General features: G+C 44.2%; 3 protein-coding genes across 4 annotated transcripts in view; all 3 read right to left on the reverse strand.

Annotated features, from left to right (window-relative positions):
- Positions 1–9,631, reverse strand: part of GASK1A (golgi associated kinase 1A) — a 16,991-nt gene extending 7,360 nt beyond the window's left edge. Inside the window, exon 1 of the mRNA XM_069859059.1 lies at positions 9,586–9,631. Coding sequence (XP_069715160.1) covers positions 9,586–9,588 — 3 coding nt within the window. The 5' untranslated portion in view covers positions 9,589–9,631. The remainder of the gene's footprint in view (positions 1–9,585) is intronic.
- Positions 9,632–23,440: 13,809 nt separating this feature from the next.
- Positions 23,441–27,352, reverse strand: RPL14 (ribosomal protein L14). The gene is made up of 6 exons (XM_069860159.1): positions 27,293–27,352; positions 26,167–26,268; positions 25,458–25,552; positions 24,622–24,721; positions 24,199–24,252; positions 23,441–23,640 (listed from the first exon to the last, which is right to left on the reverse strand). Exons 1-6 carry the CDS (start codon positions 27,293–27,295, stop codon positions 23,464–23,466), a joined length of 531 nt encoding a protein of 176 aa, XP_069716260.1. The 5' UTR covers positions 27,296–27,352; the 3' UTR covers positions 23,441–23,463.
- A 6,156-nt stretch (positions 27,353–33,508) lies between these two features.
- On the reverse strand, positions 33,509–53,251 carry ENTPD3 (ectonucleoside triphosphate diphosphohydrolase 3). Of its 2 annotated transcripts, none has more exons than XM_069860129.1 (10): positions 53,189–53,251; positions 50,224–50,344; positions 44,082–44,199; positions 41,293–41,443; positions 40,362–40,521; positions 38,059–38,289; positions 37,356–37,628; positions 37,153–37,263; positions 36,560–36,697; positions 33,509–34,607 (listed from the first exon to the last, which is right to left on the reverse strand). In XM_069860129.1, exons 2-10 carry the CDS (start codon positions 50,341–50,343, stop codon positions 34,374–34,376), a joined length of 1,536 nt encoding a protein of 511 aa, XP_069716230.1. In that variant the 5' UTR covers position 50,344; positions 53,189–53,251; the 3' UTR covers positions 33,509–34,373. The 2 variants fall into 2 exon arrangements, with proteins under 2 accessions (XP_069716230.1, XP_069716229.1); XM_069860128.1 differs by lacking the exon at positions 53,189–53,251 and adding an exon at positions 51,359–51,395.
- Between the last annotated feature and the right edge of the window lie 18,838 nt (positions 53,252–72,089).

Raw genomic sequence — 72,089 nt, forward strand, 5'->3', positions numbered from 1 at the left:
AAATATATCCACCGGGCTAAATTCTATGCTCAGACGTGTCTTACGCCAACCTCTGCCGGGAGGCAGTGCTGTGGTGCGGGGCTTTGACTTGCCGGGGGACTTCGCTTAAAGGCCCAGAGTGAAAAGGAGCGAGTCCAGGGTGAGACGATTGAGAGAGTGATGTCATGTCCTAGAGCACGGGCAGGGTTATTCAAGGCTTGGCCCAGGTGGCCAAGAAGGCCAATGGCATCTTGGCTTCTATCAGAAACGGCGTGACCAGCAGGTCCAGGGAGGTTATTCTCCCTCTGGACTCGGCACTGGTGAGACCGCTCCTTGAATACTGTGTTCAGTTCTGAGCCCCTCACCACAAGAAGGATGTTGAGGCTCTGGAGCGAGTCCAGAGAAGAGCAACAAAGCTGGTGAAGGGGCTGGAGAACAGGCCTTATGAGGAGCGGCTGAGAGAGCTGGGGTTGTTTAGCCTGGAGAAGAAGAGGCTGAGGGGAGACCTCATTGTTCTGTACAACCATCTGAAAGGAGGTTGTAGAGAGGAGGGTGATGGCCTCTTCTTCCAAGTGACAGGGGACAGGACAAGAGGGAATGGCCTCAAGCTCCACCAGGGGAGGTTTAGGCTGAACATTAGGAAAATCTTTTTCACGGAAGAGGTCATTGGGCACTGGAACAGGCTGCCCAGGGAAGTGATTGAGTCACCTTCCCTGGAGGTGTTTGAGGCACGGGTGGATGAAGTGCTGAGGGCCATGGTTTAGTGGTTGATAGGAATGGTTGGACTCGATGATCCGATGGGTCTTTTCCAACCTGGTGATTCTATGATTCAATGATTCTAACTCTTCCAGGCATGATGCTATGGGATAAATTATTGCCCTAGGCCCCTTTCTGGGCAGGAAATGAGAATGAATACCCCTGAGCAGTCCTGAGAGACAGCAGGACTTTGGTCAAGTGGCTGGTTGCAATGCCTCCCCTGCTCTCTCCCAATTGGATGAGATAATGATTCACTGTGGAACTAAAGCCAATGTCAAATAACACAGGTGGCACCTGAGCTCAGCTACCCAAATCCTTCATGCCCTGAATTTCAAGCAAGTCCTGCAGAGAGCAGACACATGCCTATTCCCAAGCCCCCGCAAGCCAAGTCTGACATCCTGAGCAAGAGTGTAGGGGAGGTGCAATGTCCAAGTCATAGTTTAACCATAAGAAAACAACAGTGTGGCATAAAAAGGCCAAATCCTAATATTCTGATATCCACACTCCTTTCAGGTCATCACTGTAAGTGCTTCACAATCTATCCCTCCAACCTCAAAGTACACTGAATTAACTGCAATGACATCTATGGAGTAAATCCTAATGGAGAGGATTAACTGTAAATATCAATACTTGCATCTGCATCCAGCCAAGTTCTCTTCCCAATTCATGTTTCCCTGGGTAACTTTTTCCAGTCCCATCCATCTGGAGAGACACGACCCACCTTGCTCTCACCAAACCCTGCTGTAACCCTTTTTTTCTGCACAGAGGATTTGCAGGGTGATAATTTTTGTTATCTACCCAATAATAACACTTTGGCAGCTTACACCATCCCTGGGTGTGCAAAGAACCTGGCTGCCAAAAATTCAAGTATCCTGGCAGGGTGTGTGCATGTGAAAGCCACTTGGAGAACCTTGGAAGCTCTGCAGGAAAAAAATCCTTTTTAATCCACAGCTGGGGAGCAGTGGATGCCAAATGGATGGCAACAATTGTCATTTTTTCATCGTCAAGTCAGTTTACAGACCAAGTGGTTAAAACATCATTACTGTTCAAACCCACTTTGTCTTCTCTGTCAGCAAGCTCTGGTTTTGGCACTACAAGTTAGTGCTTCATTTCTTTCCTATCCTGAACTTGAAACCCTGCACTGTGAATCTGGGCAAGGGACACTGCAGGCTCCCTTCTCCAGCCTGCTCAAAGTTTCCTTTCCACATCAACAATAAAAAGAAAAAAAAAAGAAAAGGTGCAAGTACAGTATCTCTATTATTTCTGGCAATTGATATTGCAAATTTCATAAGAAACTAGATCATAGAACATTGCAGAAATAATACCATATTTACAAGCCCAGGATAAATACTTTTCCAAAGAGACTTCCTCTGAGCCCATGCTGTAAAAAAAAATGCAGCAGTTTAAGCTATGGCTTCAATTCAGTCAGAAATGCAAACCATACGTAGAGCTCTGCTTTGCCAATCTGACACATTGACAGCACAGCATGTCTTCTGCAGAAATTAGGTCTGTTTCCCAGTGGGCAAGCTACAGGCAAAACCCATAAAAAGGCTTTAGAGAGGTACTGCTTGTTCCAAGATGCCAATAGGTAAAAAATGTATATCCTTGCTCATCAGAGGAACACACAGCCCAGGCTTTCAAAGGCACAGTGGAGAGCCTGTGCAGCCTGGCTGCTTGAGGATAAAACTTTCTAAGTGTGGTTGGGGGTGGGGTTTATCCTTGACATTGTATTCCTAAGATGCTTGAACCTTGGCAGAATTTGAAGCAGAGAAGCCTGGTTTCAATTTCTTTTCAAAGTGCATTAAATTGCCTTTGTGGATCTTGAAAGAAAACAAAGACAAACCCCAGACTTCATTATGCAAGAATGTATGAAACAGCCCATAAACTAGAAGGACACCACAGAAATACGTGGCCTTTAAAAGTGGGTTTCATCCCTGCTTTCCTTTGGCATCCAGATGGCTGCTCCTGACCCTGCACCAGCACTTCAGCAGCAAATCCCATCATCCCAAAGAGGTGCCCAAGGCAGCTGGGATGGCTCGACTGTGGTCATGTCCACCTTAGCTCCTGGCCTGTCCTAGGTTCCCACAGCTATCAGTGAGCAAGTTAAAAGCAGATATGTGCATTTATCTGGATGCACACCGTGCAGGGGAGCTTTACAGGGCAGCGCAACACACAGAGCTGTGCTTACCCTCCCAGCACTGAGCTCACTGCCTGCCAAATGAACCACAAAACCGCCTGGGCAGCAGGAGACGCAGCCCACCGTGACCAATTTTAACAAAGACTGCTTGAAAAGCAGCTGGGAAACCTTCTCTAGCTGCCCACTGCCTCTGGGAATGTCTCCAGAGCCTTGCAGCTCCTGGGGCAGCAGAGAGAGAGGCAGAGAGCGGCTATGTCAACCAGACCTAGTAGGGGAACAGCCCCTTCCTTTGGCTTTTATCCAGGAGTTTTTTGGCTTGTAAGGGCATGGCATGTGGGCTAAGCTTACAGCTGGGGACCCGTAACTGTGCTTGAGGATATGGAAGGAGACAAAACCCCTCCACCTCCAGAGTGACTCTGGGCAAACTTGAGCAGAAGGAAATCTTTGGCAGCATCCGTAGCCCATCATTCAAGCGCTTAAGTGCCTTTCTATATCATCCTGCTCAGGGAAGACAGATGGCTTGCAGAGTGGGAATTTACTAAAGACAGTTATTAAATGAGGACTGCCAGCCTCAAAGGTAGCCCTGGATCAGAGCAGCTGTTCTGGGGGGCAGGTCCACTGTGCTCCCCACACATGGGTACATCACCAGATCCCATTGCCATCTACCTGCACCTGCATTGCCACAGGGTGTAAAGAAAGGCTGGCCCTTCACGTAGCCTCGTGATCCATCAAAGGGGCCATAATTCCTAGCAGACCTGCACCAGCTTTTGGGTGGGGACGGGTGCGTTTCAGCCAGAGATTGTGTTTATTTCCTCCAAAATGCCCTTGAAGGGGAGAAGAACTTGACTCCACAGCATTTTGGCATCCTGAGGACACCCTGAAGGCCATCCTGTTCAGTGCCAGGGCAGGGATGCAGCAGGGGTTTACTGCCTGCTCAAGGTGCCCCTGCAGACCCGCTTCCACATGTTGCTCCCTACCAGAGGCTTGGGAAGCTCAAGCTGGGCACTGTGGAGGTGGGAACGGGGACTGTGCTCCCACAAACTGTATGCAAGGGAGTCACAGCAAACACTGGGAAACCTGATACATCACCACATGGCGCTGGCTTCTTCCCTGCAGAGTCAGCGAAGTACTCACAGATGGCACACAAGCATTCCCACCAGCGTGTCCAAAACCAAACCAGAAAATGACCAAGTTAAATTCCCCTGGGCAAAACTTTAAAACGTTAAAAAATTTTGCCAGATTTTCATAGAATCATAGAATAGTTTGGGTTGGAAGGGACCTTAAGGATTGCCCCTAGTCCTATCACTACAAGCCTTTGTAAACAGTCCCTCCCCAGCTTTCTTGTAGCACCTTCAGGTTGTTATAGGTCTCCTCAGAGCCTTCTGTTCTCCAAGCTGAACAACTACAAGTCTCTCAGCCTTTCCTTGTACAGGAGGTGCTCCAGTCCCCTGGTCATCTTTGTGGCCTCCCCTAGACCCGTTCCAACAGCTCCACATCCTTCTTATGCTGAGGATTCTGGGACTGGACACAATACTCCAGGTGAGGTCTCACAAGAGAGGAAAAGAGGGGCAGAATCACTTCCCTGGACCTGCTGGCCACACTTCTTTTTGATGCAGCCCAGGATACAGTTGGCCTTCTGGGCTGTGAGCGCACATTGCTGGCTCATGTCAAGCTTCTCATCAACCAGCACCCCCAAGTCCTTCTCTGCAGGGCAGCTCTCAATCACATCATCCCCCATCCTGTACTGAAAACGGGGATTGCCCCGACCCAGATGTAAGACCTTGCACTTGGCCCTGTTGAACCTCATGATGTTCTCACAGGCTCACTTCTCCAGCCTGTCCAGGTCCCTCTGGATGACATCCTGTCCTTCCGGTGCGGCAACTGCACCACTCAGCTTGGTGTCATCTGCAAACTTGCTGAGGGTGCACCCAATCTCACTGTCTATATCATTGATGAAGATATTAAACAACACTGGGTCCAGTATGGACCCAAGGGACACTACTTATCACGGATCTCCATCTGGACTTTGAGCCATTGACCACTACTCTCTGAAGTACCGAGTAACTCCTTGAAGAGCTGGAAGTCTGCTTTACTGAAATTTAGGGTCCTGCGGTTTACTTCTCTTCTCAGCCATAAGTTGAGCACTGGCTCTACTCACACACCTAATCATCCAAAAGACCATTTTGAACAAAATCTTCAGGGAGTGGTGAAAGCCCTTCTACATATCAGTGCTGTTCGCATTGCAGCAGCTGGTCCCAGTTGAGTTACAGACCAAACAAGTACAGCTGAAACATGGGCTTGTAAACCCCACAGAGTAGCCTACAAAAGCAGCAAGGCTCACAGCACCCCAAATGTCCCGTTCAGCATCTTTATGGAGGACCTGGGGCAGGCAATGGAGGACACACGGAGGAGATGGATGGCCACCCATGGCACTCTGGAGTACAGTTGATGCAGTCAAGGACAAAGCTGCCACTTGGGGGACATGGAGAGAATATGCCATGTCATGCACTGGGTGTGTCCTAAAGCCCTGCAGAGTACCAGCTGGGACTTGCTTTTCCTGTGATGACACTGCCTTTATCCGTAAATCAAGCGAAAAAAAGGAAAGATTCATGATTCTCCTCTCTCCCACTGTGTAAATCTGTTGGCTTGCAGAAAGTTAATATTCAGGTCAGTGAGGGATGGACAGGGTGCTTTTCATCCTGATGCTATGTACACCAAGGACCCCTCCAGTTTAATCCCAGAAGTCAACACAAAGCACTACAAAAATCAACAGTCTCCAGGATGCCATATTTCTTTAGCTTAAAGTTAGTTAATTAAAAACTTGCAGATGCCTCAGCCTTCTCCTATCCAAGTTCAGAGTCAGAACCTTTACTGCAGACTCTTGCACCTAGCTGGGTCTTCTGCTTCTTGGAGACACATCTCCTAAGGGATTGCTGGTTGTCTTTCAGGACATGTTACTAAGATGCATGGGTCTGCTGCTGTTCACATGTGCAAACCTTTCCGTTACTTTTGACCATTAAAAGCTGTATCTGAAGTGGTATCAACCTGCATCTGACCCATCCAGGACACTGTGGCCCCAAAAGAGCACCTCGTGTGCACCGGAATCAGCAAGGATCTGAGCAGTCCTGAATCTAAATTGCCCTACCAGCATCACGGGACATGGGAGGTCTTCTCATCTTCCCTCAACCGTGCCTGCTCATTCCTCTAGCCCTCACACCTACATGAGAGCAGCACAACTTAGGAATCCTGGCAGGGATGGCAAGGAGAGAAAGCAGTGGTTTTGAGCGACCGTTGCTCTCTTACTCCCCGCACTGCAAGATCCTGCCAGGTTTCCCTTTCCCCCCTCCTCCAGCCTGTTGCACTCAGCTCCAGAAGTTTTCAGAGCAGCTTTCCCATCTGCCTGCTGAAACAGCATGAAGGGGGCCCCTTCCCTGGCAAAACAGATGTGACTTGCCTTTGTGCAACCTCTGTGCCTCATGCCCCCATTCATTTTGAACAGTCTTGCTTTTGTTTGTGAGGGGTTGAGCAGGGGATGCTTCGGAGGAGGACAGCAGCCTGCAGCCTGTGGGCTGGACTCCTTTCCGCTGAGTCCTGCACACACAGTGCCTTGAAATGCCTGGATTTCTTCTGGTGAAAAACAATATGCTTTGTCCCGTGCAGCATTCAGGAACCGACAGTCCTGCTCCCCAGCACTTCAGTTTCAGTCACAGCAAGTGGCTCATTCTAATAATTTCTGTGGAATTCCCAAACCCAGGGAATTAATAGCAACAGTCTGGGAAGCAGCCGTGGATCTCCTTCCTCACTCCCCCCCCCCCCAAAACAGCTTCTCTCACTGTACCTCTGGGCTGCTCACCAGCTTTGATTTGGCATCCCCCGTGGGGCTGCACTGCTTCAGCTCCTCTACACACAGCAACAGCAAAGAGCAGAAGTGCTAGAAAGCCACGTCTTTTTTTGTTCTGGGCTGCATTTAATACGGCATGGAACACGTTCAAATAACATCATATTTTATTTCCTTCTCATTCTTGATGAGTTTAACAAACCTGCTGATGAGTACCTGAAAAACTGCTAAAACTCTTCTACATATTTCGGACCCCAATCCTATTTTGTTTGTTTTATGGGGGGAAGTGGGGGGGTGTCACGTGTTGTCTATATTTTGGGGAACGGGGATTTTAATCCACTCATTTTCAGTTTCCATTTCTAACCAGCAGACCGGCACTGGGGAAGAAGAGCTCTTGCTCAGTGCCCAGTGGAGTCTCCCAAAACCTGTTTCGGCAATGCTGGCGAGGGGCAGCCCTTGCTGTCATTTCAGCCTTTGCCCAAGTCAACTGGTTGGGTTTCCCCAAGCTGGCTGTCAGGTGTTTTTGCCTTCCTGGAGAGCAAGAAAGTGCATTCGTGGGATTCCAAAGGGGAGGGATGAGGAGGACAGTGGGGCCTTTCAGCCCTGCAGGCTTTCTTGAAAACAGAATTGTTCATACAAACCTTGGTCTCAGTTGCAGAAAAGTAACCCTGTTTTCCTCCGTTAAAGCCATCCTTTTTTAAAGTGAACAAAAGGGCAAGAAAGCTGCTTGCTGCTTGACTCTGAGTGCTGCTTGTGCCCCACAGACCCCATCCCAGGCAAAGCCAGCAAACGGCCACACTCCATCCCATTTCTCCTTCTCTCAGTGAACCTCACAGGGTGAACAGGTGGAGGAACACAGTAGGAGCACTAGTGATGCGTGGCCCCCAAAAGAGGGCCTTTTCCTTCAGGGCAAAGCAAATAGCTGCAGGCAGACTGGAGTTATTGAACATTTGAAACACAAGTGGGAATCAAGGCATTTGGCGTCTATGCTAGAGGATTAATAAAGTATAATCAGTCCGTCTTTTTTAGACTGCCTTATATTAGGCAAATGACAGAGCAGTTGGAAATTACTAGCTGGCAGATTTTGAAATCAGAAGAAAGAAGATGTTTCTGTTATGCAGTCATCCCCCAACCCTCACCACTCCAGCAGGTCGGACACGTAGAGCCGCCAGATCCAACAAACAGCCAGCTGCAAGTCCATGTGCTCTGTACTAGCAGCAAAGCTCACAGCTGGGATCTTTCTGGGTTTCTGCAAGAGCTCTCACTCCTGGTGATTTTGAAAGAAGTAAAAAATGAAGCAACAAGATGATCAGTTTAGGGCACAGTCTGAATTTATTCCTTGTGGCCATCACTGCTCTGCCTACAAATGCCCAGAAAAGACCTGTATTACTGGTGAAATCAAAGCAATCAGTAAAGGAGCCCACAAAGGGGAAAGGGCTGCAGAACCAGACCTTCCCTTGCCAAGGCAGAATGGAAATCCTGGCAAAAACTGAATACCCTGCTCTCGCAAGGGAGCCCACACCAGGTACCTGGCACAGGCTATATACTGTTTGAAAGGCTTCATAGTGAAGGTTTGTACAGGAAAGTGTTACTGCAGACGAAAGGCTGGTGCGGGAAGAGCTGCCTTGCTTTTTCTTTGACAGAGAGGAGTTATCTCCAATCCCAAAATGGGTGACACGAGCCCCAGTCCTGCCTGGTTTTCCAGCTGCTGAAGTTCATTAATTAGGAAACTCAAAATAGCCTATGCAAACTGTAGGATGCAAAGTATAAACCACACCATCAGTGTTCCCCATACACACACACTCACACACTCAGGTGAAAGCTGGCATCGCACCACTGCTCCCAGAGGTGCTCTGAGTCATCATCACACTCTTGAGGACATAAAAACGTTTCAGCAACACAAGTGACACCAAAGCACCAGTTCCTGCCAGAGCACCAGGCGCCTCCTTGGCTCATCCATCACACACATTTGCAAATCCTGCCCTACATGAGCTTTGCAAAGCCTGAGGTGGTGGAGTGGAGCGGATCCTTCCCCCATGGTGTAAAACCCCCAGTGTGATGCCATGGCTGTTCCCCAGCAGGAAAGCAGGACTGGGGAGAGGTGGTGGGCTCATCGCAGCTCAGCCGGCTCATGCTTGGGTCTATAAACCAGTTGCCAAGGGATGTCCTAACCTTGAGCATGAAGACTAGACAACATGAAAAACCACCCTAAGGTCTGGAATGTGCTGGGGATGCAGGTAAATCTGCTAATGCTGGGGAACACAACATTTAGTGTTTGATAGGAATGGTTGGACTCGATGATCCGGTGGGTCTCTTCCAACCTGGTTATTCTATGATTTCTCAGTGCGGGGGAGTAGGGGGGGAGGGGTGGTTCTTCCCTTGCCAAACTGGCTGGTTTTGTGACTATTTGATGAAAGCACTGCACTTTGTGGGGACTGGATGGAGAGCGTGGAGGGACTCTTCACGCTTTCTGAGTCTATCTGCACTTTGCTGCCCTTGCCCCACACTCTTCACCTGCCTGAAGTGATGCCACCCGGGCTCTTAAAAAACCTCGGTTTCAGCTGAAGAAGTGTAATCGCCTCCCTGGTCAACAGCAGTGCCTTTGGTCACAGCAGTCCCAGGCACTGGCTTTACGGACATCCTTACAATCTGTTTTGTCCACCACTAGTGCTATTAAGGACAAGCACGTGCCAGAGTGGTCTGTGTCTTGCTTCCCTCACCATGCCCCGATCCTCCAAGGGGTCTCACTCAACTTGTCCCACAATAGAAACAGTCAGGACATGGCCTCGCACCTTGTCCCATGGGGTTAGTGCCCCTGAGGAGACCCAGCGCTGCTTCCCACCACCAGCTCGGCAAAGAAACCCCTAAATCCTACCATGTCTCGCGGCACCGGTCAATGCTCTCCTCCTCGTGTATTTCAGACACGGCACAGTCACCTCCTGCGCTGGATGCTGGCCATCTGTGGCACTTCCATACAACACCAAGAACACACACAAAATACAAAAGTTTAAAAATAGCAATAATAATAATAATAAAAAAACCTCCTGCAGCAACTAATCAGCCTGTCTCCTCTACCCCAGCTCTTAACCACAGCGGGAGGCTGTCACCCAGGGGTGACCATGCAGGCTCTCTGCAGCCTCCGCTGCCTCACTCTGCTTTGCTGGGAGCTGCTGGGTGGCCGCTTCTCTTTCCCCCCACAGGCAGGAGGGCACCCTTCAAACTTCAGCTGCAAATTTTCAAACCCTGCCTCATCCCAGATCCACCTCCCTGTGGGGAGGGGAGCGGAGAGGCTGGGAAGGGGGAAACAGGCATTTGAAGAGTCTCTTTTTCACAATAAAAGCCCTTCTTGCTGCTTTTTTTCTTTTTTTTTCTTTTTTTTTTCCTTTTTAATACCAAGGGCCAATTTGAGCCAAGAAGCACAGCTAAAGGAGGTTGAAGATGCACGTGCTTTTTCCTAGCCCTAGTGATCCCAGTGCCAGACAAGCAGAGGGACGGGCAGAGCCCCAGGGACCACATTGGCCCTGGAGCCGGGAAAGAGAGCTACCAGCCAGCTCACGGGTGTCTGAGAAAATGCCTTTTGCAGGTTTTTATTAACATTGCTTTGTCTTTCAGTAACAGCCCAGCAAACAGCTGTGCCACACCAGTGCCCGGGGTGCCTGCAGCCCTGGGAGAAATTTTCTTTTCCACCTAAAAGACATTCATGCACTAAAATCATCTTTAGGGTGGTCAAGTGCTTGCTTTTCCCAGATGCCCAGGGTGCACAGTGTCCACAGGTAGCCTGGAGAGGGTTGACCCCAGAATCCCAGGGAAGGAGACTTCACACCACATGGCAGGTCTGGGCGCAGTGAGCCCCACAGCCCCCACCCAGTGCAGCTCTATCCCACCACCTGGGTCTAGGGTCCATCCTAAATGGCATTTCCTCAGACCTCTGGAAGAAGAGGGAAAGGCATCGCTTTGGAAAACAACGCATTTCACCAAACTTCCATGGCCACACATGACATACAGGCAGCTGCCAGGCTGCAAAGCATTTTTTGCTCCCTTCACATAAGTTTCTACTTCCAGCCCTGGGCTCTGGCCAAGCAAAACCCATCAGTCCCCCACCATGCCAGGAGATGCCGTCACCTGCCCCAGCCCTGTGCCAGTTCCAGACCCTGCCAACCCGGCATGGGGACAGGAGGAAACCCTCAGTCCCAGGGGTGAGAGGTTTGCAGCTTTCCAACCTGTGCAACTACCTCAGCTATCATAAACCGTGCATCAAAGGGGGCTGATCAGCATTATCCTTTACTGATATTTACATTTTTAAGCCCGGTATAAGCTATTCTGAGGGACACCGAAGACACAATGGTCTAAAATTAGAGAAGCTAAAGCTGAGGAATAGCTGACCAAGTGACTTGACCAAGGTAGGAGCGGAGGGCAGTGGCAGAACCCCTGAGGCAGCTCCTGTGCCCCTGAGCACCACTGTAGCTCACTGAGCATGCACAGACCCACGGTGACATTTCATGTGATCAGTATAAGCAACAACGGCAACACGATACCCTGCCCAGCACAGGTTCCTACTAATCCCAGCTCTGCAGTTCCTTCATGCCCCCTTGGTTGATCTAGCGGATTTTAATTTTAATATGGTACATCTCCCAACACCTTTTGTTGCTAATCTAAACTGTAGCTACGAAAGCAGTGGATTGAAGGTTACATGCAAAAGTAGTGAGTCTGATTTCAGCTTCAGTGCAGTCCTCTCCACACCACCTTTGGGCATGAGGAAGGGGTATGGAAAAGACAATGCACCTTCCCATTTCTGCCAAGAGCTCGCTGACCTCCCAGCTGTCCTGGGCATGGCAGCACTGGACTTGTCAAAACATTTTCCTTGAGGCCAGTCCCGGAGGGCACCTAACAACCTAATATTTCTAATATAATTAGTCACATTAGGTAATTAGCAACAGTCTAGTCTCAGCCTCAATGCAGCCATGGACCAAGCCAGCGGCTGTTGGGCAGCCAAGTGCCAGAGGAGGGACCCGCAGGGCTCCCACAGCTGAACCCTGTCACACCTTGTCGTACCACCTCGTTTTGGAAGCATTTGCTTTCATCTCCCTTCCTTAATTTTGAAATTATTCAATTTATATGCAACTTTCTGTCAAAATGATTCCTGAGGGTGCAGCGGCATTGCGGGCCTTGACTGACAGGCCAAGCATTCCAGCTGTCTCTCTGGATTGCCTCTCCATACAAATAACCATTTAAAATGCACGCCTGACATTTGAGGTATTTGCCATCAGAAACAGGCATGGATGGCTGCTGTGGGAGCCAGGCTTAAGGGATCAGTGGCCAAACCAATATGATAAATCCACCGAGCCTCGAAACAAATGCTCCAATCTTGGCATTTTGAATTTTTTATTTGATTTTTACTCCCCTCCTCCCCCTGGAGAAGTTTTTTAATGATGTTCAGAGTGCAAAAATCAGATTAAAAATGCAGGAAGACCTGAGAACCTGATGCGTTATGAACCCCTTTCCTGAGGAGGTCCTCCCAAATCCATAGGGCCATGCCTGTGGTGTACCTCAGCTGAATAACTCCAAACCTGTTGGTGCAGCTCTGGTCCCCATCAGTAACGTGCTTGCTACTTCCAGAAAATCAGTGATTACCTGAATAGTGGAAATTGCTTTTCTTTTCTCTCTTTTTTTTTTCCCTATTCCCTGACTGCCTTCGCTCACATTCTCACAGCCATGCCTACAGCTCAAAAAGCTCACTCACACACGGATTTCCCTGAGGTTTCCCTGATTTTAGCTGAGCCTGGTCATTCAATCACGCCAGTGCCATCTCTGCACGACTACAGACGGTCCCAAGTTCAAGAAACTCCTGTGAGGAGCAGGCAGCAAAGGGAGACAGAGGAGAGCCGGGAGGTGAGATCTCACCCAGCTTACAAACAAAATACAGGTCTCCCAACCAATCAGACCTCACACTAGGGTCTCTTGGAGATGACTGATGACTTCCAATATCAAAGATGTCCTGAGACGTCCCTCTCCCCTTGCACTTAAGCAAGAAGAAAAGCTCTTTCGCCCCTGTTTCCAGGCACAGGGCGGCAGCAGGAGGGGCTCCCTGAGGCTCACACTACCGTTTCTCAGTTTGCTGGGATTCTATCGCCAGGCTGATCCAGCTTAGCTGGGAGCAAGCACGTAGAAATGTGAGAGCTGAGACCTTTCCCTGAGGGAAAAGCAGGAGCAGGACAGAGCCCGAGGAAGCCGATGGAAGGCAAAGAAGAGCATGGGTGCTGGTGTTCCCACAGCAGCACACGGGCCTATGTGCTCCTCAAGATGCCACCACTACAGACATTAGTAAAAGCTTCTGGTAGAACCCTGTCTCTATTTCATAGGCCGTCCAGTCTTTCCCCTTGCTTGTACCTGTTGCAGAAGGATGGCAATAGCCTGATTGATTTTTTTTTCCCCAGAAATACATTTTTTTCCCCTTTCTGTCCCAGTGAACCTGCATTCATTTCTCCCATGGGGGCTAAAGACAGACAGCAGAGAGGGATTTCAGTTTTCAACAGCTGCCAAGGACCAGAAAGCTTTTCTGCTTCTAAGATAGTAAAATTAAAGGGCTTTTTTTTCTCTTTTTCAGAGAAGTGTGAGGCTCTAATGGGTTTGAGGGACTGTGAATATGACTTTCCACTACACCAAGATATTTATAAGGCTGAATAGATTTCTGAGACCCAGGCTCTACCTAGATAAATCACTGCCTATCAACCACTCATTACAAATGAGCTGCTCAGAACACCTTCAGATTTCTCTTCCCCCCCTCCTTTCTATCTCTTATATCTGTTGGTAATGGACCTTGATGCTTTACTAAGGAATAGGCTATAGATGAGACCCTGATACTTCAGTCTCCCTTTGCAGCAGCTGTGAAAAAGATGGGAAATTAAGGTTAAAGGAATGAAGCAGAATAGGGAGAGAGATGGTTTCCTGCTCAGCACTGTGAGTCTGGGTCTGGTGCTGGGACCCAGAAGATGCTGAGGAGCAGGTAAGCTGCAAAACCGAGTTTTGCATCTGGTTTTGGAGCCTGCCACGTACCCATGCCCCACTTCCCCAGTCACTGTCCCCAAAGGGGGCAGGCCCAGAGTCTCTGGTGTAGAGAAAATGCTGGATGTGGGTGATTTATTTCAATGTGTTGTGTGTGGGAACAGATTCTGGTATCTCAAGTCTTTCTCATTGTTCACATGGAAATAAGCTCACCCAGGTCACTTACAGAACATAATGAATTTTCATAAATACGCTGAAGAAGTTGCACACCCCAAGTCTGATAATTAGAGTAAATTAATGCTGCCGAGGTGCTTTTGTTACCATTTGTCTGACTCAAGAAAAAAAAGAGGGGGGCCACAGTGTGAAGGGAGAGAAATCTTATATAAGCGGTGTTTAAGATGCCAGAGAAAACAGTAACAACATCTGGAGAGGAACCACACGTTCCCTGAGTGCATGGGCTTTATGCCTCCCACAAATACCTATTGTATCCTCCTTGCTATCATGATTCAAATGCAAGTGTATGGAGGAAGGGACAAAGAGTTATTAAGTCTTTCAGAGGTGATTACTCATTCCTCTGGCTTACATTTTAGACAAATGCTAGAAACTCAGGATTGTTTGTCAGACTGGAGCATTGCTTTTGCAGGACACAAACTGTGATGATTCAAATGGGTCAGGGTTTCCTTTTAGTTTTTAAATTTCTTAGGGCTATTTTTAAAGCTCTGCCATCTTCAGCCAGAAATAGTCCTGTGTCCAAGAGATTTACTGTGTTATTACAGAAGCGTTTCCTGGCCTGCTCACTCAAGAAAACGCAGCTTTTATGATCTCTACACATCGTCAAGGATCTGCCAGCATCCATCATCCACCAGCTTTCGAAAACAACTGAACTTCAATCCCATGCAAAAGTGGACAGTCACTGAGAGTCCATTTGTGTCGTGACAACCTGAGCCCATGGGAGAGGGTGAACTCACCAGGGGGGCAAGATATGGATGACCCATAGGACGCTTGTCCCCCTGGGTATACCAACTTGAAATTCGACAATTAGTTTCTACTTATATCTCATCCTAGACATCTCTGTCCTCTTCAGAGTCTGTCCTTCCTGAGGCAGAGACCCCCACTCTCAATAAAAGGCTTAATTTTTCTTCCCCCCTTTCTTCCTCCTAGATACAAACCGCAGCACTTGGATGAATCAGAAACACCATTTTCTTGGACTGTGACCATGTAAACCAAAGGATTCAGATCTCTATTATTTATTATCCCGCTAATCCTGCACCATCTGCAAACTTCACTAGCAAATAAATGCATGTGTGTGTCTGTGTATCATTAACTTGGTCACTGTTTAAAAATACTGGATGTTGGACGAAAAATAATCTTACCCCACAGCATAAAAAAGCTTTAGTACTGATGTCTCATTTTGAGATCTGTTGTTGAGGCAGTTTCTTGTCTAATACATAAAGAAGTCCCTCTACATGATATCATTTTCAAAATCAAAATGGCATAGGATGCTGTGCCTGTTACCCTGGAGACACACAAATGTGCCCTGCTGGGACAGATGCCATGGTCTCCTCAGGAAGGTAACGAGTCTGAGTATGCAAGAGTGTTAGCTGATGATGGTTATATTCTTTGCTCCTCACTCCTTCTTGATGAAGACTTTGTTTAGCCACCCACTGGTGCTACCACGTTCACAGAAGGTGGCTAGGAAAAACCACAGATGAGCCTGGGAAAGCTCTGGAGACTGTGCACAGTTCCACAGAAAGAAAAAGAAAAAATCCTCAAAATTACTACTCTAATTATTTGGGCTGAGAGGGGCCAAGTGTTAGCATTGGTGGTTCGAGCTGCTCAGCTCATTCCGTTGCCCTCTTGAGCGGCAGTTGTCCAACCTTACCTGGGAGATGCTTTGGGAGAGGTGAGGAGCCATGTGGCCTCTGCAGGGGACAGCTCAGCTCCTCCCCACCTGTTCTAGCATTTCACATGCAGGGCCAGGGTGAGGACAGGTTTTCCTGCACTATTCACAGCTCTGTGTGTCGCTTAAAACTGCAGTGGGGTGACTTTTAGGAAGCCTGAAAGGGAGCACAGATGGTGCCACAGGAGCACAGAGCAGCGCTGCCTGTGATTTATGTTAGCATGAGACTAGTACGGTTTGCACGAGTGCTGCGTGCCCTGGCTCCCTGCAAAGCGTGACCATGGTGCTGTCTAAGACTCTTCCAGAGACAGAAAGCTCGCTTCCTACCTCTGAGCGTGAACAGGTCAGATGCTGGGGGTAGAGCATCTAGATTCCCTGTGGATGCACCGGTGTCCCAAGCCTGGGTAGGGAGCATCAAGATAAAATATGACTTCCTTGCCCTTGGAGCATCTATAGCAAACCTCCAGATCTGACCTGCAAGACTGGGCAGAAACAAGATAAAAATGAATACAAAGTGATGCACAGCTCATTCCTTCTCTACCCTCCCCTCACCAAACAAAAAGAAAAAAGGGAGAGAAAATGAGACAGAAGCAGCCTGTTTATTCCACTGGAATGAGTTATTGGCATATGCTTGAGCTGGATCAACAAAGACACTGTATTGGCTGTTTATACACCTTTGGATTAGGGAAAGTCCTCTGTCACCGTGACAGTAGGGTGGAATAAAATTATATGCATTAACACATGGAGTAATCAGGTAATCAGGCAGTATTTAATCCAAAAGCTTTGAATTATGGCTGCTGAAAATAGGGCCTGACCAACATATGGGCTCATGAATCTTTCCTGACAGCCCTGCAGTTACAGAAGGAAGAAGTGCAGCCTCCTGGTTATAAATTGGTCATGAATAAATTTAGGTTGACAATTAGAAAGTTTCTAATAATCAGAGGGGTTAAGTTCCGGAAACTTTCAGACAGGAGCGGGAGTTCGCTGGGATCCTCTGTCATACATGCAGGGAGCAGTGTAGGAGAGTAGAGGGGGAATCTTGAAGGCTTAGTGCATTTTTCCATGCCCCTAAGGGATTGCTTCATGTCATCTCCCAGTGATACAAAGCAACAGCCTTGAAGCCAAGCTCCTCACTGTTTTTGAGTAGAACAGTCAGAAAGAAAGGAGAGATTGTCAGGGGCTACCTTCCTCCAAGCTGTAGGTTCCCTTCCAAGGACCATAATATATCAAGTTTCCTGCCTGAGCAGTGACCTAGGGCTGTTGGCAGTGCCTGCGACCCTGGGCACTCTCATGCTATGGAAGGCATTGGAATTTTTTTCTGCCCACAATATCAAATACATACAGGATTCTAGACAACATTTTGCATCATGCAGCATGTGAATGTTGTTAAGTGTCCTGCTGGAATAATTGTGCTATGACGCAATTACCCACATTGACATTTAATTGCAGCGCCGGTCATCCTTCAAGTAGCACACTGAATGAGGACTCATCTTAACTCACGTCCTTTCCGTGGACTCCTCTGTGAAATTACATTTTCTCACCTTCACCTCCAAGCTTACAGCTGGTAAAGATGTCGCATGGTGTCATGGGGCTGAACAGTAGATCCTGTCTCAAGCTTGGCTCAGTCCTCATAGTAGAAGACTGGTTTAAACACTCAACAGAGCAGTTTTCTGTGCAGTGGCAGTGAATTTCTGGAATGTGTTACTACAAGATTGTGGAATGAAGTCGTGCAGGCAGTCTCAAAAGACTGAAAAAAATTCACAGACAGTAGACCTGAAAGAAATACTAGGAGGAATGGGCAGGGTTGTATCTGCTAGCACCCCTAATCCTGCTACTGTAGATGGTGGAACTGCAAGAGGAAAGACTAAACTCACACCCTATCCCTACACAGCATCTCTCATCAGCCGTGTCAGAGACCCAGGCTGGGGTTAGATGGACCACGGGTTTAACTCAGCAGAGAACTGCTGCTGCTCCCAGGAGGGCTACCCATAGTCTAATGCAGTTCAGAGCCAATCAGAAAGGTTAGTGAAGCCACAGCCAAGTGCTGGTTACTACCTGTCAACTGACATACGCACACCTTTGCCTTCTGAAGAGCAATCCAAAAACACTTGGTGAGCAGGAGGGGCTGGGGAGAGTGAAGGAAGCCAGAGGTGCGCACCACTGTGCCGTGACAGGGACAGTGCCCCACCTCTTGTGAAGCTGTGGTTTAGAGAAGCACATCAACCTTTGCATCTCCTGGTTTCTATCCCTCGCATCCCGACACCTGCCTCCCACTCAAGCAGAACTGTTGCACTGCCAGCAGAGGCCAGGCAGAGCCACTGTGTGAAACTCTTCCCTTCTAAGGTCACGTTCAGGTGGCTGGGAGTTGAGGAAGCCTGCTGACATCTGGGATGAGGACCCGCATGTTTTGCCAACAGTAGCAGCTTGCCACCCTCCCCCTGGACCTTGAAAAATGCTTTAAGCAACCAGAGCAAAAATTATGCTGCTTTCTGCTAGTCAGACTTAATTTACTTCATTATGCCACAAACCCTCTGAATTTTTTTCCATTATGCACAGAGACTTCCAGTATGAGCTAAGACTCACATGTGCAATGTGAATAAGACAAGCAGTAGAAATAAAAGATAAACAATCGAAAAAAAACCCCAAATCCCTTTAAAGCTATTCAGGGCCCCCAGGGAGGAGGAGAAGGAAGAAGAAAAAACCCCGCAAGCTTGTTTCCCATCATTTCTTTAGATCACTGTTACATAGCACGTGACTGCAATAAAACAGATAGCGATGGCCCCTTCTTTTGCTTGACGGCTTTTGTAAACATGAGGTTCAAACAGTGACTCTAAAAAGTCTCAGCTGCTGAGTTAGTGTGAAAAACATTCAGATGTTGTGCCCTCCCACCGGGTGTCCTTAGGTAAAGCTCCAGCTGATCACAAAGATAATATTCATTCACACTATTTAAATATGAACACTATTAGTTTTTCAAAGCATCTATCATTTTCATCAAAGCAGAGCCTCCTGATGAGATCCTCCCATATAAACTTTTATCAGCAGCGCAGTGCCCTGAAACACCACCTGCGAGCAGCCTAAAGTGGACGCAAGGGAAGAGCTCAGCTCTGCTGAGAGCCACGATGAGTAGGTCAGGGCCTCTCTTCACCATAGGCAAGAAGTGCTGCTCCCAAATAGCTACAGAGCAAAATATCCTGAAAAATATCCTCATATCAGGAAGATCACTGGGGAAATGTGAAAAGTACTTCCTCTGTAATAACAACTAGGTCAATGAATCTTATTGAGGGAGGAAGCGGCTTTGTGCTGGTGGCAATGGCATAATTTCTAGGCTGGTGATCAGTGCAAATAGCTGATTCCAGGTGGAAGACTTCTCTAATTTGGTTGCATGTAGCGGTCTGGAAGCTTTTGGGAAACAAGAGGGAGTTTGCCACAAAGACTTACCTGGAGATTGCTCAGACTGGCTTATGATCACTGGAAGTGAGGTGAGAAAAAAATTGCCTACTATTCGTTTATTTAAAGCAAGAATATGACCTGTGTCAGTCGCACAAAGTGAAGGCTGAGCCAAATCCCCACTTAAGGACTGGAGGTCGCACGGCATCCAAGAATGAAACCTGTTATGAGTTCAGGGAAAAAGAGAGGCTGTGGGGACACCACCAGTCTCCACTATGCCACCGTCTGTGTCAAGGACTGCAGCACTTCAGTACAACTAGGGACACTTTAACAGGTAAAAGCAGATCCTTCAGCTTCAGAGAAGGAGTAAAAACACAAAAGTATGAGTGCAACAACAGTATATGCAGCTTCAAGCTCAAAACAACATTAAACACTATTTCCAAATTTAAAATAAACAAACAAACAAAAATTATACAAAGGAAGAACCAAAAGAACACCTGAAATGAGCAGAGCCCAGACCACGCAGCCATCCCTGTAATTTGTTCCACTTACCACTTCTTACTTGTAAGCTGCACTTACTCGTATACTGATAATGCTGGGAACAGAAATTAGCACCTTTTCACCTCGATGAAAGGCAGGCATGTGGAGTTTTTCAGATACACCTTATAAACGTGGACAAGGGGAAAGGGGAGAAACATACTGGGCTGGAAACACTTAAGGAACACTACAAGCGAAGGGAGAAAAATAAGGGACAAGTCCATGGTCAGCATCAGTGGCACAGAAGTAGTTAAGAACAGACAGTATTATCTGCTGTTTATGCAGAGGTAACCACAAGATCATATGATTTGAAAATATGGTCCTCATCAAGCAAACCTGGACTGAAGGACAGTTTGGATACTAGTATTTCAAAAGCAGGAAGATCAGTAAATCTAGAGATTCCTCTTTCAGGTCTTTTACATCTCTAAACTGAAACACGTTCAGATGCCAAGCATAGCAACCAACAAGTTTAGATAAGAACCAAGAGCATTTCAATACAGCTTTTTTTGAAGAAGAAGAAGGAAGCATGCAGCACCAGCAAGTCACTCAGCCCATAACTGTGGTTGGGTCACACTAACAGCAGATTTTACACCTTTTAACTAGAGATTATGCTAAGGAATCCTGCAATTGCTCATGACTCCCAGAGTTTGCAGCAGAGAGATTAGGCGTAGGTTTCTCCACTACTGGTCTCAGTTTAGGAAGCACAGCAGTATCTGGTGCTCTCAGGAATACACTGGATAGGGTACATTCCCCTCCCTGCCCCTAGCAAGCCCCCTACGCATTCTGCCCGAAAGAAGGTGAGAAAATAAACACTGCAACTTCACTTTACGCCTTTTCTAAACAGCAGAGTCTATTTCTTCACACTCAGCTCCAAAAGCAAATTAAAGGAATACATTCTGACTTAGTCCAGCACAGTACATCTCAGTCAGCTATAAAGGCAAAATAAAGACTCAGATAACCCTGCCTGTTGCTCCTTGCAAAGAGGCAGACCAGTTGCCAGGTTTGGGTAAGCCTTAGGAACACTCTTCTAAAGAGCAAATGTTGCCATCATGTGGCAACCTTCAGAAATAAAACTGTACTGTGTAGTTTTCTGCATCCCTGCAGCTTTAAATAAAAAAATCAGCACATATGGCACAACACTAATGGTCTGAAAGAAAGGTGCGCTACTGACACGATATAGAGCTGAAAAAGGTTCCAAAGAGGTTTTGTGATTCGCTAAAAGGAGCGCCAGATGCTGCTCACATTGAACACGCTGCCAGAAAGACATAGCACATTTACCAAAGACCAGTATATTCCATTCTTTCTCTTCTCCCCTTTTCTCTAAATTGTAGAACAAAACAGTACTTTCACAGAAAAGACAGACACGATACTACAAAAACATGTTTCCCTCTAAGGCACGTTAACACTCTCTTGCCCTAACAGCGCCTTGATCTTTAACACCTTCTCCCTCTCCGCTGCATAGTGCAAGGACAGACACAAGAGGCCCACAGGCAGGCAGCTCTCTCGCTAGCCGTGTTGTGCGCCCTTACAGGGCTCCTGGTTCAAGAAAACCACAGCCGCTAGGCAGATTGGCAGGTTATGGCACACTTCGTGTCATGGAAATGCTTCCAATGTCTCAGTAGCTGCCAAGTGGTACTGGTGGGAATTAGAACACTGAACAAATTGCTGCAGTCATAGAATCATAGAATGATTCGGGTTGGAAGGGACCTTAAAGATCATCCAGTTCTAACTCCCCTGCTGCAGGCAGGGACACCTCATGCTACATCAGGTTGCTCAAAGCCCCATCCAACTTGGCTTTGAACACCTCCAGGGATGGGGCAGCCGCAGCTTCCCTGGGCAACCTGTGCCAGTGCCTCATCATCCTCACAGTAAAAAACTTTCTTCCTAACATCTAATCTACATCTCCCCTCTTTGAGCTTAAAACCGTCACCCCTCGTCCCATCTCTGCATACCTGATAAAGAGCCCCGCCCCAGCTTTCCTGAAGGCCTCCTTAAATACTGGAAGCTGCTCCAAGGTCTGCCTGAAGCCTTCTCTTCTCCAGGCTGAACAAGCCCAACTCTCTCAGCCTGTCCTCGTGGGGGAGGTGCTCCAGCCCTCTGATCATCTTCTTGGCTCTCCTCTGGACTCACTCTAACAGATTATCTGTTAGTCATGGCCGAAGTTAAAACCTTGGAATCAAGTACCTTTAAAAATGACCAAATAATGTAGAAAAAGCATTTGAGAGCTCATCGTGAAAACACGTTGATTTTCTCTACAGGCACTTGTACAAACTTTTCTTAAGTATTACACAACTGAGCTTGAGAGTCATGCATAATAAAACCCAAACAACTCTGAGAAACAACTCTTTTCACCATAAGAGACCTCCAGGTCAATATAGCTTTCACATCACTTGCGAGTTTCAGAGTAGGTTAACTTAATCACTTTAAAATTCAACTGAATGTCAATATTTCCAGCTGCCTGAACATGGGTTTCAATTCCAATTTGCACAATTTCTGTTTTTTTTTCCTTAGCTGTTGTATCCATTTGTATCAACCATGTGCTTGAACTCAATTTCCAAATGCATATAAATAGCTCAAGAAAACATTGAGCTTGGGCATCTGCATCCTCCAACGCTTAAATTCTGGCAACTGGCTTAAAAGCACCCATTTGTAAAGGCACAGCCTTAGCAGTGTATTTAATATATATTTGACAATGTATTTGACAATATAAAGGTATTACAACCTTTATTTTTTTAAATATATATTCTCCCTACTCCATCTTATTTCTGACTAAAAATAATTTGCTTTTCAATTACTAGAGATTGCTGGCTTCCACAATTTCTTCATTGAATCTGAAGAAAATATATCCTCTGCCGACAAACTACAGAGAACATTAAAAAATGGATACTGACATTCAGAGATATGTAAACATTATTTTATAGCGCAAAGACTGAGTTGAGCACTTCACAGTTTCAGACTGATTGAGCTATTTTTAGGTCACGTCCCATTTTACTTAATCACAGAATCACTAGGTTGGAAAAGACCCACAGGATCATAGAGTCCAACCATTCCTATGAATCACTAAACCATGCCCCTCAGCACCTCACCCACCTGTCCTTTAAACACCTCCAGAGAAGGTGACTCAACCACCTCCTTGGGCAGCATATTCCAGTGTTCCACAAAATTTTTTTTCGTGATGTAATGATTTTGATTAAAAAACAGGATTTACATGCCGCACAGTTTAAGGCTCAAGTCTCAACATGAACTTCAAGCTTTAAAACATTACGAAACATAAGCATGTTTAAATACAAGCCACCAATTTCCCCCCTGTCAATCCCTCACCTACTATTGTAACTGCACTTACAGGACAACTGGGGTGCTGGACACCTTAAGTACAGAAGCACCTCAGGTCACTATTTAAAGAATAGTGGAAATGTTTTAGAAAAAATGGAGTAATTCAAAGTGTTTAAAAAGCAATTTCTCAGAATTTCAAACACTGGCATACTTATATTCTAACCAGAACACACCTTCTGTTTACGCCTTAATTTATGCAGAAAAAAATAGCATCATTGATTGCTTCTCATCATTCACATCCAAAACCATGCAAGTATGTTGTTCATTCCCAACTATTTCAATATCAAACTGCCTTAAGATGTCAGGATCCGACCTACTTCAGATAATTTGGTATGCAAATACTTCTAAGGGCACTGAGCACAGAGTGCAGAGCTGTCTGTATGGTCAGCTTCACAGAACATGACAAAACCATTTCTGCATGTTTCAGGGAAACGCTAGAACCCAAAACTTGGATATTAATAAATGAGACAGACAACAACTCTTTGTCAGAAGCAAAAGTGAACTTGATTACAATTTAAATCAGATGTTTAACTGTTTGTCAATTCCAAAGAATCAGAACATAGACACAAGGTCATACATAACCAGAAGTTCATTTTATTTCTGCGCCTTCTGTGCCTTTGGCGCCTTCTCTAACTTCTGGGCCTTCTCTGGCTTCCCTGACTTCTCCGGCTTCTGTGCCTTCTCTGGCTTCCCTGATTTCTCAGGCTTTTTGCCTTTTTTAGACGCCATCCTCTGGAGCTTCTTCATTTCATGCTTGATGATCCTGTTTCTCTGTGAGAGGAAAATGTTTACTATTCAGCAGAATGAAAACAGCAACAGTTCATAAATATTATGCCTTGAATTAAACTCTAAGCTTTCAGAGTCTGCCTTTTTAATAATCACCCATGGCTAACCAGTTACATTTATGTTATACAGTCAAAAAATTTCCCATGTATTACATTTAAAATGTCAAATTCTACCTAAAACCATTCTGGCCTACCAGGTGGACATCATCATTCTGGCTGGTAACCTGGGCACCCCAATATTTCATGTGTAACAACTTTCATTATAGAATGAAATACAAAGAACCCATGAACAATATCTTATTTCATCAGCAAGGAACTTGTCCCTCAGCTGTAACTTAAGAGGACTGACACCAGATCATGCGGGTTCATTTCATCAACTACTGAAGAGGAAGTGGTAGCCAAAGAAAGATGAAAAATTCCAGGCATTCACGTACTTTGTGTCACTCCATGACCCAAACCAGCTATAGAAGGCACGCCACTAACATCTCTGTGTGACTCCAGAGTGAAAGGTATCCTCATAAACAAGCAACAGTCAAACTCTTACCATTTTCTTTGCCTTCATAACCTTGTAGCGATCAAAGTCGGTCATTTTGGCTTTCTGTTTGAAAAGAATAAGTCATGAAGCTGTAACATAGACATATTCAAGCAGTAAAACTCAGTGTTTCAAAGCATTCCACACGCAACTCTGATCATCTCCAAATTAGGTTTAGGTGTACATCTGGAACTGGCTCACTATTTAAGACCTTTGCTGGGAAGTGATGGTGCATGAAAAAAAGTAGTTTCAGAAATAATGGAACAAAACCACCTTTACAGTTAAAATACAAGCAGCTGAAGCTGATAGGAAGCAACTTGCCTTGTCTATATTTAATCTTAACTGACAATTTAAAATACAGTTTATTAGATTGTATCTAACTTTAATAAGCAAAACCACCACAACATATATTACCCATCCAGTGAAAAACGGTACCTTTTCTCGGGCTTCGATCTTCTTCGCCCATCTTGTCGCGGCCCATTTTTCATTTATATTTTCCTTCTCCCAGGCAAGTCGCACGCACTTCTGACGAGCACTGCATTAGAACAGTCACAAAATTATATTCACAATCTTTCTAAGATAATATCTCTCTGATGCTACTCTGGCCCACCACATTTCACGCAAAAGAAGATCCCCTTTCTAACATTTTTACTTTAGACACCTACTTTAAGACAATGTCACATGCATCTCTCTGGCCTAATTAAGATTTCATTGTGCAAATACTTTGCTAGGAGTGAACACATGAGAGACTCCAAGAGGCACACTCATTCACTATTCCTAGCACTGCTACAGAATCATAAAAGCAGCAATTTGTTTTTAAATTACAGAAACTTGTAGAATTACTAAGCTGAAGAAAACAGGAGTTCACCCTCATACAGTTCCAGTGTAGTTCTGTAAAGGAACCTTATTAAATGTCTGAAAGTAATCTAAAGTGATAAAAGCAAAACTGCATAATATTACTACAACTGCTTCCCCCTACACCATCCACACCACAACTGTCTGCAAGTCTAGGTCAGTGTGCCATTTCCTTTCCCCCGAACAGCAGTTTATCCACAAAGATACATAATAAAAACTTAAGTGTATTTGACTATAACACAGTCTGCTAAATCTTTACTGTGCACCCATGTTAATCCATTGACATAACATTGTATGAGCTTTCTAGGTTTTGCATGGGTCAGATCACACAATTCACATATAACGTGATAGCATGTTTTGTTGTTTGTTTGTTTTTTTTTTTTAAACATAGATCAAAAAAAATGCAAATAACTCACCTGTGTGGGAACTTGAGAACAAAATCAGTCAGCTGCATGCACTTGAAGGGCATAGCCTGTCTCCTGACACCACTGCAGGGGCCATCAACCAGTGCCTGGAAAGGGGACAAAGAAAAGGCAGGGGGTTTGTAGCAGTGTTCCCATCATACTCGATTTAGACAGCAGCTTCCTAATAAGGTAAAAACAGTATCTTGACAGCAATGGTCAAGATTTGAAATAAATGTTATTCAGACAAAAGCAGAGATTGTTAACCTTGTGTACATCAACCCAAACCTTATAGAAAAAAATTTAAAGGCCAATCTCAAAAAAAAAATAAAGCCAAACCAACTTAGCTTTAAATAAACCACACAAGCCTAAGATAACATGCTTCATCTTTTTTTGCCTTTTCAATAACATTAAGCAAAAAGAACCCCTTAGCCCAAACATCTGCTTTAAACATACATTAATGTCATTCCATTCCTAAGTTTTAAACTCCAACTGACATCTACTTGCCCACTTTTTATCCTAGGAAAGACAGCAAAGAGAATATATCACTTGCTGGTGAAAAAGCTTGCTACTCAAAGTTTCAAACACCACCATAGCTGTTAAATCCTATCTTTCTGTCAGCAGCTTATTTTCTTAAAAAAATTATTTATGGAATATGCTCTTAGTGCACAAGCTTCTACTACAACATAAAGGAGAAAACAAAGGTGAAGGGCTCTTAGCTTACCCTGTTTTGGTCAATAACATCCACAATGGCCACCAGCTTGCCAGCATGTGGCCCAAAGGAGATGAAGGCAACTCTGCCGATCTCCACAAAGCGTTTGAACACCTGGGAGAAGTAAAAATTAACAGGAATTAGAGAGGGCCTCACCTAAGACCACTGCTAGATCCAAGGCCTTCCCTGGCTTTGCAGCAGGTTTCCCAGTTTTCAAGCAGCACAGAACCCCATTCACGTGGGGCTCACAATGAGGCCTGCAGCTGCTTTTTGTTGGCCCTGGCCCCACGTGCAGGCTACAGGTGGGCAGAAGCACTGGGAAGAAGCCCAGAGCCTCACGGGCCACACAGCATCTGGTGGGACCACACGGGTTGTGCCTGGCCCTACCCCATCCCTAAAGGTGACACTGACAGGCTTTCCCGATGGAGCTCAGACACCTCCTGCACCTGGCACTTCCACATTCCAGATCTGCACAGCACAAAAGGGTTGCACTTTCAGCTGAGACCAAGTAAAGATGTATACAGGAATAAACGTGAAAAAAAAAAACCCACAAAACTTCAGTCACCCAAGAAAACATTAAGTTTGAAACCTTATATTTTCTTTTCCTTGGGTTGAGACTTTATGCACTGAGGGATGGTTTCACGTGGCTCCCAGCGCACAGACACCCTTTTCCTCCACCCCCACAGGCAAACTGAGCAGCTCTCACTGGGAAGACAATGAATGGGTAACCTGATAAGAGTGGGATGTCCCTTCCCATGGCAGGGGGGGTGGAACTAGATTATCTTTAAGGTCCGCTCCAACGCTAACTATTCTATGATTCTATAAACAGTAAAGAACCGACGAGGGGAAGAGCGATCTGTAGGCTACACAGAGCTTGCCTGACAGCGAACTCAGACCACGGGGACTCGTTTCGTTGAGTTTGTGTCTGATTACTCGCAGGGCCTGTCGAGGCCTCCCCTCCCCGCATCCCTCCCCAACGTTCCAGCACACACCCCCGCGGGACGAGGGCCTTTCAAAGGAGCCGAGAAGGGCCCCGGGGGCTCTGCCCGCCGCCCGGCTCGCCTCGCCGCCGCTAGGGCCCGGGGCGGAGGCGGCAGGCGGCGGGGAAGAAGGCAGCGAGGCGCCCGCCCGCACCTACCATGATGGCCGCCCGCGAGCAGAAAGGGAGGGGCGAACCCGGCGCCGACCGGAAGCCGCCTCCGCGCGAGGCCGCGGCGCGTGCGCGGAGAGGGGAGGGGGCGGAGCCTTCGCGCCGCTCCGCTTTTCTTCTCGCCCCTCGTGGCGGCGGCGCAAGGGCGGGAGGGTGGGGAGGGAGGAGAGGGAGGCCCTCAGGGGTCCGTGCTGGGTCCAGCTCTGTTCAATGTCTTTATCAATGACCTGGATGAAGGCATCGAGTGCACCCTTAGCAAGTTTGCAAATGATTGTCGATCTGCTGGAGGGTAGGGAGGCTCCAAAGGGATCTGAACAGGCTGGACCGCTGGGCAGAGTCCAATGGCATGAGGTTTAACAAGGCCAAATGCCGGGTCCTGCACTTGGGGCACAACAACCCTGTGCAGAGCTACAGCCTAGGAGAAGTCTGTCTAGAAAGCTGCCTGGAGGAGAGGGACCTGGGGGTGTTGGTTGACAGCGACTGAACAGGAGCCAGCAGTGTGCCCAGGTGGCCAAGAAGGCCAATGGCATCTTGGCTTGGATCAGAAACGGCGTGACCAGCAGGTCCAGGGAGGTTATCCTCCCTCTGTACTCGGCACTGGTGAGACCGCTCCTCGAATCCTGCCTTCAGTTCTGGGCCCCTCACCACAAGAAGGATGTTGAGGCTCTGGAGCGAGTCCAGAGAAGAGCAGCAAAGCTGATGAAGGGGCTGGAGAACAGGCCTTATAAGGAACGGCTGAGAGAGCTGGGGTTGTTTAGCCTGGAGAAGAGGAGGCTGAGGGGAGACCTCATTGCTCTCTACAACTACCTGAAAGGAGATTGTAGAGAGGAGGGTGCTGGCCTCTTCTCCCAAGTGACAGGGGACAGGACAAGAGGGAATGGCCTCAAGCTCTGCCAGGGGAGGTTTAGGCTGGACATTAGGAAAAAATTCTTCACAGAAAGGGTCGTTGGGCACTGGAACAGGCTGCCCAGGGATGTGGTTGAGTCGCCTTCCCTGGAGGTGTTTAAGGCACGGGTGGATGGGGGGCATGGTTTAGTGTTTAACTTATCCATTAAGTGTCACATCCTCCTCCTGGGAGGGCAGAGCGCTGTCATAAGGGGTTCAGTGAAAGTCACCCTGAGGCAGTACCCAGATTTCCCTCCCATGGGTCAAAGCTGGGCCCTGGTCAGGAAGAGCCGCTCAGCAGGACAGCGCTCTGGATACACCACAGCAAACGCAGAATGAGGTCAGGAAGGGGGCAAGAGAATGCATGTTCAGGACAGACCTTTATAGAGGGGGAGCTAGGAGGGGTGCACCCTGGGGTGCCGCGCTGTGTGGGTGCTGTGGCTTCCTCAGGGTGAAAGTTTGTGGCGACCCCTTGTCGAGCAAGGCTCTCGGCACCGGTTTTCCAAGGGCACATGCTCACTTGTTGTCCGTGTGCTGTGTCCCGGGAATCCTCACAATATTTCAAACTTTCTCATTGTTATTATCTCTTACAGTAGCCAGTGGGCAGTGACCCCGGACATTACTGTTGCAACTGCTTTGAGGCACCATAAACTGGCAAGCTTCATCGATTGACATTTCTTGCACCATGTCTTCATCCATCTCAGGCCTCCCTATTCCCAGAGACACAACAACACTGAAACAGGGCCAATTAATAACCCTGCCGTGGCCTCACCGACAAGCCTGAGACAATATAGGTGACCCGTGTGTGATTCATATTTAAAACCAATTAGACTATTTTTATATCACACGTGGATTGTGAATGAATGAATGAATGAATGATTTGGGATTCAAATCCTCCATGGGTCAGAGGACCAAGTAAAGTGACAGGGCCTGATCGACGGGCCTAGAGCAATGTGGGTGACCCATGGATGATTCATGTTGTGTTGCTATGTGCATTGTTCAATCTCTAACTTCGCACATTGCTGTCATCGGTGGAATTGTGCTGTGCTATTCTTGGTGCAGAGCATGAGAAAAAGGCAGTAAGCAGCTGGGCCCAGATACTCCACCTTTTTGGGGTGGTGTGATCTGTTTATTTAATGATATAAAAGCTGGACCCCTCACAGCGAGGGTTGAAGAACTCACCTACGGGTAGACACACTTCATAGGCCCTCCCAGTTTTCCAGGGACAGGCTCTCCAAATCTATGCTGCAAGAAAAAAATGGGCTCCCCAGCAACTGTGGGTCTGGTTGATGATAGTGGGACAACTGGTGATGTGTCTTTCTTAATTACTCTATTTATTCTCTTGTAGTAATGATTAGGCGCACTGCCCTTAAAGCTGTTACTGTTAACTTATGCCAACGAGAAGGGTAACAAATGATTAGTAGTGATCAACAACACATAGAGTAAAACTTGATTTCACAGAGTATTTGAGAGTTTGGGCTTTTATGCTGATTGCTCTTTGTGCTTAACTCCTTGTGGTAAAACAGGCCTCCCAGTGTTCAAGTGCAAGGGAGAGCTGCACATCTCTCACTCTGAACTAAAAGCTAGAAATTATTAAGCTTAGTGAGGAAGGCATTTTGAAAGCCGCGATTGGCCAAAAGATCAGCCTCTTACACCAAACCATTCACCAAGTTTTGAATGCAGAGGGAAAGTTCTTGAAGCAAATGAAAAGTGCTGCTCTGGTGAACACAGATCATCAGAAAGCGAAACAGTCTCATTGCCAATATGGAGAAGGTTTTAGTGGTCTGGATAGAAGATCAAGCCAGCCACGGCATTCCCTTAAGCGAAAGCCTAATCTAGAGCTAGGCCCTAACTCTCTTCAGTTTTATGAAGGCTGAGTGAAGTGAGGAAGCTGCACATGAAAGGTCTGAAGCTAGCAGAGGTTGGTTCATGAGGTTTAAGGAAAGAAGCATTTCCATAATGCAAAAGTACATGGTGAAGCAGCAAGTTATCCAGAAGATACAGCAAAGATAATGTTAAACAGTGGGTTTTCAATGTAGACAAAGCAGCTTCATATGGGAGGAAGCCCTCTAGGACTTTCATAGCTAGAGAGACTGAATTGCTGCAATCTCATAATAAAAGTTTGGTGAATGAAGGGTTGCTTCTTATGGGTATGCGAAGAAAGTGATTTCTCTGGATGGAATCTACTGGTGAAGGTGGTGTGAAGATTGTTGAAATGCCAACAGGATTTAGAATATTATATAAAATTAGTTAAAGCAGCAGCAGAGTTTGAGAAGATTGAGTCCAATTCTGAAAGAAGTTCTGCTGTGGATAAAATGCTATCAAACAGTACTGCATGTTACAGGGAAATCTTTCATGAAAGGAAGAGCGTGTTGATGCCATGAACTTCACTGTTGTCTTATTTTAAGAAATCACCACAGCCACTCCAGCCTTCAGCAACCACTGCCCTGATCTGTCAGCAGCCCTCAACATCAAGGCAAGATCCTCCACCAGCAGAAAGATCACAACTCACTGAAGGCTTAGGTAGTAGTTATTTTTTTAACAATAAAGTATTTTTAAATTAAGGTATGTACATTGGTTTCTCAGACATAATGCTATTGTATGTTTAATAGCTTACAGTGTGTAAACATAACTTTTACAGCACTCACTTTATTGCAGTGGTTTAAACTGAACCTGCGATGTCTCTAAGGTTTGCCTGTGTTCTAACTCAGCTTAGTAGGTGATGCCACCTGATGGTGAGAAGTCCATGGTTTGAAAACAAAAGGAACATTTAATTGACTGCACTATATGCACCACAGTACAGAGGGACAGGTGAGAGCTCCATATGCAGAAGTCGGGCACCTGGCCTGTGCTGTTAACAGTGAGTCACTTCCTGCTGCGCGTGGCAGAAGGCATCGCTGTAGCGCTGGTGTCACTAACGCACACGCACGCTGCCACGAGAACGTGTTCATCTCACCTCCAGGCTCCGGAAAGAAGTCCAGGACAGCTCTTATTTTCTTGCTTGGTACCAGCTGCCGTGTGAATGACCGTTCTTATAGAGCAAAGGCACAGCACGAGCTCTGCAGTACACACCGAAGGAACTTTTGCAACCTGGAGCAGAGCTGCAGAGGGAGTGCGCTAGGTGGAGAGATGTTCCATGGGACAACAAGCCACAGTGCTGCAGGAGCCCAGCCCAGCATTTACACAGACCTCCCTGCAGCCCTCACTGCGCTGCTGCCAAGGGAAGGCAGGTAGGTGGTTAGGGGCCCTGCAGACCCTCAGGGCACGGCCCAAAAGTGCTGTGGGTGAAAATGAGGTCACTGGGCCGTATGTGCATCCAGATACTGACAGGTTGCGTTCTGCAGGATTTTCACATGCATAAATGTCAGCTAAAACATTTGCCATGAGAAGAGAGGCTTTGAGAGTTGCAAAGTGTAAGCAAAACATACTGCAGAGCACTGCTGGAAAATGGGTCTGACCTTCATTCTCCTGGCTTTTCTGTCAGCAGTAGAATGGAACATCCCCATTTAGTTCTCTAAAGCGTAGTGGGTTTTGTTTGCAGTTTTGCTTTTATTATAAAAGAGAGCAAGTAAAAAAATGCACTTAAGCAATTTTAAATGGTGTTGATATTTTATGCAAGTGCCCAGGTAATGGATCATTAAAGTGTTAATGAGCACTTAACTCCATCGGGTGTTTCTGAAAGTCCCATCCAGAATACCATTATAACAATGTTATTTTGCTGTGCTTTACAACAGTAATGTATTAGTACCACTTATTTTTCAACAACATGCTCTAGAACAAAGCAGTAGAAGGTGATGACTTTTGAATTCTTCCATCTTGCAGTGATTTGAAAAAAAAAGTGTTTTTCGTTTTCTTCTTTTGATCTAACATTATTTTCCACTTTAAAGGAAGGAAGGAAGGGAGGTTACCTAAAATCTTGATTTTTTTTTAATGAGCTGTACGTGAGGGTCACATGTTCCACATAACTATAACTTGCATGCATGCATTTCTGCATATGTTAAGATCACAAATGACTGGAAATAAAATACACCTAACTTGGGCTGTGCCTTAACATCACTGAAAACAATTCAGGATTTAAAGCTTAAAAACATTTTCTCCTATGAATACACAGTTAAAAACATACACTAGGCCTGCACAAATGTTGGGGAGCAACTAACTAGATACTGCCTTCTTAGTACAGAGAAAACACTCATAAATATATAGGTGAGGCTTTTTGTGATACACAGTCTGCATTACCATCCAAGTGAACGTAATGTTGTCCCTGAAAAAGTAACTGAATTTAAAAATTGAATAACAAATCCCTACACTATGGTACGACAGACTATCATAATCAGCATTTTTTACTTTCTGTTCTCTTCACTAATCTTTTCAATGCTGAGTTATGCCATGCAGTACAAGTTACTGCTTCCTTCTGCCAAGTTTGCATGTTGCTTTATGAGAAGTTTGTCACTTTCCCCACCTTCAGAAATGTCTATATATGTTTAATTTCTCATCTCTTTCTTCCAGTGGATTAAATTCTTGCTGCTTCTCCACAGATGAGACTTTTATATTATGTAATCCTGTCCTTATTCCTAATGTCTGATAGTTCTCTTCCAACAATCTGTATCTCAATCAACTGTGTTTGATAACTGGGATTTACTGCTTCTCTTAGGCACTACTCAGATCTGCATTATGGTGGTGAACCTGAAAGAAGCCCTAGGAAATGTTGGCATCCTAAAGTGAAATGTTAACAGTGCTTAAAAGTTGTTTATATGTGTGTTGTGTTTATAAAATAAAAAATAAAAAAATTCAGGAGAGTGCCCTAGTTTTAACCACCAGGGTTTCCTTGCTAAGAATATGGATTCTGGAGATAATGAGCGCTGTTCACTCCAGAATCTCACAGGATCAGTTTCACAACGTGCAAATTTCCATCCCCTAGGAAAGCATTTCAGAGATTTCCTATCCCTCTCATAAGAATAATTTGTCTACCATGATGAAAATACTGCTGCTGGGGGAAAAAAACCCAACACTTGGCTTAGCTTTTCCCAACTTAATTTTATTAATCGTCACAAGCAGGCAGTAAAGCGTATAAAAAGATAAATAACCTATACTTTGTACACATTCTTAAATGCTGTCCACTTCACTGGCTCTCCCAGAGATCCGTTTGGTTCTGGATGACAGGACAATGTTACACACATTGATCTGTTCCCAAACGGTAGTTGGGGAGGATTTACCTGTGGTTACTGGAGCCACTGCCATCCCCACTGCCTTCCCCACTACAGCCAAGGACCACTACAGCTGGCTGCGTGTCTGAGACATATTTTTTTACTACAACACTGAACTGCAGCCACAGTGCTGGCTTGGAAGAAGTTGTAAGCTATGGTGGGGCAGCTGCCTGGCTGGAAGTTCAACAGCATCAGCCTTCCCAGCTGAAGCTGACAGGAGACAGAAGACCGAGCAGGTGGGAATCCCGGTGGTACAGGGGGGAGATATTATACATATATACATTTATTATATACATAGGGAGAAGAGGGAACTGCTGCAAAAGCAAAACACAAGGGAAGGCATTCTTTGATCAGATACTGACTCTATTCTGGAAACACTATTCTGGAAGACCAAATGATTTTTGAACAAATTTACTGATTCTTTAGCTGCCTATTCCAATTCTATCCCAGCTGTTCCTTTCAGTTCCCATCATTAGCCAGTGCTTGTTCCAGTTTCAGAAATCTGGTTATTTGAAGGCTTTTGGTGTCAGCACTGCACACAAGAACAGCTGCCATGTTCTTGTCTCCCATGATTCCTAATGACTTGCTGTTTAGTTTTATCTTAAACAACTACCACCATGATCAAATCCATCATCACTTGAACTCACCGGTTAGCACAGAATTAATGAACAGAAAATAATATGTACCTGGCAAGAAAAGCTATTAATCCCTTATCAAGCAAAGTGACATTTCTGCCCAGGTTTTTTCTGCTGCACACTGGTCAAATGGTTTTACAGAAATAATTGCCAAAATATTTCAAATGCTCTCAAGTTCACTGTATCACAAATTCCCTTGTGTCTCATCTCATCTTGTCTCTATTTACGCTTCTGGTCCTGAAGTCTTTTTGCCTGTCTTTATTTCACCCTCCACTTTTCAAAAATGAAGTCCTATTTAACTTAACGGCACTATAAAATTATTGTTTTGTCTTCAGTGAAGTTCATTCATTCTGAAATAAATACGTGTTCAACATGACTGATGTTCTTCCGATTATGTGATCCAATACACAAGTAAACAAGGAAGAGAAGACACAGCAATGCCGTAGCAGTGAGAAAAACGAGGAGCCCAGCAAACAAGGAAGGTTTCAGAGGTAATTGGATCAGCTTGCCTTCTGCTGGAATCATGTTAGTGAGGCTTAACATGTAACCCAGTGACCATGCTATACTGCTGTTACCAACCTGAAATAAAGACAGAAGAGTTCTATTCCCATGGATTTTTCAGTCAAAGAAAAGAGGCTTCAAAAGCTCAACTGCCGATGCTTGCAGCTGACCTTTAAGTTAGCGAGGGGCAAACTTTAGTGGGGTTTACATAGAAGATACAGAACCATTTTAAACTACCTTTATTTTGTTGTTCAGAGGATGCTAAAAAATTGGTCCCCTAGCTAAATAAGTCAGACACAGGTACTGGATGGGTAGAAGGATGTGTGGTATATAAGTAGACAGCCAGTTATGGGATTTTTTTTGTGCAAGAAACATACTTAAAAAAAAAATATCAGCACTACTGTGCTAATTCCTAGAATTAGCCTCTCATCATAGCCTCGAAAGGGTTATTGGGCACTGGCACAGGCTGCCCAGGGAGGTGGTTGAATTGCCATCCCTGGAGGTATTTAAAAGACAGGCAGATGAAGTGCTTAGGGATATCATTGTGTAGTGGACAGGTACGGTTGGACTTGATGATCTCAAAGGTCTTTTCCAACCAAGCAAATCTGTGATTCTATGATAGGCAAAACCACCACTCTTGGGGAAACTGTGCTGTTACCTCTGGGGTAGCTTGGGTGATCAGTTAACATTGGATCTTATAATTTTAGTAGGGACAGATCTAATTAAGAGAAGGTAGTTTTTCCTTTTGGAGTTTCATGATTATCCTAGCACAAAATCTAGGTAACAAAGGTGTTAATTTCAAACAAACCTTTGGGGGTTTTATTTTGCTCAGTATTTTTATAGCTAAATATAGAAAAACATTGCTGTGTTTAACTGCTCCTATGTGCTGGGGGCAATATCCACCCCCACCAGGTCCAGATTAAGATCCCAAAGTAAGCTCTATGCTGATTTCCTGGTAGAAGGGCTAAACACTGGACACTCCTCCAAAACTGCTAATGGTTATCAATCAGAGAACAAAATAAGGCAAGAAAGTCCTACTTGATTTCCTAGCGCACCAGTAATAGATATGACTGCTTGAAAAAGATTGCTTACAATTTCTCATTAACAGCTTGCAAGAACACCCTGCATTTAAGAATACTCCATGAAGATCTACAACCTGTTCTATTTTGTTGGTTTTGCATGCAGTGGTGAAGCATTTCCAAACTGTATGGAAATTAAGAGACAGTATGGGACGAGGTTTTAGAATAAGGGTCTGTACAGCAACAGAGTGGAAAGGATGGAGTCACAGAGCACTGTGAGGACCACATTTATTGATGTAACAGCCAAGCTCAGTCAGTGGCCATGCCTTCTGTTTTGGAAGCAAAAATTTCTTAGCGGTAGCTTTAGAGTAGCTACATACAAGCTTGTTGCAAGTACTCTTTTTCAGGAGAAAAGATGAGGTCAAGGAAAAGAGAAATGCAGCTGTTACACAAATGTTGTGAGCCTTCTCTCTCTGCGAACTGAAAGCAAATACCTCAGCAATATACATTCTTTTTCCAGAGAACCAGATTACGGCACAGATGGACGTGCCAACTGAGAATGAAAACTGCCCTAGTTGCTTCATCACCACTCACTGACGAGCTCTGCTGGTTTCCCCAAGGCTCTGCCAGCAGACAGAAATGCAGGAGTTCTCCTGTCCGGCTCAGCAGGGTTAGCTCAAACTGATCTTGACTGGCAAGGTGTTTCAGTCAGATCGCTGCCTAGAGCAAGCCACTACTTCAGCAAGAGGAAGCAGGGTTTAAAACACAGTTATTTGATTCTTTCTTAAAACTTTTAAAAAGAATCTAGGCAGCATCTCCAGGTAATGCTGCAGCTCCTGGAACTAGGGCTGAACTGACACTTGAAAAGCGGCTTTGTCATATGCTAAACGTTTGCCAATCATTTACAAAGGCTGTTTATGAGCACTATATTTTTGTGCGCTACAGCATCTTATGTCGCCTTTTAAACTTCTCTGGATTAAATAACAGTAAGAGGAAATTATTATTACTCACCTCCTTTTGAAAATGTATCTGTGGCCAAGCTTCTGCATCAAAGTCATAACCATGTACAAGCAAGTAATAAATGAAATTGGCAGAAAAACAGTAGGATCTAGCATATATTTCTTCAACTTTAGGCAGCATAAACTGGAGCTGAAAGCAAACGTTTTTGAAAATCACATAAATTACGAAAAAAAATGCTGTATTTTTTTTTACAACTAGTGATTACTTTGGATTCTAATTAGAACTTAGTAGCATCTTACAGAAGCACCAAGTAAAGTTGTGAACAACAAGATATGAAGAGTTAGAAAAAGAAAGACCCTGACAATGATATAGCTTGCATGGTAAAAAAAATGAAAATAAACACAAAACTGCACATAAATGACTGAGGATATTATGGTTCCTAAACTTTTCATGTAATCTTTACACTATGGCTGAAACTGAAATGACATTTCAAAACCTATCCAAGTTTTAAACATGTCAGATATACTTCATAGTTCGAAGCACAGTGGGAAAACAAACGGTGAGGTTGGTAAAGACCATCTGAAAAGAAAGAGAGAAAGAAAGAAAAGAGAAACAAACCCAAAAAGGGCAAACAACTCACTCACCTGTGTCCAGCTCTGTGAACAGAAAAGCCACATACTTGAATTGAAGTCAGCTAAGGAAAAGCGCCCAGATAAATTCAAAGCATTAATTGTATAGTAGAATCCTGAGAAAGCCTGTAGAAAAGGGGTAGATGACAGGCCTGTTACTTTCGGAATTACAGAAAAGCAAGCAAGCTCAAAGAGAAATGCTGTGTTTGCAAACCTACCACAAAATTCCCTTTAACTTTTGGCTGGTGTATTCCACTAAATGGACAGTCTTCACTGTTTCTGCAAGCAGTGAAGTTAAACAATAAAGAAACCATCTCCTGGCACAGAACTGGGTCTCCTGTTCCATGGAAGTTCACAAGCTGGTTTGGGTAGTAATTTGCTGGTCTCAGAGACTGAGTACAAAGGCTCCCAGAGAAGTACTTCATTGGTAATGCAGTACTATAATCCTGAGGGTAACACGGATTATCCACATTGGAAGTGGTGTTTGATTTCTGGTAAAAAAAAAAAAACCCAAACAAATTAAAACACTCAAACAATAAAAGCTACTCAAAGCAAGAAAGACCTCATTTGACATTCTTTTAAAATCACATACACATGGATTTTTGTTCTCTGTCACAGCTTATCAGTACAATATTGCTGATCACTGTAATTCATAGAAACTCCTTTCTCAAAAAATCATCAGCAAGATCAGCAACACAGTTGGAGGAGCTGTTGGGCCTTTTTGTCAAATGGTACAAAATTCTCACCAATTTTTAACAAATGTGAAGATCTGTGTATGAAACCTAAGCGTGTTTGTCCACAACTAAGCACAACAGAGCTCTTATTGGGGTCTCCAAACTCCACCAAAGGGAAGCAAGTGCAAGCCTGAGAACCAGCTCAGACAATTACTGAACAGCTGCAAGAACAACATAGCAAACAGACCTGAAACAACAATGCTAAAAGCCTTTTCTCAGCTTCATCTCTCCCATAGCACTGGAAGCTGTGAGTGTAGACATTGTAGTTGTAACCATACAACCTCACTTGCAAGGTGCTATTGAAGTTTTCCTGAGAGTCCTCTGGGATAAATGAAATTTGAGTGGAAGCTCCTCCAAGATCCAGTGCACCCACGGTCTCTTTTCTATAAGGATGAACCCACGTCCTCCAAAGGTTTCTCTACATGTAAAAAATAAAAACAAGGATCATTAGAAATACACTTCTGCCTGTTCTCCTTCACAGTTTTCTAATATTTACTTAACTTTTTGAGATTTCCCCCCCTCTTTGTCCCGCACCCTTTAAAAAAAAAACAATCTTAGCGTCAAGAAAAACATACAGATGGGTTTTTTTATGTAAGAGGGATGTACTTTCAGAGTGAAATGATCTTCAAAGACGGAAAAAGGAATGCAGTGTAGCTTTCAACTCAGAGCACAGCACAATGATCAAAGCACAGAACTAGCCAGATCAATATCTGTACTAGAATGCAGGGAACTGAAGTCCAGATACCCATGAGCTCTTGAACAAATGTGGATGGAAATGGTATGAGGATTTGCTTGTTTCAAGGCAAGAAGAATTATTAAACGAATAGAACGTTAAGAGATCGCACAGAAAAACAGATTGCAAATAGAGTGAAAAACAGAAAAAAAAACCCAGATGAAAGCTCCATCAAAGTCAAAAGAACAAGGACCCCTCATCTGCACATCTCCTTCAGTGAAACTGTAGAGGGAATACATCTTATCCACTCAGCTGGCATTTTTCTCTATTACCTAAAATGTCTCCCAGATTCTGTATTTGATCTACATAGTCACAGTGCAGAATATGGATTTTCTATGATTATCTATCTCAATATTTACTGTAGTATTATTTACTGAGCATGATGATATGAAAGCATACACAAGGGAAAAGAAACTTTACGGGCTCGCAAATATACTCAAATGAAAATTCTACGGTGAAAGAGTCTCATTAACAGCCTCTAGCAGAATGTGACTCTTAGGCCAGTGCCACAAGAAAGGTATTTCTCTCTCCTGCTAGTGATATTGCACACACAGGCCTTCACTCAACTCTATACTAAACCGCCTTTGCAGCATCTTGCAGTGCCCTCAGTAGTCCTTTTCAATCTGCCATATGGAATTTGATATTTGGATTATTAAAAATCACGTGGTAGAAGACACCCTGAAGCTCATGATGTCATTTTTGTTGCATGAAGTGCACACAATGAGGAAAAACTCTTTCAGAACATGCGATTCCAATACTGTTTTTCTTAACTTTACAAAAGTCAACAACCCATTCACCATGAGCAATCACTTACATCACCAGGAGCTAATTCCTGCTTATTAACAGCCACGGTCTAACAGGAACCATTCACCCAAGACAGCTAACAACACTCAGGAGTTTGGTTGAAATTTCTTTCAGCCTAGGGAGAAGTGCAGTTAATGCTCAGGGCAGCACACAACTGCCATGAATGTAGATGAGCAGTTGCCGATCATTTCAGTAGTTTTTACTGAGAATGAAACTATACTGAGTATCTGTATATAAAAAGGGACCTTCCAAAACATTTGACTCTCTTTCTGTTATAAGGCTCCTGCCTGATCCTTTTCTGAGTTCAAGGACAGCATAAATATCTTCATATTGGTATCACTTTGTCTGCACAGTATCACAGCCCATTGCTCACAGCCGGCAGATTTTCAGCAGTATTAGAATGAAGTGTATGAGCAATTTCTGGCTTAGCTGAGGCACATTTGGCCACATCAACTTAACCATCTTCACTGCTTCCAAACAGTCTTTTCTGCTTAAGAAAAGTAAGCCAACACTGCCAAACAATTTGGAGACCCCTAAGCTCTGCAGATCCTTCACCAGCAGAGCTGCAAGGACAGCAACCGCCTAAGAAAGTCACAGAAAAGCAGAAGAAAACATCTTTAGTTGGCACTGCTATCAAGACAATCAACACCTGTCATGCTTAACATACCAATGCCTTTAAGAGCACTGCAGCTTCTGTTTCTAGGTAAGGTATATCATTTAGGGAAGAGCCCTGTCTGTGAATCAACAATTTTACCTTTACCATACCACATTCCTGCAACATCACATTCTTCATGCTTGCTTTGTTCTATTACTGCCACAAAAAGACCCTGTTATATATTTCAGTGAAAAATCGAAGTTACAGTTATGATGTTTGAACAGGCACATCATGTCAAACTTCTCATTTATATGAAAGAAACAGTGAAAGGAAAAGCATGCATTTTTTTTCCACACACCTCTAAGAAATTGCCCATTAAATAGTTGGCTGTTATCCATCCATATATCCCTTCCTCTGGCCCAGTTATGATTTGCGCACCCCTAAATTCAAAAGGTTGTGCTCTGAAGTAGTTTTGAATACTTGCAAGGACTTCATTGGCTGCCGTTTCATTTTGCAACCTAAGCAATTCACAAAACATGAGACACTGAGCATCTGGAAAGGCAATTTTGTGTTTATTGTTTGCTGACTAGCAATTCAAGAAAACTACTACAATCACCTAATAAAAAGTAGACATTGTTTCCCTGAAAGGGAATCTTATGATAGGGAAGAGCCAAGTATCCAGCATCATTTCAGCAGGCAACTCCCCCATTATGTACAAACTTCACTCTTTATCATGCAAGATTATGGGTGTTTTGTCTCTTGTATATACTTTTCTTTTTACTGAACTAAGTGACAGTGACTGAACTATGACAGCTACTGGTTAAAACAGTCCTAGAGCCTTTCTTCCCACTCTGTTTAGCCACAGAACAAACATAAAAAGCCAGTTTGTGCCAAGGCTAAAGCCACAGACAGACCTCCAAAGCCACATTACACTACTTCCACACTCAGAACTCTGCAGTGTCTAGTTTTAATCTGCCTTTGCTGCCCACCGATATGCACAAACATCATCTGTTTACATAACACTGAATTTTAAGACAGATACAGAAGAGACATTTAAACTCTTGTCTTCTCTAGAATAAAGCAAGCATTTCTTTTCAATAAGGCATAAAAGAGGATTTCTATACAGCCCTGCTTCCCCTATCAATAAAGTTAATTAAATTGGCTGGGTTCCATTTCCTTTTCAGAAGATCAATTTCCAATGGATGAAAATGCATCCAATACATTTTTCACATTCTGTTTTCACAGACTGCTATGCTAGTGTGTGTACAGAGTTCAAGTTTCTGCCATACCTCAGTAGTCTCATGCCAGCTGTAGCCCCCAGATAAACTGAAGTGTTTTTATGCAGATGGACTGGTATTCTCTCCTTGACTTCATTCAGACAGTCATCAAAGGGTTTGGCAAGAGCTCCAGGGTTGCTCTCATAGCTGGATATACCAGGGCCTACAAAAAACAAGTAGATTGATTTAATTGTGCTTTGCCAGCTACAAATTAGCCAAATTAGCAAACAGGTGTTAAAAGAAAGAAATTACCCCCATAGCTCTTATGGAGTTAAAATGAGAAACCATTTATGTTCAGCCACATAGCATTGATAAAACCAGAAGAAAAAATATGTAAGACTTTACAGACTTGACACTCCACCACTCCCTTTTTCACAGTATGAACTTAAACATAAACATTTCCATATCATTGTTGATGTTTACAGCCCTACCTTGGAATAAGACTTTCTAAAAGTCTTTAAGTCTCGCGCAGGCAGGCCTGGAGCTGGAAGGAAAGCTGTTACCAGAGGAAAACAAAGCAGTGACTGCTATTTTACATCCTCAGCAGCTGCAATTGCCTCACACTTCCTTGGTAGCAGCAACCTCCCCCTCCCAGTGTTCAGACAGAGCAGGTCACAAGGCAGTGACCATTTTGTTCTGCCAACATTTGACAACTGCCAGCTTTGCTGATGCTTGGAGCCTGACCAAGTCAGATTAATTACAGTACATCAAAAGGATTTTGATTTGGGGCTGGCTCCTACAAACAAGGACAGAGGTACCTAATAAAGGCAGAAATTAAATCATAAAGCCATCACAGAACTTACAAGGTAGTGATCATTTGACTTACAAGTTCAGTAGGTCTGAAGGAAAGTCTTCTCTCCATATGCCCAGAACTATCCTCCAGTTTAAGTGCTTAAGGCTATGGTGAGAGTCACTGAAGAAACTCTGACAGATGCGTTCACCACTGCTCCCCACAGCTTAGTTTGGGACCTCTCTAATACGCCCTCTGCCTTCTCCACTGCAGTCACCAGAGACTGGAGGAGTGAACCCTGGTGATTTTGTACACTGGAGGATGAGTACTGTGGCTGACCACGGTTAAGGCCCCCCCAGACCTGTGGAGTTCACAGCAACTTAGCCTTCTCTGCTTTGCAATTTTTTGCACTTCCTCGAGGTAAAACAAAACCTAATCAATTAAATTCACAAAGTACTCCTCTATCATTTTTCAAGAAGACTAATGCAGTTTCTCTGTGCATTTTTCTCACACCAGAATTCCTAAAGGCAATGTTCCTAATGAGTTAAGACATGAGCTAGCAGACTGTACCCCCACCTCAGCAGGCTGGCTGCCATTCCTGCAGTCTGTAAGGACACACCACCATGCACGTGACGGTGCGTTGCTTCTGTGCATGACACTTGTTTTCCTTTCCTTCTTCTAAAATTGCTAAGAATGTTCATGCATATGTTGAACGCTGAAGACAGAAATGGTGGTTCTGTTAAGAAACCATTGCCTTTTACTCATCACCTAGTTACTCATGGACCTCCATGGCTACAACTACTTCCAGACGCAGAGAGGGATGTAGGATTTTGCATGATCATGACTGAGAGAGAAGGAAAGGGGAAAAAATGGAAAAAATATTTCCCAACACAACAGTTGTTATCAGAGATCCACAACATCTGCGCTGAAACTTTCTGAGTTGCCCCACCCCCTCCTCCTACCCACCGGCAAACCCAAGCCAGTAATGCTAAACAAAGCAGTACTGCTGAAGTTGGTATCATAGAGGATAATCTAATGCTCATTTAACTCAGAGTAACAGACTTTATGAAGTTTGGCTTCATGCAGAAATCCCTTACGGACTAGCTGCTGCTTAATAATTATGATTTTTTTCTCCCCTCCCTGGCCACTTGCCCTCAAAAAACATGTGGAATTTTGATATCTTTGAAAGCTTAGTCAAATGTCACTGAAGCTGACTAAGAGATTCAATAGCTGTTATGAGGGAATCCACAAAAAGCTATTAGAACATACAATTAACCATACTGGAGTGTGAGCAAAAGCCAGTCTAGTTTAGCATCCTCTCTCTGAGAGGAATCAATGCAAAACCTCAGACCAAAGACAAGGTAGATAGCCACTGGTACTTGTTGTGGGTGGGACACCTTCGCATTTTATTAGACACTTCCTAATTCTGTAGTATGAGAAGCTCTTCTTGTTCACTTTCTGCATGCCTTTCATCATTTCCCCTCGGTTGCCTCTTTCCAAGTAATTACAGAACAATTCCAGATGAGCTGCATAAGCCTTGTTTCTCTAGGAAACCTGACTCAAACAGCAGAGATTTTTTTTTAAACCATCACTAAGACTTCTGGAAAATAAAAACTACTTTATCAAACTTCTATGGCATAGCTGACACTCATTTTTGCCTCCATCATATTTAATGGCTAACATCTAAAACGGGCTAGATCTCCATTCTTCTCAAAGACTTTTTATTCCAAGCTATTTTTAAATATATTTGATACTTTCATTTTAAATTAAATTATTTTATGGTACAAGGACTAAACACTCACAGGGCCTGATTCTCTGTAGATCGAATTCTGCCTGCACCAGTTATGCACTGTAATGGAGTAAATTAAATTAAGCTACAATTTCCTCTCTCCACTGCAGATTAGAGCACCCTGCTGTAGGACTGATGCTAACAGGTATAGACATAGTCTCAATAGTTCTTTCTCCCCAGCACTGAAAAGGGAACACACCAGAAAAAACAAAGCAGTGTAAGCTTCCAGATAATCTGTTCTTCTAGGCTAGAAAGAAATAATCAACTTGAATTTGAGCTCACCTTTCACATTACACTTGAAGGTCTGGCTTACTACTCCTGTATCATTTTCTTTTTCTGCTGGCCATTCGTAGACATAGACTGTAGTCCGAGAGGATCCAGCATCAAGGACTATTCCATACTAGGGAGAAAAAAATCACATTAGATCAAGAAACACAAAAAATGACAGCTTAAAGGCCCATATGCAGCTATACTTCTTTGCACCATCAAACACTGCAGAAAATGTATGCACATTATATATTTACAAGAGATATTAATTCTAGTGTTAGGTACTTAGGCATGAATCCAAAAGCAAAGTACAGAATGAAATCTGGCTGCAAAACACAGCACATACTACAAATCTTCAATAATTAATTCAGTGGGGATGGGGAATGCTCATCTCCTTTCTGCATCACGTTCAAAATCCACACTGACACATAGATAACACTGTGTTAGGACCTGATTTTGCAACAAGTTCATTTCCCATTATCTCAGCTACACTCCCTGGACACTGAAGGGTTTGATACCTAAGCACAGGCTTCACATTCAGGGATGCACAAGGGATCCATAAAGCTACAAGCAAAGAGGTAAAGTACATGATAGTCCATAGTGAGAACCATGTAACAAGTCTGGTTCTTTCCTGATTGCCCCATAAATCTCTCCCTTTGAGTGGTTTAAGCAGTCCATTTAAGAGTTTGCCACTGAAAACAGGCTGTGCCAGAGCGTGAGGCAACAAAGAGGGAAAGACAATCAATATTAACCCATGTTTATTTATGAAATAAATGAGAAATATTTAAGCGACTTGCCCCAGGTCACTTGGACTCTCCGTGGGATTAAAACATAGGTTTCTGCGTCCCATTCCACAGCTCACCTGACCAGTCTTTCCCCTTTTCCTATCTTTTACGGCAGCAGAACATTGCAGCAACTGAGAAGGCAAACTGCATGGGGAGAAGAAAACTGCAACTTCGCTTATCCTCTTCATGATCCCTGAAAGTACATTTAGCTGCCCCCCACTTCCTAAGTCATCTAACTGGTAGGAATCACACAGGGGTCATTTCTCTGTCAACTTTTTTCTTTCTAAAAAAGACAGATGCCCAGGAGACTGACAACACTGAAAAATGAGAGTCTCCATCTGGCTGCAAAGCAGTAGAAGCCCCTGCAGCAAGCTGATAAATTTCATCCCACTGCCTCCCCAGGGGGCCTCAAGTCTGACCTAAAAGGCTCACTGCTTCAGGTGGCAAACAAGTCAGCTTCCACACCTCATTAGTTCCCAGCTTCCACTGTAATCCTACAAACTCCTGGCCCCTAAGGAACTACCAGCAACACCAGTCTAGTCTGTTTCCCAGAGGCCTACTAGATAAAGAAAGCTTCATTTATATTTATTCAGACAATATTTACCCATACCAACTAAAAGGTGAAAGGCTCCGTAGACACTAACAAACCACCACACCGTTTGGTTCTGCTCAAGTAACTACCTTTGCAAAGATACCTGGAGTGTATTCCCCCTCCTTGAAAGGGAGACAAGCACTCTGGAGATACATAATGCAGTAAGTAATGGTCAATCTGCTCAAGAGCCATTAATTAAATCTAGTCTCAGTCAAATCAAAGTGCCAACTATATGCTTTCAACTTAGCTACTTTTAGAGCTACCCATCATGCCCGAGTAGAGGCTGAAGATAATGGAAGTATTTTTACTTCAGCTAATTGTGGAGGTTCTTGACCCATTTCCATCCTCCCCCTTCCCAGTCTCATTCCTGAAAGCAACAGGTTTGCATTTCAAAAAGTAGCTGTAGACTTATCTGTACCAACGTATGACTGACAATTTTATTTTCTTCTTCCTCCTCCTCTTTTTCCTGTACAGCCTCTTGTTTCCTTTAAAAAAAGATGCTTGTTTCTGAAAAGGACTCTTGGGTCCATTTCAGGACAAGTCTTGAAGCTCCTCAAAACTTGTGTGGCATTCACTCCGTGTAAGCCGGCCCATGAAGCCTCGTGAAGTGGTGATCAGATTAATCTTTAATTAAAGATAAAGAATTAAAGATCTTTAATTAAGATTAATCTTTAATTAAAAAACAAGCAAACAACAGAAATGACAGAGGATGCAGCATTTTAAGTGAGTGGGAGAATTCTGTATGCCTTGTCTCAGCCTGCTGCCTAAGACAAACTGGTTGAACTAAAATTCTTCAGTGACATTAAAATTGCAGGCTGGTGTGGATGGGTTTTTTACACAGCTTTGATTCAACAGCAATTTAAGAGTTTTAAAGCAGATCACAAAATTAGGCTGTGTATTTTTAACAGTCCTTAATCATTAGCCAATTTAACAAAATGATTCAATGGGATGTATCATAATCAAACCAGTAACTTAACCAAGAGTCAAGAACGGCAAGGTTCACACAAGACTTACTGCAGGGTTTCCTGAATCAAATCACACACATACACAGTCACACAAACACAGAAATATATGGATATTCAGACTCACAAAGTTTACCATATAATCAAAATTCCCCTCTTTTTGAGTTTAATGAATTACTCACATTGCGACCAGAAGTATCCCAACTCAGAGGGAGATGCTGGTCACAGTCTGCTGTGATCAAGGACAGCTCCAAAGGGTCTCTCTTAGAACCACTATTTATAGTACTGTGAGATGACTAACTTTGATAAGTATTTTTCCATTCTGGACACAATTTGTTTTAGGTACTTCTGGTATTCTCCACCAGCTGTACGAGTCCACTATGTTCCAGACTGCACAGTTCTGGTACAGTCCCGTACGGGCTACGATCCAGGCACCAGGGGTACCAGTGCCGTCAGAGGGTGACTGATTGTCCCTGCTCACTGCCCTTGTCAGGCAGCAGGAGTTCCAGGTGCGGTCAGGAAGTGCGTCATCCTCCAACTCACTGCACTGGTACAAAGCAAATGGCATACAGAAAATTTTCTCCCATAACATGCGTGGCTTACTCTGAGATCACAAAGTGGCCTGGGGCAGGGGCTACACCACCACACATGTCGGATCGCTTCTGGTGGGCCTTCAAGGACAAGTAATGCCTTCCTGCTTTGAAGTGCTCTGCGTGGGACTGTGAGCACAGGCAAACCCTTATCCTGGGTTAGCAGCTAGTAAAGAACAGGACAACATTTTCTCCCTCCTTTTCCCTCTACTTCAGCTTTGCCACAGAGGATTTCTATCATCTCTACTCAAACACGTGTGGAAAGAGAGAAAGACCTGGTGATTCCCTTTAAGGTCCCCACAACTGCACCATTAAGTCAATGGAATAGATCAGTCAGTCAAGACAGGGAGATAAAATAAAATCAACCCAGAAAAGCTTCAGAGTTCCATTTTCCTATCCAGTGGAAAGAAGAGAGAGGGAGGGAGGGAGGGAGAGAGAGGGAGGAAGGAAGTGACTTAAATGCTTATTTTGGGAGTTACTGTTGCCCAATGTGCTTCCAACACAGAGGTGACCATGCTGCCTACAGAATGAAGTAAACACATCACTATGCTTCTTGACCCTGGCAGAATACTATGACTACTGTACACATTTAACAGAAGTGAAATAAAAAGCAAGCTAACAATAAACCAGACTTTGTGAGGTGTACTCAATTCATCTTTTTTTGGCTGGAGCTGGGAGAACTAAAGAAATAACAACCCTCTCCCCTATCAGCTGTTTGTCCTTCCCTTCCAAGAGGGTAACCATTCCTCACACAGCTGCCTGTGTGAATGACAACTACCTATACTGTTTCAGAGGCAGACTCACTCAACGAGTCTGGTTGTGGCCCAGAGAGATAAGGGGTATTCATGTGAATAGTTCTGCAAGCACATCCAGAAGAACAGTAATTCCAACAGCAAGAATGAGCTCCAGGATTAATCACCTCTTCAGTGTGAATATCACTCCTATAGAAGGATGAAAAGATGCATAAACCCTTAAAGCAGGCACAGTGATGGCATCTCACCTGCCTTCCAATCACTTTGGAAAACTGCTACGAGATGCCAACAAGCTACCCCAGTTACAGGGAAGATGGAGATCACAAAAGTGGATCCAGGCTGGAAGCATGTTCCAGTTCATCTACATAGGTTTGAGCTACTTTTAATCAAGCATAACATCCACAAACAAGATAAAACACTTCCTAAGAGCTGAAAGAGGTGTGCAAAATTCAGGCATGGTGGGAGAAACACAATAATGAAGGGACAGCTTTTTCCTCTTCAGGGCTCACAAAATATTAGCAGACAAACAGAAATATTTTTGACTGGTACAAAGGCTCATGACATTCAGAGGTAACATCATTTACAATTCTGGACTTCTTCACAAGCAGTCTCAAGGGATATTTGTGCTCTTTTCATCACAGTGTGTGCCAATCAGTCAGAAGTTCCCTCAGTGCCTCAGCCTCATGCATATGGTCAGGTCTTCCCTTCAAAAACCACTGGCTGAATCTTCAAGATAACCCAACCATCAAGGAACCAAAATATTTAACATTGCAAAACACTTTAAAACATCAGTAGCATAGCAGGTAATTTATCTCTTGTGCCACAAAGCAAGGAAACTGGATGCTCTCAATGTGCATCCTGGGAAAGAACTATTATGCCACAGATATCACAAGCTCTACTTAGACTTCAGCAGCTATTTTGGTTTCATAGAGAAAAGCCAGAAGAAGAAGGCCATTTACAAAGAGTAAGTTTCATCATGTTACCGCTATTTAATTTTAAGCAACCACTAACTTCAGGACACTGCCATTTCCAGGCTCTGCTGTATCAACTAAGTACTGGACGATTTTACACTGGCATACCAAGGTCCTTCTTCTGCTCCTGAAGAATTACTTCAGAGTGTTCATCATTACTGAGGACTACTCAGTAACTCAGGAATCAAACACAGGATTCTCCATTTTCTGCACTGGCAGGCTTACAGCCCAAAAAAGAAATCCAAAGCAAAGGCCCCTAACAGGGAAACAGCCAGTCCTCCTCCAGAACCAGACACAAAGCTGTTGCAATTCAGGAAGCTGAACTCCCACCTAAACCAGCTCCAGGTGGTCAAGGACAGTCAGACGTTTGCTCAAAGATTTAGGTAGATAATTTTATCATTCTGAATGTGAAAATAAATTAATGGCAAACACAAGTGATGCAAAGGCTGTCTTTTAGATAGGGGCTTTAGCCTACATGCCAAATCCAGTCTTGCCTTGCATGAAAATTGGCAGGATGTAAGGCTGCTGCAAGCAGGGATTCAGGGCACATAGGAAATAAACTCGAGGCATTGTGTCCCCAGGCAAGATTCCAGCACACATGCTCTGCCACACCGCACAAACACACAAAAATGGTATCAGATTACAGTTTTACCCCATTGTCTCACTCATAGACCACCAAATGGTTCAGACAAAGCCAATGGTGTTTATAAACCCAAAAAATGTAATAAGACATCAGGGTATCACTGTTCGTATATGAACTATCCAATTAAGTACATGCACAGAGGGGAAATATAGAATGAACTTCGAAGAAAGATCTGACAAGATTTATGTGCTTGGGTAAAAACAGAAATCTCAAAGTGCCAGACTGCACAGTTTCTCTAGAAGGCTAATTTCTGCATTCCTCATGGAAGAAACTGCACAGATAGTCCAGCAGCACAAGGCAAAGCCTGAATTCCAGAGTATTTCAGTTTGTCTTTTCCAGTTTGCTCTCCTCATGAAGTTACTCTGCTTCTGTTAAAATCTAGCAAGTCCCAACATGGGATAAATCTTACTGTGCACACTTACAGCCCAAATGCTTTTGATAACACAAGCAGTCTGCAAAGATTTCAGTATAAACTTCCTAGCTCTGCCTGGCAGCAGAATTCAAACTCTGAGTATTTCCCTCTTCAAAATTATCTTAGAATTACTTCCAATCTCTAGCAAAAATAAAAAAGCAGGTGCATATTCTCCTTGTTTTCCCTTTCAGTCTCAGAGAAGGCACTGTGCGATGGGCATCACAGACAGGGCATCAAGAAGCATTTTTCCTGCTTTGCCACTGATTCTGTGATCTTGACCAATTCTCTTTTACTCTCTGCTTCAGTTTTGCCATGACGAAGAAGTGATTAAACATTAATTTATGGCTGTAGTCTCTTTTGAATCACCCCATAAAAGTTAGTTTAAAAAGGAACATTATTAATTATCAGTTCAAAACATTGTTCTCCTTCCTTAGGTATTTTAAGACTTACCTTGAGCCCTGGGGAGAGGATCTGTTGCCGATTTATCTGAATCACTGCAATAGCAATGACCAGAGCTATGCTTAGAAGAAGGAACACTTGGGCAACAACACTTGGGGTTCTGGTGAGCATCCTGAAACAACAGAAGTGGAAACACTTGAGAAATGTGAAAGGATTCAGTGATTCTGTCTTAAGGCCTGAAACCCTGAATCAGTTGAGACAGCTCATAAAAATCTCATTTCTTCAACTAGATTGAACCACATGAAATTTCTGGATTCTCCTGAAGAACTGCCTGGTTTTTGCTTCCACTAATTTTTGATTATCTAGAAGCGGTGCATATACACCAGATTTCACCCTCTAGCACCAGTCTGCTCTTTTCCCAAAGTGCCTACATGTAGATGCATGCTCACCATCTCCCACTGCTCAGGCAATGAGAGCCACGGGCAGGCTGGGACAAGCACCCACTCAATGATCCAATGTACACCTACAACATGGACACAACCACAGCCACGTAGACACAATGCTGGCAGCTACTGAGTACATTTGGATGTTTCTGTCAGACACACAAGGTCAGCACCTATAATGGATACAGGCTGCTTCAGCAAGAAACAAAGGAGGCTCTAAGAGCAGTAAGTAGGTATCTTTTCTCTAACTGCTGATGTGTTCATGAAGTATGTTCGTGTCCATGTTTGTGTGCATATGCACTAGAAAAGTTTCCTAGAATTCAGATGTGGTTTAGGTTTCCTGTAATTTCTGTTCATCCTTTATTTTTGCATGTCCCTGGCCAGATAGTTCTTCACTCCAAAAGGCCTTTCAGTACCTCTGAGTACTGACAATCCCCATATCAAAAATTCTTAAGCTCCATAGGAAAGAGGTGGCTGGTGGAAGATCGCAAGTTTGTAAGTGTCAGAGGAACACAAAAAGGAGACCTTTCCTGCCTTTCTCATTGTCAGAAACCAGCTATTTTGGCACAGAAACATCAAGCTTTGCATCATCTATTCGGATTCCCACCTCCTAATTCTTCCACACTGACAGTGGCTGTTCAGGGCTGCCCTGCTGTTTCAACAACTGTCAATGCCAATCTGTGCTGAGGACAGGAGCCAAAAGGTGGTCTACAGTCCACGGCCACAGCACAGGCCTGTTGTACCTGCAGCACATGGTCTTCTCCTTATCTCCAACCAGAGCCAGAGGGCTGAGGGAGAAGGCAGAACAAATGCTTCTTCACAGAGTGTCCATATTCTAAACCCCACGGGTTCTTCAGCCTGTGCATCCATGGTCCAACATCTATGTTCACATTCAAAAAAGGAAGCAAGTTATTTGTTTTGTTTTGGGACTAGCTTCACTCTGAGCTTTGCCCACTGCTGCTGCTTTCCTTCTTTGTCTTCTGATCTCTGTAGTGAAATCCAACTCAGATTGGCTTTTGGAAACTCTTCATTTCAGCCTGACACATCTCACTTCCAAAACAACCTTTTTTTACTCTTACTAACCCTCTTTTCTTAATCCATGTCTCCTTGTTTACTGCCAATATACTCTTCCAATACTTTCTTCTCTTGGCTTGGTAATAACTTTATTATCTCAGTCATCAGCCAGTTTCAAGAGAAAATTGCCAGCCATATTTATGATTCATCCATTGCTTTACCATGTACACATGCATAAAAGAATAATTTTTTTTATTATTGGAAAATATGTTAACGCCTAGGATGAATTCTTACTGTAACCTGTGGATGATGTCAGGGCATACTAATTAGAAGCATATATACATATAAAATGATTTTTGAAAAGAGACAGCAGATTTTAGCTATAAATTTATGAATAACCATCTGGATAAAATACTCATCTTTAAGAAGGACAAAAATTCTTTTTCTTCAGCTTTCAGCTGTACAGGTAGTTATCTATAATTGTAAAGTGACTGAACTATCTGCTTGCAACCTAATATATACCAGTCACTCCTGGATCAAAGCACTGATGTTCAGCACTGGAAAAAATAAGTCACTGTCAAATTAAAAAACACTCTGGGCAAATGACTCTCTGAAAAACTAAAACATTACTGAAGAAGAAAGCATTAACCACTGTTATACTAGTAACACTTAGGAACACCTGTGATGGCTGCTGAAATATTTTCTGCTGCATCTGTTTGTAAAGGGGAAATTGAAACCTTCACTTGTTCAATTTCTCAGATGCTTCCCTGGTACTGGGATTTGTCTTCACAGGAGATGACTTCTCTTTTCAAATTTTTTTTTACAGGGAGCAAGCATCTCTTATGACGCTCCTCACACAATCTTGTCTGATTGACTATCAATTTCATCAGAGAATAATCTGTAAATCCTAACTGAATTAACAGCCTCTGTGTCAGGAGGACACCTTAAACTCCATGCCTGCTTGAAGTCATCACACAGCTGACGTCTTTGCTGAATTGTGCAAGACCCTGCAAGATTTCACACAACTGGATCAGAAGCCCAGTATTTACTTCTATCTACATTGATCTAAGTCTCACACACATACCAGGCAATATGGTCATACTTGCCCATTCACTGAAACCTGCAGAGACACCATAGAGGAGTTCATTCACTCCACACAAACAAAGATGTAACGTTAAGTAATTCTTGCTAACTTTCCGCACTTGTTGGCAAAAAGTCAAATACAAAGTTTTAATGAAGTATCAAAAAACAGTTGAATTCCATTATTAAAACAACATCATCCTGAAGCAAGAAAACAGCACGAATTTGTGATTTCCATGCCCCATCAAGTACACTGTGCCACAGAGAAGTGTATCGGAAGGATCACTTTATACACCTTAATTCAAGCAAAAGAAATTCCTCCCTGCAAAGGAAAATGGACTGAACTTCTTCATGCCACCAACATTTTCCATTTAACTACGTTAAATGCACATCTGTATGTGTGACAGTGCTTATTATATATTGAAATTCCTTCTCCCAAGTTACCTGAAAAATCAAACTCTGTTATTTTAGGTACTGACCTGTTTGTTCATAGGGTGGATAGGCAAGCACCGTAAATATATTTCTTCACACTATAACTGGAGAGATACGAACACATTGGCATTTACTTCAGAAGTGATCTACAGATGAATGTTTGAGTACTAGAAAAAAAATCCAACCCCCAAAAAACAACCACAACATTTTAAAACCCACAATGAAAACCTGTGAGGAGGTTTCCCAGGCCTTCCTTTGGCAGAGAAATTAAATATCATAGAATCATTTGGTTGGAGAAGACCTTTGAGATCATGAGTCCAACCATACCCATTCACTACTAAACCATATCTCTGAGCACCTCCTCTACCCATCTTCTAAATACCTCCAGGGATGGTCACTCAACCATCTCCCTGGGCAGCCTGTGCCAGTGCCTGATAACCCTTTCAGCAAAGTAGTATTTCCTAATATCCAATCTAAAGTTCCCCTGGTGCAACTTCAGGCTATTTCTTCTCGTCCTATCACTTATTACTTGGGAGAAGAGACCAACACCTGCCTCCCTACAGCCACCTTTCAGGTACTTTAGAAAGCAATAAGGTCTCCCCTCAGCCTCCGTTTCTCCAGGAGAAACAACCCCAGTTCCCTCAGCAAAAACAAGCACGTGGAACCCAAAATTAGTAGCTGAACCTCAGAGCTTTCCCCCAGGTCATCATTGTCCTGGGGTCAGGAAGCTTTGCGCAGTGCAGAGACAGAGATGACAAAGATGACACTCCACCTACCCACTCACCCTCAACCCCCAAATATCACACACCTCCAACCACACACACTCACACATGCCCCACAACCACCCCCATAACCACCACACACAAACACCCCTACCTGCTCTTATCCACACCCCACACCCACCACCTCCTACACCCCACAGACACACCCTTCCAGCCCCCCCCATAACCCAAACACCTACACACACATGCTCACCCCCCTCAAACACTCCTACAACCACCTCCAGCCCCATCTCCCCCATCCCACAATCACCCCCACACACACCCCACACTCCCACACACATTGTCACTAACACACAGAAGCCGACACACACACGGAGACACACAAACACAGTCTCACAGACACACACACAGAGACACACTGAAACACTAGCAGACACTTTCTCACACACTCACACAGACACACACATACTCTCACACACACAAACACAGAGACTCACAGGCACACACACTAACTCACACAGACATGCAAAGGCTCACACAGAGACACAGAGACATACACACTCACAGACATACAGACACACTCACACAATCACAGGCACTCTCTCACACAGACACGCACACCCTCATACACACACTGACACTCAAACACACACTCACTCACAGATACTCTTTCTTTCACACAGACATGCACACACTGAGACAGACACACACAGACTCTCACACACACAGACATGGACACAGACACTCACACACACAGAGACACACAGACACTCACATAGACGCTCTCTGTTACACACTCTTACACACAGACACACACGCCCTCACACCCAGACACTCTCTCTCACACAGAGATGCAGACACACACTCACGCAGACCCACACACCCAGACAATCTCACACACACTCATACACACACCAACACTCAAACACTCACTCACAGACACACCCACTCACAGACACACTCTCTTTCTCGCACACAGACATGGACACACTGAGACAGACACACACTCACACACAGACTCTCTTTCACACAGACTCACACACAGACATGGACACAGACACTCACACACACACAAGGACACACAGACACACTCACACAGACACTCTCACACACTCTCACACACAGGCACACACACACTCACACACTCACACAGACACTCACACACTCACACAGAGACACACACACAGACACTCACACACACAAGGACACAGACACACTCACACAGACACACACAGACACTCTCACACATACACAGGCACACACACAGACACACTCACACAGACACTCTCACACACTCACACAGACACTCACACAGAGACACACTCACACAGACACTCACACACACAAGGACACACAGACACACTCACACAGACACTCTCACACACACAAGGACACAGACACACTCACACAGACACTCTCACACTCACACACAGGCACACACACAGACACTCTCACACACACAGACACACACAGACACTCTCACACACACAAGGACACAGACACACTCACACACAGACACACAGACACTCTCACACACACACAAGGACACACAGACACACACACAGACACTCACACACACAAGGACACAGACACACTCACACAGACACACAGACACACACAGACACTCTCACACACTCATACACAGGCACACACACAGGCACACACACACAGACACTCTCACACACTCACACAGACACTCACACACTCACACAGAGACACACCCACACAGACACTCACACACACAAGGACACAGACACTCACACAGACACCCAGACACTCACACAGACACTCTCACACTCACACAGAGACACACCCACACAGACACACACACAAGGACACAGACACACTCACACAGACACTCTCACACTCACACACAGGCACACACACAGACACTCTCACACACACAGACACACTCACACAGACACTCACACACACACAAGGACACAGACACACTCACACAGACACTCACACACTCACACACAGACACACAGACACTCACACACACACAAGGACACACAGACACACACACACAGACACTCTCACACACTCACACACTCACACTGACACTCAAACACTCAGACATGCACACACTAAGACACACACACACTCACACACACAGACATGGACACAGACACACACAGGGACACACTGTCATGCTCACACATTCTCTCAGACAGACACTCTCTCACACAGACAGAGATGCAGACACACTCTCTCACACACAGACACACACTCACACACAGGCACACACACACTGTCAATAAACACACACACACACACTCACACAGAGACACCCACCCAGACACACACCCAGACGCTGTCGCACACACACTCTCTCACATACACACAGACCCTCTGTCTCTCTCACACCCAGACACACCCACACACTCACACACACTCTCACACACGCCCAGACACACCCAGCCTCACTCTCGCTCACAGACACTCACACTCACCCCCTCCCTCCCCTCGCACCTGGCTCCTCCCGGGCTGGGAGGAGGGAGCTCCCCACAGCGGGGGTGGCGGCTGCTCGGGGGCTGCTCGCCCCCCCTCTCCCGGAGATTTGGGAAAAGAAGGAAAAAAAATAAAAATGAAAAGAGCAAGTGACAAATCCGGGCGGATCGATTCGGTCGAAGGGAGGAGGCTGCCGCGCCCCGAGCTGCGGGGGAGGAGGGAGCGGGGCGAGGCTGCGCCCGGCGAGGGGCTCTGTGCCCTCAGGAAAGGAGCAGGGGCTCTGTGCCTGGGGAAGGACAAGGGGCTCTGTGCCTGGGGAAGGAGCAGGGGCTCTGTGCCCTCAGGAAAGGAGCAAGGGGCTCTGTGCCTGGGGAAGGACGAGGGGCTCTGTGACTGGGGAAGGAGCAAGGGGCTCTGTGCCTGGGGAAGGACAAGGGGCTCTGTGCCTGGGGAAGGAGGGCCCAGGAGGAGGGTCCCTGGGCTGCATCCCCTTGCTGTCGGCCAGCCCCTGGGCTGTCGCTGTTGGACAGGCTCCCGTGGGGCACAGGACGTGTGGGGATCCACCATCCTCCTGCACAAACTCCCGCAACGTGGCCTTGTCTCCCTCCTCCTCCCCTCCACCAGCTGATCCCCGCTTCCCAGAAAGGCAGACCTGGCTTTGTCTGCAGCTGATACAGCAGGATGTTGCTGGCTGTCCCTAAACCACATTCCTCAGTTCTCTTTCACAGCAAAGACAGAGAGTTTTTATCTCAGGATGCCGTGGAAGATGAAGCAATGGGATGTCCCTGCCTCTTCTAAAAGGAACAAATGCTTTCTCCAGAGGGCTTTTCTCAGAAATTAGTAGCCTACCAGCTCGGAGCTATCTTTCCATTCAAGTCCAAGCACACTGGCACCACTTGTTTTGTAGTGTTGCTGGAGTTCTTGCTAAACCCAGACTGCTCAGTGGAGCTTGCACATACATAGAAACATACGTAAAAGCAACGACATTGAGGTCCTGCTCCCATCACCTGCCCGACCTGTGTGATCAGCCACAGGCAAGGATCATCCTACAGCCTGTAGAATGGGTTTGCCAGTGGCATTAGCTCTGGAATCAAGGAGACACTTCAACCACTGCCGCCACTTGCTTTTTGCTCTCGGATACAGATTCACATAGTGTAGAAAAATTAGTGCACCTCTTTGATTCCTTTTCTTGTAATGATTTTGATGTATTATGGTATCTTTGGTATTTGAATGAAGAAAGGAGAACAAGCAACCAGGTGCAGCCTTGTGAGCCATTGATAAGCATCCTTCCATCCTTTAGGGAGGTGGTTGAGTCACCATCCCTGGAGGTATTTAAGGGACAGGTGGACGAGGCACTGAGGGGCATGGTTTCGTATTTGATAGGAATGGTTGGACTTGATGATCCAATGGTGATTCTTCCAACCTGGTGATTCTATAATTCTATATTCTGTTCATTTTGGGAGTGGAAGGAATTTCCTCTTTTTGATGGCAACACATTATTAAGGCTGGTTTAAATATAATCTTGGTAGAACATTTCAGCTATTTCTAGCACAAGACAACAAAGCCTACCATCCTTCTTCATTTCTTTTCTGTTGCATGGAACTCTTTTCTTTTTTTCTCTATCATTTCCATTCCTGCATTGTATTTTTCTTATACTATCTGAGTGTATTTGTTTTAATGCATTTAGTCCAACTGACTTTATTGATCTGCCCTGCTGGGGCAGAATCTGTCTCAAGTGTCCATTTAAAATGACAAGTAAGCGGCATTGCTTACCCCACAGAAAAGCATATTCTTCTTCCTACCATCAAACATATATATTTCAAAATAAAAACATAGAATATTGATGCTCCCTTCAACCAGTCCTACAACTAATCTCCACCAGTGACTAAAATTTAAGGCTTGCAGAGAAAGAAAACCCTACCTTCCATATCATCTACTTCTATAAAAACAGACATGTGTGATGATTTTTCTTTCTGCACCATTTCCCAGAGCTGGGCTGTTGCACAGGCTGCTTTTCTTGTGGCATGTATTGCCATGCTAAAGCCAGGATAGTAACATAGGTGATATAAGCTATAAAATCCCCCAGCTGCTTTCAAAGTCCAGAACACTGGTTCCAAATCAAATGGACTAGAAATAGGATTCCACTGCAGGCCCATCCTGTGTCTGTGGCATGGCAACTGGTTTCATCAAGTCCTCAGCTTAAACTCTAGGGATCCATCTTAGACTCACTACTTTATCTTCTTTTTTCATAAGCCTACCTCTTTGGCTTTTCTCGGTTTCCTCCTTAGCCCTGTCCTCCTGTTTATAGTTCCCTTCACCTGATCCTCAGTCCCTTCCTCACTCTGGTGACACAGATTAAACTTGCTGCTGTTTTCCCAGCCTTCGCCAAGCCAGTAGCATGCATACCTTTCCATCATTTCCTTTGCTGCAGCACTTTTTTTTCTTCTGCTTCAAGCATCCTTGTTTAAATGCATTTAGTGTAACTAACTGTATTGATTTGTTTGGCTTGGACAGAATCTGCCCCAGGTGTCCATTTAAAAATGACAAATAAGCTGGATTACCAAGAGTCCCAAGGAAAATTTATTGCTTTTGCTACCATTGAACACGAATATGTGGAGATAAAAGACAAGGATTGATATTGGCACATTCATAGGTGAATACCAGTTGCTATGATCAATAGCAAATCTCTAGAAACTAGAAAATATTAGGGACATGAATAAAATGTTTGTTACAGACACATGTCTGCAATGCATTTACAGTATCACATTTACACAGGGTATATAGCAAACACTGCTCCTTTTCCCTATACAGTGACAGCAGCAAGACAAGGAGATGGGATGGGTGATTATAAATCTCAAGAGACCACAGAACTGCATCTGCTCCTTGGTAATGCTTATACAGCATTTGATGCTGGAGTATTAAGAAGCCTCAAAATATCTGCTGAAGAGACAGCAATAGGGTGAAATGGAGAGAAATGTTAAAATGGAGGTGAGAAGACACTGGTGGCTGCAATAAGACGACTCTGGTTTCTCACATGGTGCTTTGCCAGCTCACAGGAGCAAGATCCATCCCCTGTTTCTGTGTGTTCTCTGCAAGGTCTAACACCCAGAGGTCTTCTCCTATTCCTTCTAAGCTTTCATTGCATTTTTCACCATTTGTGTTGATGTCAGCAGATGGGTGTGATGCCTGTTAGCTCAGTTCCTCAGTGACAGGTCAAGAGGAAATGGCCTCAAGTTGCACTAGGGGAGGTTTAGATAGGATATTAGGGAGAATTTTTTCACCAGAAGTCTTGTCAAGCATTGGAGCAGGCTGCCCAGAGAAGTGGTGGGGTCGCCATCCTTGGAGGTGTTTAAAAGACCTGTAGATGTGGTGCTTAGGGACACGGTTTAGAGATGGACTTGGCAGTGTTAGGTTAACAGTTGGGCTCAATGATCTTAAGGATCTTTTTCAACCTAAATGATTCTATGATTATAGCAGCATACCTTGCTAATTGCCGGATTTGGGAAGATAGCTCCCTAGGTTTTCAAGCGAGGAAGTCACATACCACATCTGAAATCTACATTTTGAAGAATGTCAGTTACAATTCTCCTCAGAGATCAAGAATGCAGGTTTTTTTGTTTCTTTTACACAGTTGCAATACCAATTCTTTAATAATAATTAAAAACATCTGCTGTCTTACGGTTTTCTATCATTACTGACAAGTAAAACCCATCAAGCAAATTCACAGCTATGGCATGAGAAATTAATTTTGTCCCTCTTTGTTTTGAATAATGGCTGGATATAAACATCACCTTTTCTCTTTTGGAGTTTCACTGATGGCTTCCTTGAAATACCTTAGACAGCTACTTGTTGGCTCATGTTTTTATTCCTTTACTGCAGTGCTAAAGCTCTTGGACTCGATGATCTTAAAGCTTTTTCCCAAGCTAAACAATTCTGTGATTCTCTGATTCTGTGATGTGTCTTAGATTCAGTTTCTGTATCTTCTGTCTCATATGACTCAGTGATAATAATAGTTTTCTGGTCTACATCTTCTTCTATTGAGGTCTTGAAACAAATCAGAATTTAATTCTGAAGATGAACCAAAATACTTTCTCATCTATTTTCCTTCCTGAGACAATGCATTATACCTTGCATCTCTTGTCCAAAGAATTAAGAGCTGTTTTAATCAACTAAAAGCCCTCAGAGACAGCCTTGATCACATGGTTATGAGGCAGGGCAAGCAGGCACAGGCAAAATAAGCACATAATTAGGGCAGCAGATTGCTGGAACAGCAGAAAAAAGCCTTTTGTCTCTTTTGCTATGCCCGAGTTTTTGAAAGCCAAACTAGCTGCTGCAGCAGGAAAGGGTGCAGGACAGCTATGCTATGCTACTGGGAGGAGAAAAGTGCTGCTGAGAGCAGAGGAGCTCTCCAGGAGTAACAGTGACTGCTCCTGTACCTCTTGCTCTCTGCTCTTCAACTGCAAGTCAAGCTCAAAGAGCCTTACAGAAAACTCATGCAATTTTTTTTAGCCATGCTTGGAAACATATGTTATGTCCTGACATATTCCATTGTCATAAAAGTGACCACAGGAGTTCAATAAAGAAATACCATTCTCTTTCAAGAATTGTACTTAAGGAAACACACCTTCTTCAGGGAATGGTGATAAATTCCAGAAACCACTACATGGGACTTAGTCCTTCAAAAATTGCTACATGAAAAACTGCTCAACCTGGAATATTTCTGTGAGGTTGACAACTCTGGATAATGTTTCACTTCCCATGGTTCAGAACTAATTGCTGACAAATCGCCAGTTCAAGGGAAGAGATTCATCACCTATGTTTTCAAAAAAGTAAGAAGTAGTCCTTGTAGCAACATTTCTGTCACCTTTTTCTGCTTTTCCAGGAATGGACCAAATTGAATGTATAGCCCTAAAATTCCTAGATAAAATCCTTTCAATTGAGATTCCATGCATATCAGATTATGTCCTTGAGTACAAGATCTGTGGATGAAGAAAGTTGTATTACAACTCTTTCCAAGTCCACCTGGTGGTATTTTTCTTCACTATTGATTAGCTTTGCTAACCCTTAGTCAGTGTTGCTTTCTGTGGATGAACGTTAAACTGCAGTTGTTTGGGATTGTTCATAGGCTCAGAAATGCAATTAGAGCTGTTAAAGTCAGTTGTATAGAACAAGAAGCCAATGGAAGAAAACAACCAGCACACAATGGAGTAGAATGATCCCTGCAATAGTGATTCTAACAACCATTTCTAATTTTTCAACTCACCATTATGTAGTCCCTGCTTGAAAACATCCTGAACTAAATAGCTAGCTTGTTCACCAATTGAATAAATATCAAGAGACTCACTAAAGCCACAGTTTTGATTCTAAGAGATTGAAAAGCTTTTTCTTATCCAGTATGGGGGAAGAGGACTTCTTGCTAGCTGTAGTGCAAAGCTGGGTCTGATGTAGGGCAAGGCGCACATGTTGACTGGGATGTTCCTACAATCTTCAGTTTTTCATTATCTTCATGCACCTTTATAGTCACAAGTACAGTACCATCTCTCCAGTTCATGACAGTAACGATAAACAATACACCTGATGCAAAAAATTTATCCAGTTTTGGTGCATCTGTGATTTTTCCTTTTGTTCATTCGTTTTCTCTCCATTTTGGTACCCTCAATATTTATCACCTGCGTAACGGCACATCACACACACCTTTTTAGCACTGGCTGATGGGTTTATGAACCCTCTCAAGGCAGTGCCTCTGGCTTACGTGAGGTGGGTTTGTGCCTTGTGTCAGCCCTGCATTTGAGTGCTAGAGGGGATAGAAAAACTAAGTGACAGAGATCCTGCCTTCAGTCTGAGTCTGTTCTATCATACCTAAGCAGTAAACCCTGTCAACCATAGGATTTGTTGTACATGCACAGTAAAGCCAGACACTTTAAAGGCAGCTGATTTATGGACCATCCACACCCAGGAGAGCTGCCTCGAACACTGCAGTTACTTGCTTGGCCAAAGCAGCATTATAAGCACAAAATAAGAAGGGTGATAATTTCATATGAAGGCTTTGAAAGCTGATATCAGTCTGCCTAGATATTCATTTCTTCCTCTGTCTCCCAAAGTCAGGTATCCTGAAGGTACCCTTTTGGCCGCTCAGCATGGCAGTCATCCTGCACCTTCTTCCCTGTCTTACATCGCTCCTTGCTTAGTCTTTTTCAGCTCTTCTTACTGCTTTTGCTATTCTGGTGAAACAGTTTTCCTCCCTGAATGACTTGCACACGAGATCTCTCTCCAAAATGTTTCCATCTACCGGTGGGGCGGATTCCTTTAAATAAATTCAAGACAAAAAAAGTCCTCTCCTTAAAAAAGCATACGCGTGCATGGAATGCTCTGTGACAATAGGGCACTGTCCTCTGTTGGCCCCCCAGTCATGGTCTGCCCTGTGAGCTCTCTGAGGAAAGGATTATCTCTGAAATGGAGTAGGCATGGTGCCAAGAAGAGTGGAACCCTCATTTGGCCAGGCTGCAGGACAGAACCATGAAAAAAGACATTAATCATCATAAACCTGAAACGGAGCTCTATGAAGCCACATGTGCTCATAGTCCAGCTGGCTCTGGTTAAGACCCAGAAGCACAAAAGCTGATCTCAATGGGGTTCCTTCACATCAGTGCAAACAATTATCACCCACAGCAAAACAAATCACGTCTCTATGGTTTTCATGGTATTTTATTTGCCAAGAACAAATTAGCTTCTTCTTGTACTGTATATACACAGCTGTTTACAGAAACCCATATATGTCAAGTTTTACATGTGAGAGGCTGCCAGACAGGCATTTTCATTTTGACATCTCTCTGCTGAGCGAGGTTAACTGTATTTTGGGAACATGCCCATGCATACTTTAATACTGTATCTTTCCGTTTGCTTCTCTTTCTTCAACTCAATAATTCAACCCTTCTGTCCAAAGACTACTAGAAAAGAACTACAAATGTACTAGATCAGACAGAAGGTGGATGTAACTTCTCTCTAATCATCAGTAGGAGCAGATGTCTATGAGAAGGCTGCTGGGACCAGGCTACCTCACACCGGTAATTCTTCTGAAATACCCTCTCAGCTGCTGCCATCTCTGGTCTTAGAGACTCCTTCAGCCACATGTCACTTCTGCTCTAATAGCCCCTGATGGACCTCTCTGAATGTATTTGACAGCTCTCTGAGCATATGCATGTGCAGCAGGCAAATCCACAAGGTGCCTGTCTGTTTCTTAAAAGTTCAACAGCATCTCAAATGCCAGAACTAGTCTGGTTTAATCAGCTTGGCACTCTCAGTAAGTTCCAGACTTACACAGAGAAACCTTGTCCAAAACAAGGTTTCTTTTTTTTTTATTATTACTTTTTAATTCTCTGAGAAATCCTTAGTTCTCTGAGAAATCCTTAATTCATTTATAAATGGAGGTATACTTATTTAGTCTTACAATTGTTGGGGTATGGCAGGCAGGGTATATTTATGTTTGCCTGCTGCTTATGATTACGTTATTAGTCTTAATATCATGATGAAAAATGAAAGGATGAAATTCTTTAGTATTACTGCTTTGAATTCCTGAGTCAGTGTGTATTAGTCCAAATAGGACTAGAAAAGCCAAGGCAGTAATAATGGTAATAATAACAATTATTAACTTTGCAGGCAGTCAGCCTTTCATCCTGTTTTATTAGAGGATGTGCAGGCCCATTATGATAACAGTAAAAACAGGCACATGGACTCTGTAAGGTACAATTTAAAATGCTATTTATTGTAGCAAACACAGTAAGGAGAGAATGGTAGAGATAATCTTATGCCCCTTCAGCTGGTGGGAACCACAGGTGATGTAGCATCAATTTGGCCTCCTACCGATGTGCAGCATGTTTAGCAGACACCTTCCACAGAGGAGGTATTCCCCCAGTGGAGCAACTATAGGATTTTCTTACAAGAAACAATTCTATTCATAATTTCTATTGCCAAACAGAAAGGATGTTTACATGAGAGCTGCGCACCTAGATAATGGCATGGACACACAGGAGGCCCCATCACCCACACCAAGAAGGAGCTTCCTGCAGGCTCCTCCACTACAATCAACTGCAAAGTTTATCCTGTGGCTAAGAAGAGATTTGTGCGACACTACACAGGTCTGAAGGCCAGGCTGTGCCTGCAGCAAAGTGTAGCACTGAAGAGACTGGGTGACCGGGGGCACTCAGCATGGTGATAGTGGAACACACAGAGACCAGGAATCATGTTTGTATCATGTTTGTATTGTGATTCCATTCTATATTACTGTTGCAATACCATGCTTGTGTTGTGCCTTCAGTATATTGCTGCTATCACTCTTCTAAAAATCAAAATCACACATAAAGTCAAATATATCAAAGAAGTCGATTTCATATTAAACATTAAACCCTCATAGAATACCTGGAGAAGCCTGGTCAGACAATATTGAATTGTGTGTATATATGGACTTTGCTATGGGTGAAATATCTTTGCATGGGTGCATACAGCAGTCAAAAGAAGAGCTTAATGGGAGCATGATGGGATACAAAGGCTTTTGGCTGGCTCCCTGCACAAGCTGAATTTCATCACTACCAAACTGTCTCGTAATCATGTATCATATTTACTGTCCAAACTGTCTCGTATTTACATGTATCACTTCTACAGCCAGAGTGTGGCAGAGCTTTCTGACCCAAACTTCACATCCTTTTAGGAGTCTGACTGTCAATACTTGCCTTGGACCTGCTCTGTGACACATGGGCCACCTACTGAAGGTCCCTCTAGCCACCTTCATGTTTCTAGCAGATTTTTAATATGCACTAGGTATTACTTTGCAAGTTTTTTTGACCATCAGACACATAAGGAAACTATGTGAATTAGGAGCTTTCAGGGTCAGAATTTAACAAGATTTTAACCAACAGGAGTTAAAGACCATCCTATACACTCCTAGAAATACATGACTCACTTTTGCATTAATTTATATACATTTGCATTAATTGATATACATTTGCATGACTCTGCACAGACTTTTAGGACAAACTGACCTTATGAGGAAATTGCATCCATTCCTACATGCAGTCATCAGAAAAATCTAGCAGGAGAAGTAATTGTTAGTGCCACCTCATTCTATTTACAAACAAATATAGAGAGAAAGCTCAAGCATTCAAGGAAAGCCACAATGATTCCATTCTGTTCTCCTATGGGGATAGGCTTAAAGAGTTGGAGATATTTAGCCTAGAGAAGAGAAGGATCCAGGGAGACCTTATGGCAGCCTTCCAGTACTGAAAGGGGGCCTACAGGAAAGCCAGGGAGGGGCTGTTTATCAGGGAGTGCAGGGATAGGACAAGGGATAATAGTTTTAAGCTGAAAAAGAGGAGGTTTAGATTAGATGTTAGGAAGAAATCATGGGGATGGAAGGCAGGGAGAAAAATGGGTAATGCATTCAACGCAAGAGGTAGGAAGAGCAAACACAGGTAGCACAGTGAGCCAAGGTAAGAAATACAAAGATTTTTCTTCTTTCAAGTAGTTTCCTTCCTAGGTTTGGCACGTGATTTAGACTAAGGTATTGAGGACAATTTGAAAAAAACCCAAACCCAAACATTTCCTTGATATGCTCCCAACATGAAGGATTTGCCATGTCTTACACTGAACCACTGGTGGATTTTCACTCCCCTGGTGGAATGTGCTCTCAGATGCATTAACACTGAGAAACACGGCGAAATGGTCATTCAGTTCTGGAGCAGAATGTTAAGGGAGGATTTGACCAGTCCTGCTGGATTCAGAGAAAAGTCTGTCTTGATCTCCCTGCCAGAAAGCCCTTCCAAGGCAAGGTAAGCTCTTGGCCTTATGATTTAAGGTGTGTGAATGACATATACAGTCCATGCAGTGTGGTATTACTTGAGGGCTTTCTTCCTCCTTTTTTGTCTATTTCCTTGAAAAGGACAGATGGTAAGAATCAGAAGCATCATTACGCGGAGCTTGGAAATGCAGCCATTTATAATGTAATGTGAATGGCTACATGACCACAATGAAGGTTTCTGTGAGAGAAAGAAATTAGCTTGCTAGAAGACCTATAAAGCATGTCGTGCAGTCTTGGATAAGGTTCTTTTATGCAGTCCTTGAAGCGGCACGTACTTATCAGTAAGTCACAATACCTTTAATCATGGCCAGTGCTCAATACCAACAAGACCATATCACACACAGTTCGCTTGGATTAAATCATCCTTGATTTCATTTCATTCTTCATTATACTTGTTTTTCTTAACATTTTGCTGAAATCCACTCTGCTTCTACATCCAACTTTCTAACCTTTACATTAATGACCCTCATCAGCTGGTGTTGGTTTTTTTTTTAATTTAGAGCAGCGCTGGCTACCTCTGTCACACTCTGCAAATCTGCATTCTAACATGCTTATATTCTTATGTTCCTGGACTTCATTCAACGCACTCCTCTTGCCTAGCTACATGCAAGAGTAGCTGGACTAAGAAAACCTTAGTGCAGTTGTGCTCTTACCTTCCAGCGTCTCGACCCTAATACTGCAAAACACAATGTATTCAGCCATTTAGAAATGCCTCACTCTCCTTTCCTAATGCACCTGAGTGGGGCACCAGATGGTGGTAATTTTCCAGTCTTAGCAAAAAACAATATAGGGGAAAAAAATGAAGGCAAACTAGAAGAGAAGGATCTGGTCTGAGTCAGGCATTAAAAAAGCTCACAATGTCTTGAATAAGAATGGAAGAAATTATCTGCTTCGTTGATTTAATGGACCAAAAATCATTAATCTGGAGTGATGTTTGCACAGCAAAGTGTTCACAAGAGGAACATTTCTCCTCCCTCTCCCTCTCTGAAACAGAATGGATGGGTGCACTCTCCTGCAAAAATTGCAGGAACAGAAATGGGCTTCTCCTGTCCTGATCAGTCAAGAAGTTTTTACCTGTGGCAACAGAAGAAAATGTGCATGTGAGAAAGTATCACACAAATGAGGACTTAGGGGGCTTCATGGTCACTCTTGTTGAGTACCAATTGTTTTAAATGATCCGTTTGATTACTGCAATCACTGGTAGAATGGAGAATTAAAAGGATGGTAGGGTCACTCATTCGAAAGATAAAAGGTATATAGATCCACATATTTGGTGTTCCAGGACATGAGCTGAGAAATTTTGTACTGCTTAAATTAGAAACTGACAGTCTCTAGTCTTTTTCCTCAGTTGCAAGGGTGATCAAATTCTAAGCTAATTAAACTGGATAGTAAGTACTTTGCTTGTTTTCATGTGCCCTCTAAAAACCGTGTCTCATCATAATCATCAGACTGGTGAATGCTCCTAAAACACTTCTCATTTTTGCTGTTGGTCATCAGAAAGAACTCCTCGGGGCTCCAACATTCACATCCAGTGCTGCTCAGACCCATTTCTGCTGGGAGCCAGATGTCCCTGGGCACGAGAGAAACAATGAGCTGCCAGATGTTCAGAAACAGAGAAACCCCCAGGAAATCTGAAGAGAAGAAAGTTCAGTGCCCAAAGAAAATTATCCTGTTCCGCTGGGGAATATGGAGACAGCAAGACAAGAATATTGTCTCCACGAGGAGACAGGTGTGAAGGTCCTGGTATAAAGTCAGCTGGTGGCTTCAATCACCTGGCCCGTGCAACTGCAGCACTCAGGTGGGATTATTCAGGTGGCACTACTGGCCTCCACACCCTGTGCCCAGAGCAGGCGTCTGAGCAGGGGAGGACCATGGCTTGCCTCATCCTCCTCCTTGCTGCATTTGACACAACTGATGGCCACAGGGCTGGAAGGGCAGAGGGGGAGGATGCCAGCCACTTCCAGGGAGTTACTCTTTCACTCCTCTCACAGGGAAGGGAGTAATACTGCTTTCATGCCCTCCCCTGCTTATACCCCAGCTTGCTTATACCCTGGCTCCACAAGCCATCCCACACAAAACCAGCCTTTCCTCAGGTAACACCACTCTGTCTTCAGTGGGAGTTTGAGCGGAGATACAGTAATAATCCAAGTTTGGATTACAGCTGTGGGAAAACAACTCCATCCTCATGAGAATTTGGTTATGACCACATTTTCATATTAGCAAGCTATTTAAAGCATATGAGGAAAAATCTCTTGTCTGCCTAGCTCTGGTATCTTAGTCTGTGTTCCAGCCAAGGAGTGCCTGATAAAGACTCAGTATTTTTCCATTAATTAAGATGCTTTAATTAGTTGGGACAGCTAATTTAAATTAGCTCTAAGAATAGGTATAGCCCTCAAGAAAGCAAATGAGTGCAGTTAATTCAGAATAGTTTGAGAGAAAGCTCTGCTTTAGGAAAGGCATTCAACCAGGTAGATCAAGGCATCGTTGTATGCACAGCTGGTCAGTTAAATGCACCATTTTTTACTTGAATTTTTTTGCAGACAGTGCCCGTTGGTCTTTTCTGGTGTTACAGTCACAGCAGTTTTTTTTCCCTGTGATATGATCCCAGCTGGATTTTTGCCTGGACAAAAAAGATGCTTTTGACCAACCCTGTATTACATTCATACAACATGAGAATGAAAAAGAACACCCCAGTAATGTCTTTCCAGTGACGGCATACAGCATTTCCCCCAGCCCAGAGGCAGCTGGGCCATTAGCAGTTCTTTCCATTACTGTCTTTCTTTCACCACGTACTGAGGGACCGTGCTGTGTGAAGAACCAACAGGCTGATTGCACATGCCAGGGTTGGCTCACCCAACTTGTTTGTGCATGGAGCTGGAGTGGAAGAAGAGATCAGAAGCCTACAAAGGAGAATAAGATCCAGGGCTGATGCTATAGATCACCTGGTTCCTGATGCAGAAATAGGCAAGGAGGTAAGCTGGACTAGGGGTGTAGAAAACACATCTTTTCTTTCTCATTTGCACAAGCACAGTTCTGTCAGCAAAGGAGGGAAATGGGGAAAGCGAGCTGCACATTTCTATTGGCTGTTGTGATTACTCTAGCAATAGCCTCCTGTTTTTAAGCTCCCTGATGTGTTTATCACTGCAGAAAGAACTTGTTCTGCAGAACAGGTAGGACCATCTGCGGGTGCAGACAAATCTATAGGTTACTATTCCCTGTACTGAAATACGCCAGTAGGCTAGACTATGGAAAGATTTTGACACCAGATATGAAAAAAAATATAGTGTTTCCTGAAGAGTGAAATGTAGCTCACTAAAAACTGCTGGAGCCAGGATAGTCCTCATTCATGGCACAGATGTGCAGATAATAGCTGCCTCCACACCCAACAAAGCACAGTGATTTTAGAAATAGCAGCAACTTCTTCTCCATATACAAACAGTTACAGTTGACATTTTTTGCAAGAGCACAGGGTATTTGCTTCTCCCCAATGCTTCACGTCAGATTAAAGCAGGATGCCCAGCCAGCAACTTGGACTCCTTGAGACTATGCTTTTTTTTTTTTTTTTACGCAGGAAAATCCATTTTGAGCTAAACAAACCCATCGCCCTGTCTTAACAGAAACATAGATTCTGCAGATCATGCATGTAAAACATGACAGCAAACTAAATTTGGTTCTGCAGATCAGCTGATCCACTTTCCTCCAGGGAGTGCATCAGAACCAGGAACATGGAAATCCTCTTGCACAAGTCTCCATGGGATTAAGTACCCTACATTCAAACAAGGGTGTTGCGTTGCTGACTCTGCACCCTGTCAAACATTGTACATCCCTATCAGCCCTGTATGAGGTGCCTCACTCACCACTTGAAGTACCCCAAAAAGTTGGTCAGCAGCAATGCAAGGCTGACATTTTTCAACATATTTTTCATTTCAACATTTTTCTCAGAAATCTGGATTTGTTTGGGGGGCTTCTTTGTTGTTTGCTTATTATTTTAGCTCTTGTGTTCTAAAGTGGTTATCTGTTGAAAAAAACATTTGCTACTAAATACACCAGGAAGGCCTCTTTGGGCAAGCAATTAAACAATTACAATGGAAGATATTAGAATAAGGCTTCTGCAACATGATGGGATTGATTTAAGAGGGTTACAGGAAACTGGAGCCTGCTGTTCTGTGACAAATTATTTCCCTGAGAAAATCCAGTAAGTGAAACATAATCACATAATGGAATTGTTCTTGAAATATCACTAGGTCCAGCATTTGGAAATCAGCATCCCCCAGTGACCTTGTATTTAAGATCTTTTTTCATGATATAGGAAAAGAAAAGGTAAACAACATTAAGGATAAATCAGTAGACAAAAAGGGTCTTCAACTGGAGCAGAGGCTCACAATGTCAGGTTTGTTTGGTCCATGGGGAACTCAAATGGAAAGAGATCTGGTTAGAGGACTTAGGCAAGATGTTATAAGCTACATCCAAACTTAAGTCTAATGAGTCATTTAAGGGCAGGACAGAATGTGTGGAATGGGAGAGCAAGGCAAGCAGAAGCAGAGGAAAATTTGAGCTTATTGATGTGATTTAGGATCACGTGATAAATATACCTGATGCCTACTAGAACCTAAGAGGTTTAAAAGTTCTTTCCTTCTCAAGCGCCACTGCACTCAAACATCAGCCTAGATCACTCAGATCAGAAAAGCGAGAGTGGAAGTAAAATTGTGGCTTCCTACTCACTTTATCTTGAAAAATAAGAAAGGTTACAGCACCTCCTCACAAGCCATCCCCTGGGGCCACCGGTAATGCCAGTCGGATTTCAGAGCAACTCTCCTGGTGGCAAGGAGGTAGGAAAGCCTGCTTCTTCCCATGAAAACCAAATTGTACTTAGGGCCTTAGAGAGTCTGGCAGTGGCTGTGGCTCCAGAAGAGGCTGATTTCATTCACAAGAGAACATGAGGGCCAGGAAATGCCAGGAACTTGTTCCCTAGGACAGAGAAAATGATGCTCAGAAGATGAGCAAAACCAGGGAGGCTACATTGTGGAAACCTTAGCTTGAATTTGTACCCAAAACTGTGCAGCAGAATGAGGAGATGGCGAAAGATGCCACAGCCTTCCCAAGCAGCAGCTTTCCGCCCACATCCCTTCCTCCCTGTGCAAAAAATGCTGCTGGCAAACTGAAACTTTGACCAGGGTGAGCAGTTTTCCAGTGTCAGTGGTTTTGCAGAGTACCCCTTACTGAAGGGGGAGAAGAAGATGTTGTCCCAGCCTGTACCAAAATCCAGAGATGGACAAAATTAGTGATGACCGCCTGTTTTCGTTTTTCCTGCAAACTAAGCCTGGCCTCCCAGCCACCCTGTATTCCCCATGGAGCGAGAGTGGCACCTGGTGGTCACATCCTCCTCGCACTAGCCACAGGCTTTTTTTCATTACTATTTTTTTGAAAGCTTGGTGGAGTGGAAATGACTGGGGAGCACTTTATATAAGGCAGTCCTGATTAAGTAAATCAATGACAACTGCTGGCCCCAATTATTCCTGTCTCTTACAGGAATACTTTCTATATCCACTGTCAGGGAAGTAGCACCAATTCACAATCTGTCATCACAGCACGCCGGCTGCACGAGCCTCCCTACCCACAACATTATGCTCCTGTGAGTGGGAAGGAAAGAATGAGAATCTTTTCTAGCTTGCTGAAAAAAAATGTGCTATTTTTTTCCTGACTGCTTAAATAAATAAAAATAAATTCAGGGCTTCCTATGCAGGCACAGATAAAATAAGTCTGTTTCCTACAGCTACCAAATACGCAGCCCTAGAGATGCTTAGGGCCACATGTGCTTTGGGAAAAAATGTTGTTATGCATCTGGTTTTCTGTGAGACATTCCATTCCTCGGCAGGACACGACTTCTGTAGCTCCTTGTACTCTGAAAACCCTGTGAATAAT

Source organism: Phaenicophaeus curvirostris, chromosome 6 (assembly GCF_032191515.1).
Source record: "Phaenicophaeus curvirostris isolate KB17595 chromosome 6, BPBGC_Pcur_1.0, whole genome shotgun sequence".
Lineage (NCBI taxonomy): Eukaryota > Metazoa > Chordata > Aves > Cuculiformes > Cuculidae > Phaenicophaeus > Phaenicophaeus curvirostris.

Coding starts and splice junctions, on each gene's coding strand:
- RPL14 (XM_069860159.1), bottom strand. Junction 25,553..26,166: donor ATGTTATTGACCAAAACAGG/GTAAGCTAAGAG, acceptor TCCCCTTTCCAG/GCACTGGTTGATGGCCCCTG. Junction 24,722..25,457: donor GTTCTCAAGTTCCCACACAG/GTGAGTTATTTG, acceptor GTTCTAATGCAG/TGCTCGTCAGAAGTGCGTGC.
- ENTPD3 (XM_069860128.1), bottom strand. Junction 44,200..50,223: donor TCCTCTCCCCAGGGCTCAAG/GTAAGTCTTAAA, acceptor TTTTCTCCCTAG/TATGGAATAGTCCTTGATGC. Junction 40,522..41,292: donor GCTGGCATGAGACTACTGAG/GTATGGCAGAAA, acceptor TGAATTGCTTAG/GTTGCAAAATGAAACGGCAG.